We start from the raw sequence: 72,089 nt of genomic DNA, 5'->3' as shown, positions 1-72,089 counted from the left end.
AAGACCTTACCCCAACCTTGCCACAAATTCTAATAAATACGTACTGTTGTCACAAAACATGTCCTGGGTCTCGGATCCTTACTAAACATTTTCAGATGGTACTTTTTATTTCTTTATGGATCTTTGTGAAAACTGTGAAAACCCTGTCTCTCTAATCAGTAAGTCAGGTTATTTCAGAACCTGTATCTCTCTGTGCCTCAATCTGTATCTAAAATAACACAATAAGGACATAGTTAGAAGAGTTGAATAGATACAAAAACTTGAACAAGATTAGAAATGTATGTACAAGCCAGGCGGGTGGTGATGGCACACGCCTTTAATCCCAGCACTTGGGAGGCAGATCTCTGTGAGTTTGAGGTCAGCCTGGTCAAATAAGTGAGTTCCAGGAGAGGCTCCAATGCAACACACACACACACACACACACACACACACACACACACACACACAAACACACACACACAGACAAGAATCATAATGTGCAGTCTGTTTTAACAAAAATTAATCTCAAATTTGTATCAATATATAAAATTTGTATACAACATACAAACCTTCAATCCAATGTGAAACATTTAAAACATTTTTTCACTATGCTAGTAAATAGCATATGCATTTGATGTCAAAATAGTAGCAAATACTCCAAAAGCTACAGAGAAACCCTGTCTCGAAAAACAAAACAAAACAAAACAAAAATATAGTAGTAAATAAAAAAGTAGATAAATGGGTAGAAAGATAGATCGGTATTTAGGTAAGGTAGTGTGTGCTTCACTCTCTTCCATGGGTGTGCCTCTGGTTTTAAATGACCCATGCACTAAACAGAGAAGTCTTTTTCATATGTTTGTCTAATGCAGGGCTTCTTGGGATGGAGATAAACTTCTTACTACACTTCCAATTCCTAGAACCTGGTAAATGTCCAAAAATGTATTTATTATTTATCCTGAAAAAATACCAAATGCATTAAAAAGTGGACTGCATAGTGTTGTGGAACTTTGGGGAGAATAGGAAGACTTGTAAGAAGTCTTGCAATGCAAATCCATGGCTTATCACACAAGTCTGTTTTTTTTGTTCTAAACAAGACCAGTTAATCACCTTTCTCTATGTATATCTCAACTTTAGACTCCTTTGGGAAAACTTCTTTTTTTTAAAATATTTATTTATTTATTTATTTATTATGTATACAATGTTCTGTCTGTATGCCTGCAGGCCAGAAGAGGGCGCCAGACCTTATTACAGATGGTTGTGAGCCACCATGTGGTTGCTGGGAATTGAACTCAGGACCTTTGGAAGAGCAGTCAGTGCTCTTAACCCCTGAGCCATCTCTCCAGCCCCGGGAAAACTTCTGATTATCTTACAATGGCAAACTCTTGGATGACTCCATGTGTCCCTAAAGACAGACGTTCCTCAGTAAGCTACTTCACAGACTCCGGTGACTTTCTTACTGACATACCCAGAGACGCACTCATTCCTCACTCCTGGGCCTGTCAGCTGCTTGTGATGTTATTTCCCTCAACTCTTGAAAGTCTTGTTTGTGTGCTATTCTTTCACCAAGGTCCACCCATTGCTTTGTCTTTTATTTTGTCCTTTCTCATCTCCCAAACCAAATGTTGAGTATTGGAGGACCTCCCTAGAATTTGTTTGCATAGCATTTACATGTTTTTCCTATTAACTTTATAACTAAATACTGTGTATATGCTCTCAAAGTTTTGACTAAATCTGGGTTTTTCCCCTCTATTCTAATGTCATGTATCACATGCCCAACTATTTGTATCAAATTTAACAAGCCTAAATTTAACTCCTGACCTCTGCACCACCACTACAACTTCTCTCATGGATTCCAGAATTTTTACAGTCAAGATAAAATTCTCAGATCACTTTTGACTTCTCACAGACCTTACATTCAATCTATCAGAAAATCTCACTGACTTTCAAAATTTTGTAAGCCAGGGAGCATCTTGCCTAGCTTGTTTAAAAGGAGCATCCTACTCCTGGCAAACAGACCCCTAGAAACTCTCCCAGTTGTGCACAAGACTAGTCTTCTTCACAGCAATTGCTAATGATCATCTCAGAGTTCTTTTTGCGCAATTTGGATAGACATTTTGAAAATGCAGACTCCAGCTCTCTTTGCTATCAGTTCTCAGCTCTTTGTTCTTCACCTCAGCCCATGGTTCTTCTCTTCAATTCAAGAAGGAAATCATGAAAAAGATAAACCCAAACTATCCACTTCAGACACTAGTAGGGCTTCCGATGCAGCACAAGGAGGGCAGTGCATGGGAGAGTTTTTCTGGGCTTTCTCCCCAAGGAAGGGAGGAATGAATCTCACACAGGCGAAAGGTGTGGATTGATACACTCACGCTCTGCTGTCAGCAACAGAATCTCTGTGCAATCGTAACATCTCTTTGCCTTGGGCACTGAAGTTTGTTTGTACTTGGAAGACACTCTGTTCTTTTGCTGGATTCCAACATTCAGCTGTCATGGGGGAGGGGTGGGACATTCTTCTCAATCCCTGAAGGCTATAGGATATTCTCTGGTAAGTCTATAGGGAAGCAAGCAGCTCAAGCAATGCCTATTGTTCACGCTGCAGAGATGGGGCAGCTGAAGCAATGCCAGAAGATAAACTTGGTGTCACTCCTAGACACCCAAGAAATTTTTCTCTTCTTCTCAGATGGAGTCTCTCATCATCTATCACTCACTAAATAGTCCAAGACGGGGACCATAAGTCCCTCCCATATGCCTGTCTCCAGCACTGGAATTACAGGTGCTCTTCACCAATCCTATTTGTTACTCTTATTGTTTGCTTGCTTCCTTTACTTGTTAAAGTGTATTCCAGGGATGGAATTCAGGTCCCCATGCTGCCTATCAAGTACTTCACTGACTGGGGCACTTACGAATATATTTAAACAGAAAAAAAATTTAAGAGTAATAAGATGCAGTAAAGATAAAAGGTGAGTACGCACTCCTAATTTCCCACCACCTTCCTAAGCAGAAAGCTCAACCACTGACTAGATTGATATAGTAACAGTTTTACCCATGAGGTAAATCCCTTTCTATTCCCATTTCCTCTGACTTTTCAGACCATCAATCAAAAAAACCACAGTACAAAATGCCTTTATTGTGTAGAAGTAGATTGTAACAGGTCCAGATGCACCTTTGGGCAAAAGCAATCAAAGTGCAAGGAACCTACATAACAGAACTAAATACAAAGGCAACAGAATATCCATCTGTGCCCCACAAAAGTATAGACTATCAGGAAGAAAACAGAGTTTGCATTTGGGAAATAAAGCATTCTGCGTGTGACTCAGAGAACACAGAGTAAAAAGTAAAGACGAATACAGTGGAACCTTGCTGAGGCAAACCAGGGATGTTGCAGGATACCTGGACTTGTTCATGGTCTAATGTGCCTTGTGGGGTTTTCTGTTGTGATTCAGATATGACGGGGAGTTGATGGCTACACAAGGATCAAGTCCATTCGCTTCTGTGCAAAGAATGAAAACCCTTAACTCCCTTTGTGACTCTCCCTGTGCACACCCAACTAATCCATTTCCCAACTTAAAGCAGTTCCACCGTAAGTGGAAAATCTTTACAATAAGAAAAGAACAGGCTGGGGCTCCGGATTGTGAGTCTTTATGACTGAGATCTTAATCTGAGGTCCCAGAGGTTCAGCTGTGATTTCAGCACAAGGCATGGTTTTCAGTGCTGGGCGGAGCCACACATGCAAAGCCTAACTCAACGGAACAGCGCTACTTCATCAGTGCTATAGTGCTCACAGCTTTCTCTCATGGGGCCAATCCTTCCAGAAATCCATTAACTTTCTTTTTTATTTGATTTGTCAATAGAAATTATTAAAGACCTTAGGAATTTCCACACGCCTTCTCTGCCTCTGTGTTTTTTTAAATTTATACACATACTACAAGTTTACTATTCCAGTTCCAAAACTAGTATACAGAATACTTGGCATCCAACCTAGTGTCTAGGGACAGGAGGTTTTGCAGCTGATTGCATGGTCTCCTGTGTGTCGCTCAACCTTCTGAGATCAGAGTTATAGCTTTAGACAAGGAGAAAAAAAATAGTTCCACACTGTGGTTTTAAAACCATTTAGCTTTTAAGAGGCTGTATTAAGAAGGAAAGGAAGAAAGAAAGAAGGAAAGAAAGAAAAACAAGTGTTTCATTTTCACCAATACTTCACAGCAGCATCTTTGAATGAAAACAATCAAAGCCAAAGTGAGGCTGTTGTTATGCACTGAAGCTGGTCTGCTGGCTGCTTTCGAATCCTGATTGGCCAGGTCAGGCTAAGAGGAGCCTGTATCCTGTGTTTGCCCTGACAAGTCCACCATTTCCTGGAGAACAGACCCAAACCCTGTGAGATCCAAAACATCTTCTTCATTTTCCGTCTTCTGGACAGTCGTGCTAATGAAATGACTTTTGTCATTGTTTCATCTTTATGGGCGAGAGGAAAGAATCAAAAATTAATTCATTTTACTTAGAGAAGTCAATACTAATCAGTTTTTAAAAGAAAAGTCAATACTAGCCTAAATAAATGCTATTTAGTTCTACTTGAATGCACGGCTGATCCAAGGAAGGGAAAGTGTTTCTTTAGTGTTCATTTTGGTTTTATATAAAGTTCTCAGGTCTCTTCTGGTTGTTTAGTAACTGTTTAAAAATTATAGAGAATTTAATCTAAATATATAATCTAAATATAAGGAGGAACTTGTCTGTTCAATTTTATCATATATGAACTGATTGTGTATAGTATATAAAATTCAATAATATAATGAAAACCAAACTCTAAGATTAAAATAAAACATGGTTGTTATTAAATACTCAATGACATTCATGCCCCGGAGCACAAGGAAATCCCTTTCCTTGTTATATTGTTTTATTTTTCAATTTGCATAGAATTCATTACCACTTCTCCAGCTGCAGATTTTCCTTGATTGATGTAATAAAAAAAAAAGAAGAAGAAGAAGAAAGGAGAGAGGTGAAAGAAAACTTCACAGGCACCTGGGTGGAATTCTTCACACTGAATTTTGTTGTCACCAGTTGGAATCTCCTGAAGGGAGGGAACAGCTTCAAAGGATAGCATAAATGGCTTCTCAGTGGGTTGAGTAAGCAGGTGGAGAGAACCCTATAGGAGCTGGGGGAAGGAAATAACATGATTAAACTATAATGTCTGCTCCCAACAGTGTGAGCAGGGCTGTCTCTAATGCTTGGGCTGGCTTTTTGAAATCTAGTCTTCATACTGGGTTGCCCTGACCAGCCTGAAAACTAGGGGAGGAACTTAGTCCTATCACAGTTTGATATGCCATGCTTTGTTGATACCCAGCAGAGGACTGTCCCTTTCTGAACAGAAACAGAAACTGAGGAGGGGTAGATGGGTGGTGGTGTGTGGGGAGAGAATAGAAGGAGAGGAGGGAGGGAAAACTATAGTACAGTTGTAAAATATATAAACTTAACAAAAAATATAATATCTGAAAAAGTTTAAGTAAAATAGAAAAGGAGTGTGAACAGCTATGAGGGAAGAATAGAGCTCAGTTCCCAGGAGACACACAAGGGCGTGTCACTCCAGCTCCAGGGCATCTGATGATTATGGTACCTGCACACACAACATGCATAGATTTACACTAAAAATGCACATATACATGTCATTAAAAATAATAAGAGTAAACCTTGAAAAACTTTCAGGCACATGTGTGGAACAGACAAACCCCACAAACCCACAGAGCTTCACCCGAGAGACTCCAATGGATGAAAGAATATACTTAGAGGTGTCAAATGAACTTTTCCTAATACCATTAGTGTTTGTTACACTCTTAGAAAGATTGGGGTCAAATGTCTCAAATCGAAATGTATGGTTGTTATTGTAGAACATGCTCTCAGCACAGAAGGTCGCAAATGCCAAGATAAACTAAAAACTAAAAGTATGTTGTAGTACCAAAAGGGATGGAACAAGTATGAAAAGCTTTAAAACAGGAAATCATGCAAATAGTGCTTTAAAAATGATAGATTAAAATATTTTTCATAATCCAGAAGTTCTTAGTGTCTAAATTTTATAAATTTCCAATCTAATATACCAAAGATCCTGGTTTTTGTTTATATTTTTTGAGACTCACTATATAGTCAGAGCAGAGTGATGTCCAATGTAGTAATCCTCCTGCCTCAGACTTTCTGAATGCGGGGATGAGATTAAAGGGTTAAGGCAAGAGAGCTGGCAAACCTCTATAAATTAAGGTAGAAAACAAAGCAAAACAAAAAACTTAAACTTTTCTGGGGAAATGTTTTATGCTTTGATTTATTCTGCCGCTATAATTCAATTTTCTACAAGGTTAAAGTGAAGGCAGACTCCACAGTATATTTTAAAAGACATTTTATAGTTGGAGATCAAAAGCAAGCTGAGAAGATTCTATTATGATTTCAAAAGCATTATAATTTATAATGGCTTGGTAAAATAAATATAACGCCATAAAACACAATACCTGACTTATTGATTTCATTAATATTATTAGCAAGCAGATTTACTGGATGAAGCCCACGGGCTACATCTCCTTAGCAGATAAAAATACTCCTACAAAAACTAATTTGTGCGTATTGTTTTGTAGATAGTAGAGCAAACTGACCTTTTTCAAGGGTACTGAGGAGAGGAGGGAGGACTCTAAATTTGTGTTTATTTGGGTCTCCAGTAAAAACTGACATCATGCCTGTGGTATCTGCAGAAATTTCTTTACGCCTCATGCATTTGCCTGTCCTCCCCAGCACACACAGGGAGTCTGTCTGCAAAGGTTCTGCAACAGTCTAGCAGAATGGAGGAGCCTAGGTGGGTCTGCTCACTGGTTATTTTCAAATACCATCAAGAGAAGGAGAGATCAGTACTGCTTTCCGCAAAATAATTTCCAGGTGGCTTTAAAATTTTGCATAAATCATGAAACATTAGTTTCCGTTTTAGACATTTATTCTGAGAAATTATTCATGATTATATAATAAAGGCTTATCTTTGAGATATTATGAATTAAAATTATTGGTGAAAATAAATAACTCCCTTATTAGTTATGTTATTGCATAAGCTTTACTGGATTATAATGTGTGCAATTTCTATCCACCCTCAAAATTTATGATGTGTAGTAAGTTTATGAACTAGAAAGATATTCATCATAAAAAGAAAAAAAATAAGATCCCAACACCAATTTCCATTAGACAGAAAAAACTACCGCTAATTTGGGAAGTGAAATCACTCATGATGTTTACATTCATTTTATTTTCCAAACCATACAGAAACTTTTAATACAGACCTAGTCACCCTTTCATAGAACTAAAAAAGTTTTGTACTTTAACCAGGTGCTTCCTAATAACATCCTTAGCAGCTGATTATCACAAAGAAACAATGATATACAAAGTTGTCCTATTAAAATTAAATGCTGCATGTTCATAGCTGCGGTTTATATATTATTTGCATATTTACATTGCTGTCTATTTAGAAATAGCTGGGCACTGTTTCAATTAATATTTATGGGAGTCAGGGAAGGCAGACTGACTTATGAATTGGAATTGTTAGTAGCGTGATAATGGAAAAAGTAGGGAACTAGCAAAAACGCAGTGCAAAGCTTCCTACGTGCTTGAAATACTTCTCTCCCTGCAAAGCCCTCATAGCCATGCCTGCAACAGTGCATGCACTGAGATGCTCCCGGTGTTTCCACTGCCCATGTTGCTGCAGTGGAATCTTCACAATAACTGGAGACCACGGTACGATTAGCAACATTTCAGCTTTGCAAATTAAAGATCCAAAGGGTTAGAGTATGGGTGGAAAATTCATGCTAGGCATTACCAATATCAAAGCTTCAACATGTAGAATTTCTTCAAACACTTGGCTCCTGATAAGACCAAGTATTTTCTGATATCCAGATGATTAAAAATAAATCTGTAAATTCGATCACAAAAAAATATAGGTTTTTCTGTTTCCCACTACAAACTACAAATTGAAAATTTTTCCTTACCATAATGACCTCTTTAAGATATTTATCCATGTGTGGATTTTTCTTCCAGCCTTCCTAATTACTAATTAAGGGATTTTAATATGTACTAAATATCCATATTGCAAAAAGTATTATCATTTTTATATTAAAGACACGATAATCGAATTTGGGGCATTGAGGCATGGTGAAATTTTAAAATGAACCAATCTGAAATATCTCATGTGGTGAAGAAAGACTATAGGTCATTTTCTTGGTCGCATTCTCAGCTTCTCTTAGAACTAGGCGCCTTCATTCTGGGCAGCTCTGTGTGAACCATGGAAGAGTGCTTCGATACCACTCATGTGTTTCTCTCGCTCACTTCTATCTGCACCTCTAGAAGCAAAGGACTCCAGGGCGATGTAGAAATCCAAGAGAAGAATAGCCTCATCTGGCAGACTCCACACCGTGAAGCCAGTGAGGCCAGGAGCTCTTCAGGGTTGAGCTGTTGAGGTTTACAGTGATTAACACACCGTGATGGTTATCCGTTTAGTCCACTTCCATTCCAAATTCAGTCTGTGGTCCTTCCCATTTTTAAGTTATTTTTGTAAATTTTTCTCTAATTTTCTTGCAGATCAGCAGGGTTCTTTATGGCATTTTCATGCGAATTCATTCTTTCTTCTGCCCCCCCCCCCCCCAGTTTCCTATCTCCTGTGCTCTACTGCCCACCCCTTTCTCTCTCAGATTCCTGGGTTTTCCTTATCCTAGTTTATTATCTTGTTTTCTAGACAATTCTCCCAGTGAGTGCCACCTAAATGCTTGCAGTTAACAATAAGAAGCTAGGATCTGCACTCTGTCCTTTGGTTCCAGAGGTGAGCCTTCTACTCCTGTGTGTATTCTTTGCCAGTATGCGCAGTGCACAGCCTTGCCAGTAGAGGGTGCTAGAAAGAGCCCAAGGGAAGGAGGGGACTTTTCTGCTGGACTCAGTGCTGTTCTTTCTGATGTTAATGGATTCTTTTCTGGCAAACCATTCTTTTGTCAGAAGACTTTGGTAGCGGTGCATAGCTCCCAGTGGATTTCAGGAGGATCCCTGCCAACGATTTACAGAAAGTGGTTCCTGTGTGCATAAGATTCTTCACATGTAGCCACTGGGTTCTCTGGACCTCAGCGGCATCTCCCTTAGCAGAGTGCACACCTCAGCCTCAAAGGGGAGGAACTGGGAGGCTCAGCTAAGTTTTCTGTCTTGTGGCAGTGTTCTCTCAGCCTCGGAAGTGCTGGCCTTTCTCTGTTCCTTAATCAATTCTTCATAATGAATCTCCACTTCCTAAGACGTAATTGTTCCTATTACGTGTTCTTTGTTCAGCTTCATGCATCCACTCTCTTTACGGAAATTTTAAAGTTTCACACCCAAAATAGTTCTGGTTACAGGGATAAATGTTCAATCTGTGGGTCCTGAGCTTTGGCAGTTCCCCTACTTCTGGTCCTCAGTGCTTGAATTAGAGGTTTACCACATTTCTCTGGGCGACGTTCAATGGGCCCATATAATTCCATATTTTCATACATTATTTCTTCCTGTCTTACTTTGATTCCCCTGAGAAATATCCACCTCTCTTTGAAATAGACTTCCAGATTATAGTTCGTAGAGTTTAAAGAAAATCTGCTTCCCTAACTGTTATATAAATATACTTAAAATATTTTTCAGTAATTTTTAAATACAAATTGATATACAGTGTGAAGTACTCTATTTCTATTATCTTGTTCTTTACAGTTTTCCCAAGTAATTTAATCACAGAACCTTAATGTGTTTGTTTTTATTAGGTAAGCCACTTTTTACCATTTATTATTCATTTTTGTGATAACGACTGTTTTTATTAGCATAAAACACCTATCCCTTCATCAAGTGTAACTTTATATTTTTTACTACTAGAATATTAAAGATAAAATTCCAATAAGAAAAGTGAAAAATCTCCATATAACTGGGGGTTGTAGCTGTTAATGAACATTATGGTCTGCAATGTGGGCCTTGTGGGACATGACCACAATTAAAAAGGGTCTTCGTTAGTGTTCTAATGCTGCAGTGAAAACACCATGACCAAACAGCAAGTTAGAGAGGAAAGGGTTTGTTTGGCTCACAGTTCTGCTTTGCTGTTCATCACTGAAGAAAGTCAGGACAGGAACTCAAAACAGGGCAGGATCCTGGAGGCAGGAGCTGATGCAGAGACCATGGGGGGTGGTGTGCTTATTGGCTTACATCCCCTGCCTCATTCAACCTGCTTTCCTATAGAACCCAGGACCACCAGCCCAGGGATGGCACCACCCACAATGAGCTGGGCCCTCCTCCGCTGATTAGTTATTGAGACAACGCCTTACAGCTGGGTCTCCTAGAAGTGTTTCCTCAACTGAGACTCCTTCCTCTCTGATAACTCTACCTGTGTCAAATTGACAGACAAAGCCAGAGTGTATAACAGGATACAGGTCTAACCCACCCTTACTATTAGAATTTGGACTCTGCTGTAGTCGTCAGGGATGTTTGGTTTATGAATAGTAGACAATCAGCTCAATCTTTATTGAGTAAAAATGCAAAGAAATGAAATAAGAGATTCTTCTTTCTTACAACGTGACAGTGAAGGTTAAATCAGGATTCCTGCACAGCTGAACCGAGAGACTTAGATAGGCAGTTTCATCCTCTCTGCTGCCCCCTCTGAGCGCTTGGCTCTCACCCCATTCTGTACAGGTTCACTGACCTGCTGCCTAGTGAGAAAATGACAGCCACACCCCGTAGGCTGTTTTACTCAAGTTTGGAGTGGGAAGCACAGGGTCGGCCTCTTACAGCCTGCATCACAAACACATTATTCCCTCTCACATTAGCTAAGGACAGAGTATCCAATTAACCAGAAAGACAGACAGACTGGCTACAGGTCTCTGCAGAATCACAGTAATCAAAACGTCTGTATTTTTCTATATGCTTATTTATTTTTCTATTTATGTATATAAAACGAAACCCTTCGGCCAATAAAGTAGTAAGAATACTTAAATGATGCTCTACCTGGAAGAGATATATTGAAGGGTCTAGCAATAAATAATATTTATCACCTTTTACTGCAATGATAAAAATACTTTAAAATGAAGAGTGCCAGTAGTAGCAGAAACAGTCACCTTTATCCTTGGTTCCATCTTTTGCCGGTCTTATTAACCACTCTCTCTTCCTCTAAGGAAATTCCAAACTTAAAGTGCAAGGAACCATGACATTTTATTCTTCAGGTTTCCATGACAACAGCTATCACAGAAAAAAAGAAACTAACACATATTAAGTACTATGTATTTTGTTACAAACCTTGACAGGTGGCCCATTTAATACAAATACAGAGCTCAAATACACGCTCAGAGCAGCGACTTGGTACTGTTTGATTAAAGACTTCTGTGAACACAGATTGATCGGTATTACACATCCAACGTAAGGTAACTTCTTAAAACTTCAGTTCAAGGCGACAGAAAACACAAGAATGTATTACCAGCGCCAGCATGTCCTTTGGTATTTGATGTGAAAAATCAAAAGAAACACTTGTATAAGGCTGATTCATGTTCTAACGGAAAGCATGATCGGGACCTTCTGCGTTGTTAACTTCCTGGCTCTTACGTCTGAAGTCAGCTAGTATACAGAATTTAGGAATCCACTGCCTGGGTCTGGAGATTACTATTCTGACAATGAATTCAATTGAAGAAAATAAGCTGGTTGTTAAAACGGAGCATTTCAGACTTAGCCGCACTAATAGTAGAAGGTGCAGCCAGGCTTCATTGGGGCACTTTCCTCTCGTGTTTTAACGCTTGCTTTAGTTTACCTCCATTTTCTACCCTTTCAGTCGGAGTTTCTCGTGCTCCTTTTATCCCAGTCCTGGAATAAAATAAATAAAAGATGGACGATTGCTTGGGGGAATTAAGAGCGGCAAAGATATCAGGGGTCAGGGGCTGCTCAGAAGCAACTAAATGTAAAACTATGCCCAACGGCAATTCCCAGCATCTGTGAGCAAGCCGTGAGTTCAGCAAGGGCAAGCAGGGGAGAACGATACCGGAAGTGGTACAAGCATGTCAGAAGACACCTTCCGGTGGAATCAGACCAGGACCGTTTCCCCAAGCTGGCCTCCATTCATGCATCGGGGAAAACAATTCTGTATTTCTTTTTCTCTGGCTTTTCTTTGTTTCTTGTGAGGACTTTGTAATCTATTTACTCACCATTTCTTTTCCTTTTCACTGGATTTTAATATGTTCACAAAGTTGTGAGACTATCATAACAACTAATTTCCTAACGTTCCATTCCTTTCAGCCATCACTAGAACCAATCACCAAACTGCATCAGTGAGGCCCTGTATATCTCGACACACGCATATCATCTCATCGGATTGCCATGTTTGTACTCCTTTTGCTTAGTGATAGCTAAGTCCACAGGAGAATAGCACAGTAATCATTTTTCGTTGCTTGCCATGCTTTATGCACGGAGCTAGTGTTTTTACGGATGGTGTACAGCAGCATCTCACACAGTGCTGAAGAGAAGTGGTTGGTAGCAGCTGGTATGTGTAGGCACTGTATCCTGCAAAGATCTAAGGAGAGAGTTTATACCATAGGATTTAACAGCAAGGGCATTGGTATCAGGCCTCCTGGGTGTGAGTCCTTGTTCTGCCAGCGAGTAGCTATGTGAGCTTTCGAAAGTTGCTCACTGTCTGTAGAGATGAGTGAACCCATATATGAAAGTTGCTTAAAGATTCTGGGACTCACTGGTGATGAGACAGAAAAAGGGGGCAGGCTCGAAGGGAAACCAAAAAGATTGCAATAATTAGTTTCCCACTCCCTGTAATTTTGCCTCTGGAGAAGGGAGCCTGAGGTTTATTCAAGCCAACGTGAGACAGCCTGACTATTCACTAATTTATGCTAGTCTTGTATGAGGCTCATCCAGGAGGTCTCACCTCTGTGGTGCTCTGATCCTTGACATCCAGAGCCAGCTGTGAGCAATGGCACAGGAGGCTGTAATAGGTCTTTTGCAGGGCGCTTTTGGTCTGCCTTGCTATTGTCTGTATACTCTGCATTTATTCCCTCTGCATCTATAGGACATTCTGATCTTACATGGACTTTTCAAAAAAGTCCAGGGACTTTCTTTTAAGGATCCTTTTCACTTGTGACCCCTTCTTACAGAGAAATTTTTTATTTCTCTTAAATTTAGTTTCTTGATATACCACACATATAAATTTATCATTTATTACTTTAAAAAGTTTTAAAAACAGAATAATGACCCTTTAATCTCAACACTTAGGAGGTAGAGGCAGGACTTCTGAGTTCAAGGCCAGCCTGGTCTACAGAGTTCCAGGAGTTCAGAAAGGCAGGAGCATATAAGTATATAAAGTGATATTAGAATGCAAATATTTACAGATAATAAAGGATAAATAAATATATTTTCAAAGTTCTTTGTTGTACATATAATGTTACCACTTGTTGAAGATGAAAGTCTATTTGCATCCTAGTGAGAGGGATATGACTATTTCTTTTTTTCATAAAGAATTAGATTTTGTAAGACATAGATGATCTTTCAATGATATTTCAAGCTGTTTGATGCTCTGATTTGTTATTCTTAATGTTAACAACTCCACTTCATATAAATATATACTACTAAATGGTAGGAGTACATTTAGGGTCGTTTCAACAATTGTTCAAACTTCTGTCTTAACCATAAGTCAAAATTCCTTTAATGCTTTCTTTTGAAACTTGATGCAGAAATTTATATAGCAATTTTTAAAATCAAGCATGCGGACATGATGCAATTCAAATCGTTATTTTACATGTGCATGCTGAGGCATGGGTGCAGGGAAACATTAAAAGTGTTCTCTTTACAGAATTATGCCACCATGCTTCGGCAGGAGGAGGAAACTCTTTATGTACAATAAAAGCACTGCAATTCTCAACACATAATAATCTCCAATCTGAGCCAAAGTGCTTTAGGCAGCATAAGTTACCCAGTGAAAAGAGCATGTGTTTTATGTTCAGAACTAAGAATTCAGAAAGACCTTGTGATACAGCACAGGCCGAAGGCAGCCAGAAACACACTGTATTCATGATGTGTTTATTTTTAAAATAATGTTTGGTTGTAGTATGTTCAGAAATCTTTTAGTGTTTTCAAATTTTCACAAGCCCTACCTTTGATTACTTTGCCCCTTAAAGAGTGACAATCCATAGTTTATGAAGCTTGAGTCTTATTAATGAGGAGAAGAGGATGGAAAAGAGACAGTACTAGAAATAGTAGGGACAGTGGAGCAATCTCTGCTACCTTCTGATGTGCTTCATCTTTGAGATTATAACTGATGTTCCCGACTGTTCTCTGCCATGCTCATTCCCTTGACTCAGTTGCTTCTACATCAAGTATCCCGAATGACACCACGAGTAAAGCTTTATCTTAGGAATGGGAGCCCCTGGTTAGCCTCACCAGTGATACTGCAATTGCTCCAGCAGCTATCACGATACATGGAGACATCAAAAGGATCCCATTGAGCCCAGAGTCCCAGACATATGCCTCTCTGATCCACTGCTTTTCAGCAACCCTGTTTCGCCTTCCCCATCACGAATGGCGGGCTGGACAGATGGCTCAGAAGTTAAGAGCACTAGTTTCTCTTCTTTGGTTTGTTTGTTTTTTCAAGACAACATTTCTCTGTATAGCCTTGGCAGTCCTGGAACTCTGTAGACCAGGCTGGCCTTGAACTCAGAAGTCCTGTCTCTGCCTCCTAAGTGTTGAAATTAAAGGGTCATTCTTCTGTTTTTAAAACTTTTTAAAGTAATAAATGATAAATTTATATTGTGGTATATCAAAAAATCCAATACATATATACATACAATAAAATTAAATTAGGTAAAAAAAATTTTCTCTTTGTCTCATTTGGGAAATTTGAGCTCATCTCTTAGTTTTCCATGATATTATAGAATTATTCCTCTTACCCGTTTTCATACCCATATTCACCCTTCCTCCATCACTCCATCGCTCTGACTCCTTCATAGCCTCTAGTAATCACAGTTCTTTCTTTACTACCTTAAAATAAGCTCTTTCCAGGTTCCACCTGTGAAAGAGAGGAGCGCAGAGTATTTGTCTTCCTGTGTTTGGCTTATTATATCTAGCATAATGTTCTCCTACTCCACCTAGTTTGCTACAAATGACAAGATCTCATTTTTTTTCCCCTAAGGACAAGATGTCTTGGTGGATGCCACATCTTAGCTATTAGTGATGCAATAAATATTTGTTTGATATGCTGTTTCATTTTCTTTTGAGCATAGACCTAGAAATGTGTGGCTGAACCATACGGTAGATACATTTTTTAGATTTTTAAGGACTTTTATGCTCTTCACTATAGCTGTTATATTAAGCTTTATTTCTATCAGTGGCATAGGACTTTTCTTAGTGTTTTCACCAACATTTGTTATTTTTTCCTTTGTGGGGTTAGCTATTCTGATTAGAGTACAGCTCATAGTGTAGAATTGCATCCCTTTCTTTGACAGCTAGTAATGTTCTACCTTTATTTGGTGACCATTGATAGTTTCACCTTGGAAGAGGATCTCTTCAGACCCTCTTTATTGGATTGTTATTATTGTCAGGGAGTTTTTAGAGTTCCTATATATTTTTATATGAACCCCTTGTTAGGTGATAGCTTGAACATGTTTTTTTCCATTCTGTAGTTTGTCTCCTCATACTCCTGATTGCATCCTTTGCATCTGATACTAAGGATCTTCCCCCTTGGTTCACCTCCATCTTAACAATGTTAGGTCACCTTCCACATAATAAGACAAGGATTTGTCTGAATGTAATTTGTTTTGGAGGTTAACCCAAGAGCATCAGGGGAGGAATAAGAAAATCATGTGGGATGAATCAAATGGAAAATTCCCTCCATAGAAACCAGACACGTAATGCCACCAGAGGCAGTCCTCTGAGCACGCCTTGGAATTACTCTTTGTGAGTGAAAAGAAATTTGGGGGTTTGTATAGGTCATTTTCTGCTCTCATAGGTCAGAGCCAGTTAAGAAGCATGAATTCCTAGATGCTTCAGGACCATCTGCCTCATGGGCCAACTGAATCAGACTTAAGTGCACATCCTAAGGGAAAAAGAAACACAGTACTAACACGTGTGTGGTACTTACAGAAACAATGAATGTCAATGGTGTGTACTAAAATATATGTTGTGAAATTTGAAAATTTTGTTAGTGTACTATGAAAAGGAAAATATTCATCTTAAAAATGTTACCCACCTGAAACATTTCAACAATATGGCCAGTTGTTTGTTTTTTATATTCTTTGCTTTATAACCTTCTTAGTCAGAACGTATAAAGATATTTTTGTGATTAACCAAAAAATCCATAAGCACTATTTATTTTCTTGACCTAAATGCTGAATGAAACAGTTGATACAAGATAGAATGAACTCATCCCAATTTCTTATGCCCTTTCTAAAATCAAATGGAGAAATGGAATTTGAGAAGCATGGCTGTATTGTAAAAAAAAAAAAAAAAATCCACAGTACTAAAAAAGAAGTTGAAGGCAATATCAGAAATAGGGAAACAGCATCTTTAATGTTTTATTTTCCACCTGTGCAAAATATATATAATATATCTTACATGTACAGAGGAGTCCCACAGCTTGAGTCCGAGGATGCTAAGAGAAAGGCACATTCAGGGAGCAGATCTTTCCATACAGTTTTCAGTTAAACCAGCAGTCAGGGCACAGCAAGTAACAATGAAGGCAACAAAGGCACAGGCTGCCTGCATACACGACTCTGAAGGGCAGCATCACACACAACCCTCAGGTCTGCCGAGAAAGGCGAAAACACCGTTTCTATTTAATAGACCTATAGGACCACCCAGAAACAAGTCGAAACCAGAACAAAGACGCGCCAGGGCAAGGCAAATTCCGCACTTAGCTTGACCTCCAGCTGCGCTCTCTTGTTCCCCTTCTCAAGAAGACCAGAGGCCTTTACTGATTTAAAGGAACACGGAGCACGGCTGGATGTGTCCCTGAGTGACTTTGCTCGATGATAAAACAGCATTTGACAACAGACTGATATTTAAAAAGCTTGTAAACACTGTGCTGAGGGTCGGGAAAAACATATAAAGAATATTTGCTGTTCCTCTCTGGACAGGAAACGTGCAGTCGTTCATCTTTGGCTCGTCACATGTGCCATGGGCTTCTCCTGACACTTAACCAAAATGGTAATCAAAAAAAAAAAAAATTGAAGCACAATTCATTAGGGCCCTGGGGTTCTGACCGTCACACGCCAGCAGAGGCACCTTTTAGGATCTGGCACAGCCAGAGCAGCTGACGACCTTGGGTGCTGTGAGGTGGGGCTTCACAATGTCCGGTTCTATGGACTCTATGAGGTCACACTCGTTAGCAAGTATGTGCTTGACCAGGCATCTTGAAGCTTCGTCAATGTTTATGTTTTCCTAAGGGGGAGAGAAAAAAAAAAAGCAGTTTTCTTTTAATGCAACAGTATAAAATAACAGTCTCATACAAAGACAAAATCCAATATTTAAAAAATAATGCCTGTGTGTGTGTGTGTGTGTGTGTGTGTGTGTGTGCACATGTGTGTACGTGTGTGTGTATGTTGCTTTTTGTCTCCAGGCACATGTGTGCATAGGCATGTAGAGGTCTGAGGACAATCTCAAGCGCTGTGTTTCAGATACCTCCATCTTTCTTTCCCACTGTCCTGAGACTAGTCACGTGGATTAGGTTGATTGGCAAGAGGGGTCAAGGATGTGTCTGTCTTGGTCTCCCCAGCACTGACATTAAAATTTTTAGCTTGTCTGAAATTTGTTGCCCGTATTCTGGGGATCAAAAGTTAAGTTAATCCCTGTGCTTGCAAAGCAAGTATTTTACCCACTGAGTTTTCTTTCCAGCCAGGGCAGTGTTTTTGAAAATTCATGCAAAAATCCTATCTACACATTATCCATATATACTCTTGTTTCCCTCACTCTCATTGCCATCTTGGTTCCTTCCTTCCTTCCTTCCTTCCTTCCTTCCTTCCTTCCTCTTTTTTATCTCTTGGTTCTTCAAAGCTGAGGTACAGATTTTATTTTGTCAAATATGAACAATATTATTTGCTGAATTCATTTAATATTACATTTTTTAGATTTCAGTTTTCTTATTTTTCACCTGTTATATAATCTTATAAGAGAAATAAGTTTCAGACTAGCTTGGATTTATAATTGCACCGATGCGTATTGCTTTTAAAGTCTCAATAGGAAACAGAGGCAGTGGGACACCTTTGCAGCAGTCATTAGCAGTTTAATCAACATTTCTATCTTCTTGCCTGTCAGCCACCACGTTTCTGGCGTCCTTGAACTCAGACATGAACGTGCGACAGCTGATGGCCAATTAAATATTAGAAGCATGAAAAGGTATATGTCTCACTTTCTTGGCTAGAAGCAACAAAAGTCAGGATTTAACTGACCCACATTCTTTTCACATGAATTCATGGAAAGCTTGAGGTAGGAATTCTCAGCTTCTGATCAGTTCATGTAGCGTAGGTGGGAATTGCACCTTTGCTGTGAGAAATTCCTAAGATTAGGAATCATTTGACCATGGCATTGCCAGACATTCAAGATGGAGGTAATTCTTTAAAAGAGGATGTGAAATCAGAAGTGAATCCACAGATAAGAAGACAGTCTAGTGAGCAGCACTTGCTACGCTAGCCTGAGGATCTGAATTCAGAGTCTCAGAATCTGTATCAAAACAGGGATGCAGTAGACCAAGTGTTTGCAAGGCTAGTGCACCCCCGCTGTGAAGATGCAAGGCACAGACAGGAGACTGGTTGGGCACTCATGGACCAGCTAGTCTGGCACTTGCACTGAAACTACAACTGGAGACCCCATGTCAAACCAGGTGGAGGGTGAGAACCAACGCCAAGGTTGTCTTCTGACTTGAAGTCACCTTGGCATAGCATTGCGGCACCCCCTTCCCCAACACACACATGCATACACACACACACACTCACGTGCTCAGGCAAGCAATGAATGTAGTGTGCAATAGTTGAATGATCTTTAATTATGAAATAACATGAAACAAATATTTTAATCTACAGCATACATCAGATATTTAATTACTATAATTCATGGGATTTTTTTCTTCTGAACAGATGAAAAAAAGTAACAAGGAATTTACTTCCAGGATACTAAAAATCACCTTTTCTCATGTAAAGTTTGGTGAAGCTCTCCAGAAAACTTTTATTGTTTTAAACCATAATTTATGGAAGTTTTAAAAACGTACTTCCAGGTACTCCTTCGCTAAAAGATAAAGTTTGTCACGTTAAGCTGTTACATCACTGTCTCTTTGTCCAGTCTGAACTGAAATTATTTATTCCTAATATTTTTGCTTCTCAGAATCATTGATCTGCTTTAAGAACCTTGCAAAAATAAATAAATAAAAAGAGAGTGCCAAATGAAAAAAAGGCATCCTTGCATCAAGTCCTATTTCCTAGAGAATGCTAAGGGTGATGATGGCCACCCAATGTGTCCATGGCCAATGGCACTAGCTGCATATATGTGTTATCAAACTGCTCCCTCTTCAAACCTGACCCCGAGTTCATCTACTGTCAAAGTACATGCTGTTGCACCATGGTAATGGTTTTTGCTGGAACAGACCTCATGGGTCGTCTCTGAGCCTCTGTTTTGTTTGTTATTAAGGGGTCTGTCTGAAAACAGAACAAATCAAAGTTTGCCTCACTTGGCTGTCCCTGGTCCATGCACTTCCTATGCACATGGCAGAAGTTTTAGGCTCGCATTCTTTAATTCTCTTTCGAATACAGCAGGATAAAGGTCCACTTTTGCTCTTGTTGATTCTGTTGTTACGGTTGGGGTGGGAGGTGGGTACCCTCTCTTCAGCAGCTCCAGCGTCTGTTCCATTCCCTGAAAACGAGTGTACAGAAAGACAGGTGCCACTGTTCCCTGGTGGGAAAACAACTGTGTCCTGCCGGCACAGTGTGTGCTCAATACACCTGTCACACCTCAACTCCTGGCCCTGAGGTAATGATCTGAGCTTAAGCAGTGTCTGGCTCTTCCAAACAGACACAGACCAAGGCTTTGCTTCTGAATCCAACCAGCTGTTTATGCTACTAAGAACAAACCTGGTTACTGGTTTTCCATTACATTCATGATGGTAAGAACAGGTAACCTCACTAGGCCTTGGAGGACCTCAGCGTATGGTACAGCATCGCTCACTAAAGAAATCCTATGTGCTAGGGCAACTTTAAAGTATGTGCACAGGGAATTAATTATAAGCCAACACCACTTCTGTATTAACTGTTGCTTGTGTGTTAGAAACAAAGGCACTGTACAACCCCAGTCCAGACACCAGACATCAACTATGATCATAAGTTGGCAGGCAAGAAGCTGTAAGTTTGGCAAGGTTCCAGACTTCAGCCTGACTTTACATCAGGTGGCCTGGAAGGCCACACCACTCCTCAGCATTAAAACAAGTTGTGTTTCTTTTCAAGGCTGTTTTTTCCCCTTAATTTTGAAATAATTATTTTTTGACTTTGTATGTATATATATATGAACATTAGTCGTGTTCATCACCACTGCCCTCCCTCAGCCCCGTCTCTCTTCCACACCTCGCCTCACACGTCCATGCTTTTTGCTCTGTGTGATCCACTGAGTTTAACTGGGGTTGTTTATGTGCGGATGCGTGAACACTTATTTACTGGGGTATGAACTAATTTTTCTGTGACTATACGGCTGAAGGAGGTGACACCCCTTCCCCAGTAACCAGTCACTACTAACAGTCCCTCAGAGAGAGGTGGGTCCCCATGTGTTCTTCCCTGACCCAGAGAAAAAGCTGTCAAAACCATTTTAAAGATCAAACTCAGTAGTAGAAGTTCTTTATGAGACACAATAGGTCCTAGATAATTCTCCTTTTATTTTGTATACACTATAAAATATGTTTATATGATATAAAAACTTTAAGAGTGTTCATATTCATATAGGAAGTATATATATGTATATATATTACATATAAGTATATATGTATGAATTATATTGTAACTTAGGTTTTTTTAGTGTTTTTTTAAATAATTCTATTTATATGTCAACATGCCAGTTAAATGTACTTTTCATTAATGTAAAATTGAGAAAAATCTGCTAAGGAATAGGGTTAAACGCAATAATAGCAAATAAATGAAAATCTATTCATCATGATGAGGAAAAGACTAAATATCTGTCCAACCAGTGGAAGCTTAGTAAGATGGTTTCTGTAAAGATAAGATGATAAAGGAGCAGTTGCCTTTGGAAAGAAGCTTACTGAGTAAAGGTAAGTAAAGGACTGGGGTGGGGACATGAGGCTCCCCACAAAGGAAACAAGCAGAGCAAAGGGGTAACAGAATCTTCCGCGAGGCCCCAAATAGTGACAAAGTGGCAGTTCACAGTGACTGAGCGACATCTCTTATTTTACCCAGTGTTATGTGCATTCCTGCTAAGTCCTAGACGTAGAAATGAAGATGAGAAAGTCACATTCCAGTGTGGAAAGAACATCCAGTGGGCCAGCTTTTTGCAGAGGTTTAATTTCTAGGCTCTCTTGGAGGTGAAGTGCTAACCAGTACAATTCTGTACAATCCCATTATCGACAAGACTGTAGAGACCCTGGGCTCTCTACCACAGGGACACACACCGAGCACTCTGCCTAACCATCTATCAGCATGTTTCATGAATACCGGTGCTGGCGTGCTTCTAGCTATCACGGCAGCATGCCTGACCCTGATCTGAGACTTAAAGATGGGGCCAGGAAGCATTCAGGGCTTCCACTTATCAGCATAGTCACCATAGCATGCTGTAAAAAGGAATGGATGTAATGGGTAGAAAGGTGTCTGGAGTCCCAGGCTTATCTGAGTTCCCTCTCCCCCTTTTGGCTGTGTAATCCCAGGAAAGCTCAAAGCACATGATGCTTCACAGGCCAGTATGAGAAATGTGTCGCACAGACTCGTGTGCTTGAACAACTCGGTCTGCAGGTGGTGCTGTTTGGGAAAGTTATAGAACCCTTAGGAGGTGGAGCTTTGCTGGATGAGGTAGGTCATTAGAAGTAGGCTTTAAAGTCTTATCACCTGAACCCACTTCCCTGCTCTTTCTCCCTGCTTCCTGAGCGTGTATGAAACATGCTTGCTCTCTCCTTCCTGACCACAAGGCCAGCCTCATGCTTTTGTTGCTGTCTTTCTAGTTACGGTGAGCTATCCATCCTTGGGAAGTGTGAGCTAAAATAAACCCTCAAATACTCTAAGGCACCATAAGTAATAATATCACAGCAGCAGAAAAGCAACTGATACACCACATTTTCTCCTCTTGAAAAAAAGAAATTTAAAAAAAAAAAAAGAATCTGCCATACAGGATATTCAGTTAATCGTATTAATACTTAAAGCATGCGAAGTACTTGGAGTACTGAAGGGTACAGCGGCATCTATATTCTGTGCTTGTGAGGTTTTACTCAGCACCTGAAGAACAGTACTGTGTGAATTCTATCCCTTTGTGGGGCAGCCAGGGACACTGAGAATGAAGAAGAGTAAGTAGCAAGCCCCACATCACACATCAGTATGAGCGCTGGGCAAATAGTAAATAGTGATAAAGACCGCAGGCTTACTGCCAAAAGGCGGGGGAAGTGGGTATGCAGTGTCTAAAGCCAGTCTGAACTCCTTTGACTCTTCTAAAGATTACCCCAATAAATACGGGTTGAAATGGATACATACGAGGTGCCAGAATAAAAAAGGGAGGGAGTGTGCCATTTGGAGCCCAGGCCAGCTGTGTTTTAACTGCTGATACCCTTTCAAATATATTTAGTATCCTCTTTCTCGATTTTGTTGTACACCACTTGAGTCACAGCCAAAGGACATAGTCTGAGAAAACAAATAGCAATATAGAATCTTTTAAAATAATTGTTTATTTGGTTCTCTCTCTCTCTCTCTCTCTCTCTCTCTCTCTCTCTCTCTCTGTGTGTGTGTGTGTGTCTGTGTGTGTCTGTGTGTGTCTGTGTGTGTGTGTCTGTGTCTCTGTGTGTGTGTGTCTACATGCAAGCCAACTTGAGGAAGATGGTTCTTTCCTTCCACAGGGGCTTGAACTCAGATCATCAGGTGAAGGATAGTCTTACATATTTACTTTCTGAGTCCCTGCTCTAGCCTAATGTAGAACAAACCTCTCTCTCCTCTTGTCTCAAGGCCAAGGTGGATGATCAAGCCCTGCCTCTTTAAACTGCAGCTAGGTTTCGGGCATCAGGGAACTACTCTGCTATTCAGGTAGCTGGAGTCAGGCTTGCATTGCAGATGACCATGCAGAAGTAGAACTGCCGGCTCAGCTGTCAAGTGCTCTCTGGGGATTTTTGTTTGCACATGTGACTCAGAGCAGTGACAGCATCCCAGGAGCATCTCCTGCCTGGAAGGGAATTTATACAGCCTGTGACTCCCAAGCTACACACAGGCCGGCAAGATCTGGCTGATTCAGTCCCCCACGTGCAGTAAGAGGATATGGTCTAGTGTGCCGGCAGCTTCGGGTCAGATGGCTCAGGCCGAGGCCAGCCCTATGGGTTCACTTCACTGTATCAATAGAAAAGCCACCAACGAAGCATTGCACTAAAATAAGTGGTGTAAGTGCTATAGTTGGACAAGTGGGTTATTTACGAAATAATGTTCTCATGCACTCCACACACACACACACACACACACACTCAACACACACACACACTCAACACACACACACACTCAACACACACACACACACACACTCAATACACACACACACTCAACACACACACACACACAATCTATGAAAAAAAAACTTGGCAGCCACATTTTAAAGATAAAGAAGTTATAAGGCTAGGAAAACTCACCCAGAGTAGAGTTTGTCCTTGGTCAATCTGTCATTCAACCAAGACTCAACTTCTGTGCCCGTCTCTGAGTACTACACAGCAGTCTCTCAGATTTAGAGCAGAAAGAGAATAACTTCCCTTCTAAATTCGGAGTTCTCAGTCATGGCCATATATATGTATTTATGTCTACCATGTTAGCTTACAAATCTCCATTGCCAGATTCCCCCTCTCAAGTATGGATTCATGTACCATATGCATACTTTCCCTATGTCAGCTAAGTTAATCCTACCTCCCCTAAAATCCCCAAGTAAGAAAAACAGGATTACACAATTTTCCCAGAGTTATCCAGTCCACAAATCCAGCTAGTCACAATACCCTGAAACATATTCTGTCAGGGGGCAGGGCCACAGGCTAGCCAAGTTCCCCTTCCTAACCTACTCTTCTCCATAAATGCGTATGTAAGGCACCGGGCACCAGCTCGCCTTCCTTTTTGGAGCTCTGTTCCTTTCTTTCCAAACTTGAAAAGTCAGAAATGAGCAGTCTACAGTGGGTTTCAGTTGGTCCATGGCTAGTAATTAATTTCGTGGCTTTCAGGTTTACTCTCTTTAAACGGAATATGCACACTCCCCCTAGCTTGACAGCTAACTCATATCCATTAAATTCCTGAACCTGAAGAAAAATGGCATCATACCCATTGTTTTCACCTCCATCCAGCACCTGCAACTCTAATACCAGGCAGATAGTTCCCCAGAGCCTTTTGAGTTTGCCAGTCCTGCGATGTATTTTCCAAATCCAGTATGTGTAACTTACCGCGAACGATCACTCAGTCAGAACACTCATGGATTCTGCTACTATTAACACCTCACTTTGAATTCAGTCGTGCTTTAATTACCCTCACTGTGAGCTTTCTGCTAACACACTGTTAAGACACCCAATCATCAGCTTCAGAAAGATAATACCCAAGTTTCAACGCTATCACTTAGTCAGACTTAATAACTCCATTCATGAAGAATAGCTTCAGTTAATATCCTCTCTCATTTGTCAGCTCAGGAAGGCAAATAACCCAACAGACACAAATATGAACAGTAATAATTGATAATACTGCTTGGATGCTTACTCAGTATTCTGCAATGCATGCTGCTACATGTATTAACTCCTCTGAGAGGTAATATACTCTGAACCCCTCTTTAGCGAAGAGAAGATTGAGACACACATAGAATAAACACTTAGCCACAGTGTAAGCCGGATGCATCTGATTCAACTTCAAGTGTTATTGATTGCTCTCTGTGAGCAGAAATGATCTGTCTTCAAATCTCTCTCTATCTTGATTAAATGCATTTGTTCTGGCAACTTTGTGAGTTAAGGCTGCAAACAGAAACCAGAGCATCGTGGTTCTCAGGAAGCAGCGGGGTGTAATGGAATGAAAGAAGCTTCAGAGTCAAGATCTATAGCGCGAATTATCTCCAGGACCAGGGAGAAGTTGAAAAGTTCTAACTCCACTTCTTAGTCTGCAAAATGAGGCCAGTAATAGCTCTATCTCACAGGGCTCTTGTTAGAGTTGAATGATAAACAGAGATGAAGAACCCAGACATGACTCCAATTCTGTCACTGATACGTCAACAAATTTAAGTCCCTACTCCTATATCATTCTCGTCTTTCTTTAAGTCATACTTTGGTTGTCACGTTTTGTGGGGAGTCTCACGGTTTGTGTTGGCTGGAGCAGAAGCCTTTCTCAGATACTGTCGCCTATTTCCAAAGAGCAGAAAAAGGCTTCTGTGTATGCATGCACCCTTCTCTGAGATGCCAGGGCTATTGCTGTGTGCAGTTAAGAAGCTCCTCTCCTGGATAAGGCTCTATGATGTAGACATCGTGTAGATATCTTAAGCGGTTCCAGCAGTAATGCTAAAACTTTAAACTTCACATCTGAAGCAGCGCCATCTTCTGCTTGGCAAAGAGAGTGTTCGTTTTGCTCTCATAAATTGGTAAAATCCTTTCAAAAAAATAGAAAGCAGGGATTAAGTTTTAGTTCTCAAGTTTCAAGTAGGCCTTTTATTATTATTTCTATATTATTATCATTATTTTAAATTATACCAAAAAGAAATGGTTTTCTGATTAAGGTAATTCTTTCAAAGCACTCCTGTTTCAGTTGTCTTTAGCGTCTCTGTTACTATGCCCAGTAAAGTACCCTAAATTATCCATGTATCCAACACATGGTAAGTTATTAGTTGTCCCTGTACTTGCTGGAGAATGTTATGCTGTGGAAAATACTTTTCTCATTCATATTTTGCTTAGGATATACCCCATCTGCAATGGTATTGATGGTGTAAATGTCTGTGAAGTGATATAACAAGGTCCGCTAAAGATTTTCAAGTTTCATGATTCGACCATGTCAGGTTTCCTTTTCTGCTCTTATCCACGTCCCTCTTTCCCTCCCCCTGCCTGTTTTCTAAGTATTAGCTATCATTTCTACATGCTGGACCTGACCTATCAGATCACTGTCAATTGCTAAGCGTGTCCACAAGATCTGAACGAGGCCACTCTTGCAATCACTGGACTTGAAGTTCTTCTAGCCTCGAGTGTGAACATGCGACCAATTCCAAATTCATCCGAGTTCTTCTTCAGAGATTTCTGCATCTGAAGCTGAGGACTGGAAATCTTTTTCTCAGACATCAAAGTGGTGAACAGATGAACCTAGATGCTTCAAGTCTCTTCCATATATAGCGAGCTACCACTGATGGAGAAAATGAAGCCGACCTGAGAGCATTTGAGAGTATAATTTTATTGCCTAAAATTCATGGAAAAGCCCGAGTCTTTCAGCAATTCTGTCACTCTCAGGAACTAAACTCCAGATTCCATGGACAATTTAATGGGCTTCTGAATTTTATGGCCAAAAAAAAAAAAAAAAACCTTATGGCTAATCAAGTTGATAGAGTGTACACGCTCTAGTAGGTGATCTGTTAAAACAATGTTTCCTACTTAGAGCCTCAATATGAGGAATCTTCCCCATTAAAGGACCATTATTCTAGGGCCTTCCACAAGTCCCACTGCATTAGTCAATGGGCAGAGAGAGTCTCGATGGTCATCTTTAGTTCTGTTTGGAAAATGACAGAGTATACATTCCCTGCCTTCACCATTGATGAAACTGAACGGGAGAGAGTGAGCAAGAGAGACTTGGCATGCCATTAATGACTAGGACAGTTTGCAGAGAGGCATCAGACAGATCTTGAGTTTAAAGGAACTTGAGTATAATGGATATCAACATAGGCAGCTCTTACTTTCCCCCTCATTTTTCTTTTTCTTTCTCAGAACAACTTACCCCAAAATGCCATTTTTAAATCTATTGCCCTACATATGAGGCAATAGTCCTGCAGAAGACTGCTTGAATATACCTAGTCCCATCTTGTTTTGATTGGCAGGGAGTATCAACCTATCAAAGTACACAATGCCTTTTCATAAACAGCCAGGCACACTGTTTTAAGTGTTGCATTATATGACTGTTTTGTTAGCATGATATTTGCATATGCATTCATGCGCGCGCTCACACACACACACACACACACACACACACTTCATCTTCAGCTAGACTCGAGAGATAGAGTAAGGTAAAAGTAGAAACAGTATATGTAGACAGATTTTCCTTTGGCCCTCCAGCTCACAAAAAATAACACAGAGACTTATTAGTAATTTTAAAGCTCAGCCTTAGCTTAGGTTTGTTTCTAACTAGCTCCTAAAACTTAAATTCATCAATATTTTTAGTCTACATTCATCCATGCACGTGTAATTTCATTTCCATCTTGCCCATCCTCAGCATCTGGCTGACAATACTACCATTCTTCTTCCCAGAACTCTCTCTCTCTCTCTCCAGAAGTCCTTGCTCTACCTCCTGCATAGCTATTGACAATTTGGCTTTTTATTAAACCAATCACAGTGACATATCTTTACATAATATAATCAAGTATCTTTCAACAAGCATACCTTAGATAAAGGTCAGAAATCACACTACATAAAACAGTTGATAAATGTCTCCCTTGGTCCCACTTCCCCATCCACTACTCTCCCACATACTGCTGCTTCAAGTTATTAGTTGCTGATTGTATAAAGAGAAGCATAGTTCTATGGCCAGATACAGGCATGACTGCTTGATACTCTTTCCCTGTGTTAGCACAGGAAGAATAAAATGGGATAGGGGTTCTATAGGGTTTCTCTGTGAAACAGTCCTAACTGTCCTGGAACTAGGTCTTGTAAACAAGGCCAGCGTCAGACTCACCAAAATCCTCCTTTCTCTGGCTCCTGAGTGCTGGGATTAAAGGCTTGCACCACCACCACCTGGTTGGACCCCACCATGTTCTAATGATACACTGTAGATGCAAATCTTCCTGTAAGCTGGATGCTATTCTAAATAGGTAAGGCATCTATGCAGAGAGCTGGAATAAGAATCACCAAACCAGAGTTGTATTGTTGATCTTCAGTCAGAGAGAGATGTAAGAGTCATTTGGCCACAGTGAGCACTCTAGCTTCCAGCACATTCCATGCTCTAGCTCAGCTGAGCTTTGCTAGGCAGGGGACTCAGTGTAGAAGAGACAGAAGAAACAAGCTTGGCACACTTTAGTAGCCTGTGTTCATTTAAGCAGGCAGTCTGAGCCAATAAAGTTTTGTAAGTGGATAATGAGGATGTGATATGAACAAAATTATACTTTAATTTAAATAACCAAGATACAACCATTCAACTTCAAGTGCCATTCCGTTTTACTAGATTAGTTCACTATGTAGTGCACCAAACATGATTTCCAGTAGCACTCTGAAGGTAGAAAACTAACTGTGAAACAGTCACAAACAATAAACTCATTGTGACCATGGTAAATTAGAAACAATTCATTTGTGTTGACTTCAAAAGAATAAGGATTCAGGGAAGTGTGCTATATAGAATACATTCATTACTAAGAGTAGTAATGGAAGGAAAATGGGCTTAATAAGACTAGGGATTAATATTAGATTAGTATTAGAGTAAAGAAGAGAAAAGAAAGTTGTGTTGGGATATTGTTTGGTTAAATAATTTAAAGTTATTAAGGCTACAGATACTTATATTGAAGAAGTAAATATGAATTGATGGTGAATGGAATAGAGAAAATGAGATATGAAAAACCTAGCAAGTCACAAGTTTTGTAGGTAAATAGCAGGAAGAGCACAGCAAAAGAGGTACAGAAACAAATGGAATAATCACACAAACTAATGGAACGATATAAAAAACAGAACAAAACAAGGGGCACTTACGTGTAAATGTGTTTGTTACTTTTCTGCTGCTGTGCTAAATATCACACCAAGGTCACTTATGCAAGAAGGAATTTAATTGGCTTATAGTCTAGGTAAGAGTTCATTGTGAAAGAGAAGGAGCTTTAGCAGGAAGCTGAGAACTTACATCTTCAGCCTAGGGGAAAGACTACGAGCACTAAAAGTCTACCCTAGTAATACTTCCTCCAGCAAGGAAGCCCCAACCTGCCCTAAACAGCACAACCATCTGGGAACCAAGTATCCAAGTACTGGAACCAGTGGGGGACTTGTCTCATTTAAACCACCACTGTAAATGAAAATTAAAACAAATAAAAGCCAGTGTGACCTTGAGAGCTTCAGTCAATATCGCCTCTTTGCTGAGATGGATGTTAGATCCAAATTCTCCATGAACTAGTTTCTAGAGCAAACTGGTGATGGGGCGAACTGCTGTTTGTGTCTCCAGATGAAACCTGGTCTATATGAATGGTCAATATTGCTCTGTGCTAGATTTCTGCACAAATAAATATCAGAAAGGGTGGCTCATCCTTCTGGAGTTTCCCGGACATCCATATTAAGTGTAAGCAGACTACATTCCACAACCCCAGAGAACCAAAACAACAAAGAAGACCCTAAGAGAGACATACGTGGAACTACATAGGAAGGAGAAAAAAGATCTCCTGAGTATATTGGGAGGTATGGGGGTCACGAGAGAGGGTAGAAGAAAAGGGGGAGGGAAGGAAGGAAAGCAGAGAAAAATGTATAGATCAACAAAAACAATTAAAAGAAAAAAGGCCACAAAAAAGTGTTGCCCCAAGTACCTCATCCAGTAATGTGCAAGACTGTTAACTTCTGTGAGTGGATCCCAGCACCCAAGGCTCTGATGTGTCCAGGTCCTATATACCCTTTGTCTGTATATTCTTATCTTACTAATGCTTGAATAGCTCACGTCAGCATCGTTAGCCTTAGCTTGAGTAAGTTTGCTCTCCTAAGTTTCAGTTCAGGCTGACTGGCATAGAGTATTCATGAGGTTCTCTGGGCCTCATGGGAGGATGAAGGTTTCGTGTTCTAGTGACACCACAGTGCAGCATTGTGACTCTAATCACCTCCTTCCCAGTGGGCAGCTTGATTGGAGAGTTTCTCTTGGGATCTGTTCCTTCATTACTCCAGCATTATAGGCAGTAATGAAGCACAGCTGCCAGTGGGTGGATCACTACCGAGCATCCTCTCTTGTAGGTCTTTAGTTTTCATTTTACAGTCCTCTCGTTTTCTCTCTTCAACAGATGTACAATATTTTCTTTGTGTTCCTGCAAATAAAACTGGCCATGAGGTCAGGGGGCAGAGCTAGCCACTAGCTAAATGTGGAGGCCAAACAATGGTGGCACACACCTTTAATCCCAGCATTTGGGAAGAGGAAGCAGGAAGATCAGGAGTTCAAGGCCACCCTGATCTTGACCCAGTCTAAAAGAAAAGTAGAGCCAGGCGGTGGAGGATCATGCCTTTTATCTGGGCACATGGGATGCTTAAACCTTTGATCCCAGCACTAAGTGGAGACATGAATATAAGGTGGGTGGAGATAGAATCTCACCCCATTCAGACAGAGAATTCTTAGAGACAGGATCCCTATTCAGTCTGAAGATTCATAGAGGTAAGAAGTTTCTGGAGGTTGGCTGTTCTGCTTCTCTGATCTTTCAGCTTTCACCCTAATACCTGACTCCAGGCTTTTATTTATTAAGACAAAGTAGATTCAAGCTTCATACAGATTTTCCTTTTCTCTTTTCCCTGCTGCTTTGTTCAGGGTTCTGGGCTCGTCTGTGAATTCCCTTATAAAGTCACCATTCAATATGTCTATGTTTTACCTAGTCTCTGACACTCTGGAAATTCCTCTGATCCTCTGTTGTCACTCCACACTTTTCACCTCTTTCTGGAGTCATAGATGTTTCCTTTCAGATTTATCAGAGCACTGGGAAGTGCTGCCTGTCCCCACTTGGCCCCTTTCCTTCTCCCCATGACATTCTCATCGTTTCGGAATATAACAGGGCACAGCAGGCTAAGCCAGTCTCTGAGTACTGTCCCAGCATGTCAGGTCAGTGGGCTGGCATCGGTGGAGCTCTGCTACTCCTCTCTTAAGTCTAATGGGATATTGATTTTCCCCCAATCTCAGCAGGCTCTCCCAAGAAATCAATATCTCACTTGCGGCGAAGCAGACAGAGATGAAATGGAAGGCCTTGGGATGATAAGGCTGTCACCAACAAATCAAGAATGCTTCAAAGATGGCAAACAAGACACCATCAGAGAAGGCAAAGCACCACAGAGGAGGGGCAAGCAAAGTCAATGCAGAAAACAAAGGAGCGGGAGGAGGGAGAGGAAACACGGTCTTAACAATGAAGCCCTCCTGAATCAGGGAAATTCATGCCAGGGTTAGAAAGAGGAGAGAGAGAGAGAGACATTGGTTCTGACAGAGGAGGCACAGCCTTTGTCTTTTTTTTTTTTTTTTTTTAAGTAGGAAGTTGGCAGGAGAGCATGCTGGTGAATCAACTGTCACGAATTTCAGTCCCAGCTCTGACACTCACTAGCTGGGTCACTTGAGGTGAGGTTGTCATATACTGCCACACTTTACTCCCCACGTTATGAAGTTAGGACAAAATATATTTCTTTTAAATCTGCAATAATTAAGTTATATATTACCAAGGACTGGACTAAGAAAGCAATCAGCCAATGGACAAAGCACATGCACACATTCCTTTTAGGCACGGCAGGACAAGGAGATGTGCCCATTTATTTTCCTTACCAATATTCTGCAAAAAATATCTGCGAGTAATAAAATACATTAAATAGAATCAGAATGGTTAAGAGAACACGAAAAGTGTGCATTTATGAGATCCTGACATAGATTTAGAAATTTGGAAGCGATGGAAAAATTGGTAATGGGTTGGTGAGCATGTAAGATAGAGTAGTCCAATGTCTGTGTAGAGGGAGATATTGACAAGAGAAACTCCATGCCCACAGAATTTAACCATCCCAAGAATTGAATACTAAAATAGCTGAAGTCAGAGGGATTGACTGAAAAGATGTAGCCCTCCATTTGTCCTCTATTCTACTACATAAAATATCAGCAACATCGAGAATCTGTATTAAATATACCTATATATCCTCCAGATAGCCTAGTAATAGAATAGAATGTTTAATCAAAATGCATACAATAAAATAAAACTTGAAAAGCATTGAAATTATGTAGAAAAATGAAAAGTTTACATACTTCCACGAGGTTACACCAAGTCAGGAAAATCATAAAGAAAAACCAACATAAACAACAACAAAAAAAATAGAAAACTACCACAGGAACAATTTCTTTTCAAATCCAAGTTTCTAAGGTGAAAGGAGTCAGAGAGGGAACACATAAATGGGCGACAGACGTAGACAGCAATAACGTGTGAAATTACAGATTACCAGGCTTAGGTGAATGACCCCGAGACCCGACACACAATGGAAAACAGAACTGTAAGAATCAAAAGGTACGGGCTCCGTGCAGAGCAACATGGAGTGTTACACAACAGCAGAGTAAGGCTTTCCAGCCATGAAGAGAAAGAATTTTAAATTTACAATCTGAGACCCATCCAGAGAACTAAAATTGTCTGAAACTGAGAAAACTCATACTTGAAGCTATCAGAATCAGAAATGCCCATGCAGCTTTTCCAAAACAATTTCAGAAGCCTGCGTTCCAATAAAAGAAGGCCATAATACAGGGCACCAGGGAGTGGGCAAGCCGTACAGTGGAAGAGCAAAGGCAACCCCAGCGAGAGGAAGAGCAAAGGCAACCCCACCGAGAGGAAGAGCAAAGCTCCAGGATTCTAAGCTGTGTTATGAGTCTGCAGGGCATTTCCCACAGGAAGTGGGAAGTAGAAGAGCCTGGAATGGGGTTAATTAGAACAAAGTTGCTCTCAATAGGATAATCGGGATGAGGGAGAATTTTCGGGAACCTTGAAGAACAAGGTTTCACTGAGGCTAACCACGAATTACAAACTACGTAAGGAAATAAAGTTGTCCTGTGAGATCACATCAGATAGAGTCATTACTTGTGACTGAACCAAAAGCAGTGGCAGAACCACTGGAAAGATTTGGGGTCGCTGATGAGGAAACAGACATGGACAGGAAGCCATCTAATATAGACGACAGCATGCATGTTTGTCTGCATACCATAGACTAAGACAAAATAATAGAAAACTTTGATTTATATCCTGAAGAAAATCAGATAATATGAGGTTTGGATAGAGAGAGCTACATTCTAATTCTGATGCTGCCGCAAGCTAAACAGATGATCCCAGGAAATAAATTACCTTCTCCAGCACCTGCTCGTGCTTCGTAAAGGTTGTGGGGGGGGAGGGGGAGTTGATAAGATGAATAATTGAATCATTTAGGGAAAAGTCTGTTTTAAAGAAAACATGCATTTTTTTTTATAAATCCTCATTAATATTAGAGGCTTGGTAGTGAGACTTTCTAAGGACTTGTGAAGTTAGAGAAGGCTGGAGTAGCAACCACATGCTCCTGCGTAGACACTTAACATGAAGATGAGAAATTTGAGTGCCTTCAACAGTCCCTGGGTCCCTAAATGTGATTCCTGAGGCTCCATTCTACACCCATGAAAAGAGAGTTCTCCTAAGAGACCCCCGTTAGTCTTCCCTTGGTGCCTCCTTATGCTTAGTGACCCTGATCCAACAGAAAGCAAGCTGCTTCGTCAAGATGTAGGGACTTAGACCAAAGCACATGCAATTGCTACAAGTACCTTGAATGTCCCTGACGTGAAAGCCTCGTCACGAATCACTCACTGTCAGTAGGCAGATCAGTGGTCTGGATGCAAAGATGAGGTCTGATGTGTCCCTATAAACACTAAAAACCTTTCCTGGGGCTGTAGGAATGGCTTAGCATGTTTACTAATCTTGTAGGGGGCCTGGATTCTGCTCTTAGCATGCACCTTGTGGCTCACAACTGCCTTTAACTCCAGTTCTGGAAGATTTGATGTCCACTTTTGGCCCCCCAGACACCTATGTACACGAAGTACACAGAAACTTAGTCAACAAGCACATATACACAAAAATGAAACCAATGAACAAATGTTTTAAAGACATTCTATAAAGCTTTCTTAGAACTCTGTTCTTTATTAGTAAACACAAATAAATTCGATAACCGTCTTGCAAGCCTCAAATAACAGTACCAGAAACACATGAGATGACCATGCAAAAGAAAATCAGTAAGGAGAAAGGGTGGAAGACCCTGGATGATCAGAGCCATGGACTAATGTCAGGTTCTTATTGGATTCTCGGTAGCATTACCAGAGTTTGTAGTCACAGTTCCAGGCTAGAGGGCAATAATGGAGGACAAGGCCTCCTTCACCTTCATTTCTCCCTCCTGATTCCCTATTCCCCATCTATATAACAGGGCACAGCAGCAACCTCCTTACTGTGCAGTGTCTGGAGAGCTTTCTAGGAAAAAAAAAAAAAAGGAGTTGCATGCTGTAGAGTCCTTCTGAGAAAAGCAGAAGTAATTTAATTTTTCTCTTCTGTAGAATTCTCCAAGGACAGAAATTGTCCACAAAGGGCAGGGAGGGAATAATACAACACACTAATCTTCCAAGAGTGTCCTCGAAAGGCACGGCAGTAAACAATGCCTTTCTGTTCAATAGTTTCTGCCAAAGCGATCAGCTATCTGTAGCAGACATTGTGTTGTGTGACAAACAGAGACATTCATGGATGAGGGCAGGGCCCAAGCTCTAGAAGAAATAATCACTACATAAAGTCTGAAGTGAAGGAAGAGATGACCTGTGGAAGGGGTGACCAGTAATCTTGGATATCAAGCTGAGTTCTGCAGGGAGAGAACCATGTGCATAAAGACAGGAAGATATTTTTCCAAGCAGAAGGGTACAAAGCCCAAGAGGGGGCTTCATGCAATGTAGCAAAATTATGGAGAAAGGTGAATTAAAAAAAAATCTCTGGGGAAGAAGGTCAGAGGGTCTCTATGGGAGTTTAGAGGAACCTAAAGGATGAGTAACAGGTTATAGAAAGGACTAGTATAGCTAACTGCACATGAAGGGCCTCCAAACAAGATGATGACATTTGTAGAAAAGCAGTGAGGTCCAGCCCCATCAGATTTGTAATCTCTGGGTGGCATGAAGGCATAGATTCATAACAAATGGAAATATAAAGGATGGAAAGAAACTAACTCCCGGAGGTAGATATCCAAGCAGAATCAAGAACCCAAAAACAAATCCTGGTTGTATTTTGTAGGAGAGAGACAGAGACGCTTGGCTATGGAACAGACACATAGAAACTTTAGCTGGCAAGTCACAGCCATGTGACAATATACAGATTAATAAAAATGGAATAAATTAATAGAAAAGTTTGCCAATAAAAAACTAGAACTAATGAGCCAAGCAGTAAACTAATTAATACAGTATCTGTGTGATTATTTCTGGGGCTAAGCTAGCCGAGCGGCCAGGAACCAACAAGCGGCCTCCCTCCTTCAACAGTATTTAGTAATCCTTTGAGTGAAGGAATGACCAATGTGGTCCACTGGTCAAGTCTAGAGTTTGAAATTTAGTTATAACTTGCACCTGTGAGCAAACAGGCAGTTGTTTCATCATTAACATCCCAGAATTTTATGAGCTGCTCTTATTACCTACAGTTTTATGAAGAAGGGTTTTGTTTTTCAGATGAAGCTTGAGCTTAGATAGAGCCTTGGGAGGGTCTTTAGCCCTTGGAATTCCAAAAAGGTGTGTGTATGTCTGTTTTTTCCTTTAAACGTCTACAGAAACAATCATGATGGATAGTTAGGAAATGATTAAAAGAGAACGCAAGATGGAATTTTGAGTGGCTAGGGAGGTAGATCCGTGGATAAAGCTCTTGCCTTGCAAGCATGAAGAATGGAGTTTAGAGCCCCAATACCTCCATAAAAGCTTGGCAGGTATGATGAGCCGCTGTAATCCTAGCACAGAGACAGGAGCAGAGGACCCTTTAACAAGTTAATTAGTGAGACTAGCCGGGATCAGGAAGAGACCCTGACTCAATAAGTAAGGCAGAAAGTGATTGTAAAAGACACCGGATAGTGAGTCTGGGTCTCCCTATGCTTGCACACTCCCCTCACATTTGTGAGCACACATGTACACATGCACACAACACACATGCAGACGAAACAAAAACCAATCCAATTCTTACAGATCCCATTAACTCTAGCCTTCCTCTAGATAGGTTCATTGAGGATAACTTTTCCTTTCCTTCCCACAGTGAACCCATTGCCATGAGAACCATCTCTAAACCCATAGAGTGGATCTCCATGGGGAAGCATGGAGGCAGTGGGAGATTTTACCAAGGTATTTGGCAAAGTTCTTTGAGGTTTGCTTAAAGCAGCCCCCCTCCATTTTCTCCTCTCCAATTCTGATACTCAGTACTCCCCCCAATCATATTCTAGCACTCTGAAATGTGCTACGAAGATTTAAGAAATTCAAGACACTAAGGGGGTAGTCACAGAGAATTCCATGATTTGATTGACAAGCTTGTTAGAGAAGCCTTTGGAATTTGGGTGCGATGATGGCATGGAGGTGTGTTATTTCATGTATGGTGTTTGAAAATTTCATGCTTGAATATAATGTGTTTTGGTCAAGTCGATTCCCCATGCTTATGACTCTAATCGCTTCTCTATTGCCCATATCTGCTCTATTCTTTCCAAATTCCATGTGTTCATTAGAAAAAATAATGCTAAAAACACTTCTTAGTGAGGGTTTCTGTTGGTGTGAAGAGACATCATGACCATGGTAACTCTTATAATGGATAAACATTTAACTGGGGTGGCTTACATTTTCAGAGGTGTAGTCTATTATCACCATGGTAAAATGAAACATGGTGGCGTGCAGGCAGACATGGTGATGGAAAAGTAGCTGAGAGTACAATGTCTTGACTTGCAGGGCATAGGAAGTGGTCTAGCTCACTGGGGATGGCTTGAGCATATATGAGACCTCAAAGTCCACCTCCACAGTGACACCTAATCCATCAAGGCCACACCTCCTGATAGTGCACTCCCTTTTGGGGAGGGCATTGTCTTCCAAACCACCACAAACACTGAGTCTACTTAGTCTACCTGTACATGCACAGGTGTAAGGCATCTACTGGAGCCTGGTAGCCACTCGAGGACTGAATTCCTGAAAAAAACTGACTTTTCCTTTCCCAGAAGCCATCAATTGCCAATAGCTTCTCAGCTAGAAGTAAGACTTCCTGTCCATCTTCCCTCTGTATGCTGAGCCTGGGTCTGGCTTGATCTTACACAGGTCTTCTGCATGCTGTCACAACCTCTGAGTCCATATGTGCCACTAATTTTTGTTTGTTTTTGTTTTATTTTTTGAGACAGGGTTTTTCTGTGTAGCTTTGGAGCCTGTCTTGGAACTCACTCTGTAGACCAGGTTGGCCTTGAACTCACAGAAATTCACTTGTCTCTGCGACGTGAGTGCTGAGATTAAAGGCATGCACTACCACCGCCTGGCTTGTGAAGCTATTTTGTCATGTCCAGAAAACATTATTTTACTGTAGTCATCCATTGTCTCTATCTCTTACAACCTTTCTGTCCCATCTTCTGCAATGATCCCTGAGTCTTGAGAGGAAGGGGAGTAATATGGATATCCCAATTAGAACTGAGTACACTAAATTATCTTCATATTGATCAGCTGTGTTAATTGCCATCCACTGCAAGAATACATTTTTAAAATGCATTTTTATTGAAAATAGATTCTTCTCTCATACTGATCATCCTGATCACAGTTTCCCTCTCTCCACTTTTCCTAGCTAGCCCCATCTCTCCTCTTTCCCAGATCTACCCTCAAAAAAGAGCATGCCTCCAATAGATGATAGTCAAATAGAACAAAGCAAGATACTATAAGATGAGGCAAAAGATCTTCATATCGAGGCTGGACAAGGGAATCCAGTAAGAGGAAAAGTCTCAAGAGAAGGCAAAAGAGTCAGAGATACACTCAGTGCCACTGTTAAGATTCTCACAAAAAAACTAAGTTAACAGCCATAACATGTTGGCAGAGGACCTGGTGCAGACCCAAGCAAGCCCACCTTGCCATCCTGCTTAGTTGATTCAGTGGGTCATGTTCTCCTGGTGTCCTCCATCCCCTCTGATCCCTACAATCCATCTTTCCTCCCCCTCTTCCCAGAGGCTCCCCATTCTCCAAGAGAGGGGACCCGATGGAGATCTCCAATTAAACTGTTCTTTCCCAAAACATCTGAAGTTTCTTTCTCTCTCTCTCTCTCTCTCTCTCTCTCTTTCTTTCTTTTCCCCCCTTTTGGACTCAGGACTGAACCCGGAGACCTGCATTTGTTAGGCAAATGTTTGACTACTGAGATAAATCTTCAGCATGATTCATAATTTGATGGCATTATGATGGTAGAAACTCTCAAAATGTGGGTGTACTTAGTTTAAGTAGGTCATGAGGGATGTACCTAAGAAGAATATTTCTTGTCCATGTTTCTCCTTCTTCTTGGTCTTTCTCTCTCTTTACTAGTCATCCTTTTCTTCTCTTTTTGTCTTTTTCCCTCAACCTTACCCACTCTACCTTTGCTCCTTTCTTTTCCTGGCTCACATGATGTTGCCCTCAACTTAGTCAAAGAACCATGGATTGAGACCTCTGAAACAATGGGCTGAAAAATATGTGGAGACCCACCTTCCTTCTGAGGTATTTCCATCAGGCAATTTCTCACAGATAAACAAAGACTTATTTCCAATGTATGTGGCTCTCTCATTGGACCTGAATTTTCTGGAAAATAGACTCCTACATTGTCATCTGTGTCAGCTGCTCAGTAAGTAGTGATTATAGAAGGCCACAATAGGGGAAAGCTGCAAGGTAGTCCAATGTGGTGCTTGGTGACTTAGCTGGGTTGTTAGTGCACCTATATTGAAATCTCACCTTTATTGCAGGCCAACCATGGGTACGTTGGCTAGTCATTTACACTTTCTACTGTAAACTTTAACGTCCTTATCTGTAAAACGGAAAATTGACAGCAGCTTCATTATAAATTTGCTTGAAGGAAACCAATAAATAGCACAGTATTTTATATAAACCCGTAATACCTTGATAAGAGAAAAGCTATTCCTATTATAAAACATCCATGGAAAACTTCAAAAAGGTACAGATGTTGAGCAATCCAGGGTCTGCAGTCTACAAGTTGTTACAACTAGGTTTGCTGGCTGCCAGGCCTCTGTAGTTGTAGCAGAAAAGGTGCCATCAACAATTTGTAAACCATGAGCACAGCTCTGCTCTAATAGAAGCTTAGGTTAATACAGAGGTGGCCTATATTTGGCCCACAGGTCATGGTTTACCAGCACTTCCTAGGTTGTCTGAATATTAATCATTAATAAATGGAGCATATTGGAGATGATTGATCTAGGCGGTGAGAACTCAAAGGAGTCCCTGTTCGGGGTGAGTTTCAGCATATGGCATATAGACTAGCCTCCTCTGAACGAGTCTCGATATGGGATGCTATCGTTCTCTAAATGTGAGAAAGAAAAGGTTGGAGGTCTACGTTATAAAAGCATGGACCAAGGACTGAGTGGCAGGCGCATCACTGGGCTGTCTAGTCGCCAAGCTCTAGTTACATTTGCTAACAGTCTCTTTCCCTCTCATGAATTGGGATGTCAGCCTGTGTAGAAAATTGGAAGCACAAAGGTAGAGAATATTTAAAGAACTGATTAGGTACACATTAAAATGCTATTATTAATTTATGCTGATCCGTAAACAGATTGGTCGCTTGAATTTGTGAGTCAGGCTTATGCCACTCTCCAACTCAGGAAACGATTTCCATTTCTCAAGTAAGGCATTAAGAGTCTGTCAGAAGAAATTATTCAGATGGTGGTAGTCATTATGGAACCGGTCAGAACTATTAAACACACCCATAATCTCCTTTAAATTACACTTTCTAACTTCTGTCCGACTTTGGATTTCTAATGGGTCTCAACCTTTTATATTCTTAAGTTCTAACAGCTCCAACCAGAAGAACTAAAAATGCAGAGTAAAATACATGAGCAGGTTAAGAGGCAAGGCCAGATAAGTCAGTCTATCTACATCCTATAATTCCATCTAAAGTCATAGGATTTGAATGGATAAACTGATGTATTTTCCTTAGAGCCTTGTTAAAAAAAATAATGGTTCTTTGAACACATTATAGACTTAAGGTACACCATTCATAACACAGATCCCGAAAGAAATCACCTGACGAACTGTGCTCATCAATGAATACACAAGGGATGATTGAGGTTTCTTTTTTCACACGTTGATATTTGAAAGCGAGAAAGAATCAGAGATGGCTTATTACTTAATTTAATAGAAAAGGGTTTAAAAAATAATGTGTTATGCTCAGCTCATTAAAAAAAGAAATTAGAATTGTTATTTGCCCATACCCAAGTGCAATTATCTATGCAACTCCAGTTTGTATAAATTCAGGTTTTATATCTGCTTATTTTCTAGACTCCTGTAAAATAAATGATGTGTAATGCTACCCTTGAAAAAACATCCAGAAAACTCGCCAGTCTTAACTGCTCTCCATGCCAGCTTCAGAATAGCTTAAAAAGAATAAATTAGATCACTAAGCTTAATGAAACACAGAAAACTTTTCCTTTACAACAACAGCAACAACATAATTCTAGGCTAGCATTCCCATGGCTCTGTTAAGTGTTTAACATGCTGCATGACTTAGGAGCTGCCACCTGAAACATCAGGAAAAACCAAAACAACAACAAACCAGCTTGCCTGTTATGACAAAGCGTCAGACTGTAGACCACACCCTGAGTTTTAAAATGCACTATAATTAAGTATAAAGAAATCTGTATTAAAATAAAGAAATAAACTAAATATCCAATTTTAGGGTGGTCACCTCTGCCTCAATTTTGATTTCTTTCGAAAGATAGTAATGCCTACCCCATGAAGTCTTACAATAACTTAGTGGACTCTTACACGAAAATTTTTGGGCACAGTTAACAATAGGGACTGGAGAGATGGCTCAGTGGTGAGGAGACCACCCAGCTCTTTTGGAGTCCCAGCACCCATATCAGACTGCTCAAAACTGCCTGTAGCTCTATTTCCAGTAGATGACCTAACACTCTCTTTTGGTCTCCACTGGCACCTACACACTTGTAGCACACAGATACACTAAATAAATAAATAAATAAATAAATAAATAAATAAATAAATGATAGATAGATAGATGGATAGATAGATAAATCTTTCAGAAAAAATGAAGTAAATGAATATCAAAATTTAGAGATTGTCTGTGTGGATTCAGAACACATAGGAAGTTTAAAGTCTAAGAAATTCTATAGGAAAGACAGCAGTGAACTTGTTTTTCTCACCTTCTTCTGGACCACATTTATGGTAAGCTATGTTCTTATTTGAAAGGTACAGAAGCCTAATGCCAGCAGGGTAAATACGAACATATTCAAGGGATGTTACATAGTGTGTAGAATCATGCATGCATCCAGAAGAACAATCCACCTTGATCTTCCAGGATGAACTTCAAACCACACAGAGAAACAGTTTAAGGAACAGGTCCTGTTGTTTTCGAAGCAGCAAAGAATTCAGCGATTCACGGGTCGAGCAGCAACTGATTATGACAAGCACAGGTGCCTAAAAATCACTCCGCTTCCCAAAGATGAATCTTTTCTGCCATCCTGCTCCAGAAAAAAAAAATGGACCCTGCATCTTACCTTTGCCGTCTAGTGGCTCATTTTCTTGTCCATTAAATTGATGGAATCTAGGCCATGAGGCTATGTCCTAGTTCCAGAAGAAGCCATAGAGGAAGTAGGAACAAGTGAGATGGTTCAGTGGGCAGTGGCAATTGCTTCCAAATCTGACAGCCTTCCATTCCTGGAACCCACAAGGTGGAAGGAAAGAACTGCTCCCAAAGGTTGTTCTTTGACTTCCACACATGTGTCAAGACATTCACACGCACACACACACACACAAAACCAAAATAAATAAAAGTAATAAAACGACTATAAATAGCATATGAAATGTGCTTGCCAAGAATGCGCAAAGCTTAGAGTTCAGTGCAAGCGTATCACCTCAAGAAATCACGTGGGGTGGCACATGCTGGTAGTCCCAGGGCTTAGAACGTTGTGGCAGAAAGGTGAAAGCAAAGCAAAACAGAATAAAAAAGTCATAGGCTTTTCCTACATAGCTGAGCTCCAGGAAACGTCCCGAAAGATAATAAATGTGCTTCGCACTTACTAAAATGTAAAAAGGGGTTGCTGCACTGTACAATGTCCGCTCTTCTACTGCAGTACGCAGCACAGTCTCAGAAGGCACAGCCAAGCACATTCATCCTCTAAGCAGAAAGCACCCACAGGCATATTTACTTTTAAGCTAAATTGGGGAGATTTTAATTTAAAATAGTTGCTTCCCTATGCACCTACAGATCTCAGACCACTCTTGGTGGTATGGGCTTGGAGAGTCACTCTACATAAAACAGAAATCGTTGAGGAAAAAATCAGTCAGAAATAGGGCTTGGGGTGAAGGGAAACAAGAAGAGAAGACTGTGGACTTTCCTCTGTGGATTTGACTCATCCTCAGTATTATACAGATAGAACCTGCTCCATTGTTTCCCACACACCCTTCCGTTACCTCGTGTCCTACTTACGAACGCAACTGCACCCGAAGCACTATACTTGTAGACTAAAAGGGGGTGGGGAGTGGAGCAAAGAGAACAACAACAAAAAGGCTTAGATACAGGAGGACTTCTCTCACCAGAGTCCAGTTGTGTGTGCCTCAGAGCAAAACACAGACAGTAAAAACCAGACGAGCTGATGGACTTGGCAACAATCAGTAGGAGAGTGTGTGTGTGTGTGTGTGTGTGTGTGTGTGTGTGTGTGTTATAGTGGAATCAGATGTAATACATCTGGGAAATCCAAATACATTTTCACAAATATTACAACTTCAGAAGGTGCTGAGAAAGCTAATCCCAAAGCTCTATAAGAGAAAACACTCAGAGAACAGGCGGCAGTAATACGCCAGGTAAACCTGTTAGCAGAAGTAACAACACTTGAGATGAGCCCAGAGGGCAGAACCCCAAACTTTTAATCTGAAAGCACATTATGAAGATTATATATGGTCACAGGAAGGCAAAAAGACACCCATGGTTAAAGTAAATAGACAGACTGAGCTAGACTGAGCTCCTGAGCAATTTACACATGTAAGTGTGCAGGCATAACCAAGAATATGAAACTTCAATGATTATTTTGAATAAACCAGAAATGTTTGGGGGTAACTGAAACTGAGACATTTGAGGGACATATGCTCCCTAGAGAATCCACAGGGAGCATTCATTCAGGCAGGCTGCACAGAAAAGCTGATTTAGTAAAGATCATTGTTCTTTTCTTTAAAGTTAGTGTAAAAAGAGATAATTTAAAGATTAGATACACCACTATATAACTATAATTATAACTATATACACACACACGCGCGCGCATACACACACACACACACACACATATACATATTCTTTTAAAATTCATTAGTCAATCAGGTGCTACCATATTATTCAAGCAATAACAACAGGTACAAAGGCTCTCACAGAAATTTGCTGCAAAAAATGTAAGGCTAAGAGAAAGCCCTTCTTAGCGATGGAGTCGGCAGCAGGGCGGAGGGTGGTTTCAATCACTAGCTCTAGTTTCATTTAAGAAAGGGCAAGGCTGCTGCTGTGCACAGGATTTCTACCGGATGCAACCGTGAGGGTAAGCCAGAGGGTGTGGCTTTGGTTCGTTAGCAGTTTTGAAGATATAAAAGGAGAACAATGGAAATCAGATGTTCGTCGCCAGATGATTATGATGTCATGCAAGAGACCTCTAATTGTTTAAAGATTTCCTTTATAAAAAAAAAAAAAAAGCTTTCTATTGGACATGTCTCCTGATCCCAAACGCCAAAGAAGGAACTGTTTGCTGGCCCCAAAGGCTGCTAATTCAGGACCAAACAGCAGTCTCTTCTGGGACTCGCTGTGAAAGGTTGCAATGCTGCATTCCACAGTCAGCAGAAGTTTATCTCAGACCGGTGAGCAGCTTGGCACTCGACTTTGTCAACCAGGCGTATTATTTCAGAGGCTCCTAATATTGACGGTGAACGTTAACCCAGTGTCCACAAGTCCTTCGCTTTAGGATGCTCAAGAGGCACGGCTCCCAGAGAAGTAGAATGTGGATTGTGTGTTTCACCGCAAGGTCTGGAACTCTCTTGGGCACTTTACTTGTGAAGTTGCATGTCCTGTCTCCCACACTTGTCTGCAGTCTGTTTTCTAACTGAAGACTAGTGGAGATTTGGAGGATTAGAAAGGCGGTGTTTAAGTAGGAGGGTCAGCCAGACCCTACATTAATGAACATAGTGTTCTCAACAATATACAGTTTGACGCTGCAGTGCTTGAACCAAGAATGCCAGAGTGAAGGGAAGAAAACAAAGTTAAGAAAGTTCGTAGACCCCAAAGCAATTCCAGCCCTCCCTATAGCTCATATCCTCCTCTCGTTTTCGTTAGTTGTCAATCACTATTCAGCAGACTATAGATTTTACTTATGCTGTGTTATGGTTATCTGTGAAGACAAGATTGGGTCTGTTTTACAGATATCTGCAGGTCCAAGTGCAGAAAGCTTGACTGGTGCGGAAGGAATACTTATTCAATGAAAGAGTAATAAAAGACAACTTCTTCATAGAAATCATTCAGTCCAGTTTAGCCTTAGCTATTAAAAGTAATCTAGAAACTTGTGTCTCCTTGTGCCTAGATGAAGAGTTCACAAAAGAAAAAAAGGAGGAAAGGAAGGAAGAATGAAAGAAAGAAAGAAAGAAAGAAAAGAAAAGAAAAAAGAAAGGATATGAAGGAAAATGCCTCAGGGAAAACAGCGAGCATGTTAGTTCCTATTTTGGAATGAAAAAGAAAATCCAGGATAACAACCAGGGAAAGACTGCAGTTGTTAAACTTCTGTGTGCTAAGAACCAAGGGAAGAATAATATGAAATGGGCAATTAAGGACTGAAAGAGCTGGAGAAATGTGTAAAACATGAGAGCCATTTTAAAAAGGACAACACTGGAATCTGAAGCACAATAACCTCTACATACAAGATAATCCTAGCAACAGCACGTAGATGGGCCAGCTGCTAAGAGTGCCCTGGAAATCACTGTAACAAAAAACTACTTCAAGTAGGAGCCCATCAGTTGTAGTGATATTTTGTTTGTGCTTTAACAAATAAAATTTGCCTGAAAGACCAGAGGAGCAGAGCAGGGAGCCACTAGTTCTTACCTCTACGACATCCTCAGGACCAAGGGGACAAGACCCTGTCTCTATGGATCCTCAAACTGAATGCTGCCTCTAAGAAACCTTAGACTGAATCCTGAGCTCCTGTCTCCTCCCATTGTATTCCTCTCTCTGCCCAGCCTTACCACTTCCCATCTCCACCTTCCTAGTGCTGGAATTAAAGGTGTGAGCCACCACTCTTTGACTGTTTCTCTTTTGGACTGATTCAATCGAGTGTGGCCCAGGGTGGCCTTAAACTCAACAGAGACCCTTCTGCCTCTGTCTCCCAAGTGCTGGGATTAAAGGTGTGAGCCACCACTGCCTGGCCTCTTTGGCTGACTAGTGTGATCTTCAGGCAAGCTTTGTTTGTTAAAGCACAAACAAAATATAACCACAATCTGTGGGACAGCCAACTCCCTTTCCCTTTTTCTCATCTTGTGAGTCAAATAGTAGCTTAATCTTCTCGAGTTATTTCGTATATTTTCAAATGAACTTTGTTTTCAAATTCTGTAATCTTGAGCAAGGTCATTTTCCCGTAGGAATACAGGTGATGTTTAAATCAAAGTAAACATATCTAATGAAACATTTTATTTCTTCTACCTATTTTAAAATATATAGCTAGATTTCAGATATATAATAGATTATCATACCTATAGACAGACTACTATGTAACAGAATATCCCCAACCCACTTTTAATGTTGGCTAGTCAAGAAATTTCCTCCACAATTCTCTGGGGGCGTGTACAAATGTCTATGATGAAATCTACATATGAACTCCATAGGTAAAGAGACAATACCTGTGTTAGGCACACCTGAATCCCAAACAATTATCAAATGCTTGGGCTTCACAAAAAATCTGAATATCTGTTTTACACTAATTAACAAAATCAGAACAACCACGACTAAAACGATATAGACTGAAATCCGAATAATCTAAAAGAAGTATTTAAATTCACACAGAAAATTTCAAAAAAAAAGACAACAAACTAAGGTGATGACTATGCTAAGTGTTCTATGTTGATTATTTTCTGATGAATACATGAATGCATGACATAAATCAGTATACATATTAAATGTCAATTAAAAGTGAAATGAATTAAGCAAATTTACTTTGAAAGATGATTTCTTCTGAGATTGAAAAAGAAACCATAAAGGGAGCCGAGAGTGAGAGTAGAAATGAAAGCATGTACTAACAATTCAGAGATTAGTGTCGGGCACAATTTGAAGTGCAATGCATTTTGTACCGCAAAGGATCCTGGGTCTTCCAGCCTTGCATCTGCGACCCCTTCTTGGTACTTTCCAATTTCCCAGAAGAATCATATATACCAAGTTCTGCTATGTGCTCCACATTGGTACTATTCTCTTTTTTATCCTATTATTCGAGTATTTCCAATGTGGTGGTCCTATATTATTGTCATCTCTTCATTCACATGACAAAGTGTGACACCTGGCATGCAGGGGAGTGGCTTTAAGAGGTGCAGTATGAATTTAAGAATATGACAACATAGGATGTCACATCCATTTCTTTCATTTCCTATGGAATCATAGGACATTGTAAGGACTAAATAGAAGTACACCTGTAAAACACACCTGGTGTATAGTAAGCTCACAAAAGTTGTGCACAGTTATAAACTATGATCAGTGTGGCCATGTACAAGTGGTTTTGCTTTCTTAGTCATAATCGTCTTAAATAGTAGATAACAATTTCTTTCCAACGCACTCATTACCTTGCCATGAGACAGAGGGTAAAGCAATTTGCAAACTCTATATCACTGGACAGAAACATCACAGTAATCTATAATAATGATAATGGTTATGTGTCCAGCTCTTTGTGACTCTTACTCTACTAAACTCACTGTTTAATGTGCCATTACCTTGGCTGACGTTTCAAACCATCCTACGAAACCGTGCTCCTTGCAGAACTGGTCCATCTTGAGTCCATTGTTCACAAGCACGTCCTTTCCCTGGTCACATTTGTTGGCCAACAAAACCACTGACACTGGCTTACCATTAGGGAGAGTTAACTTTGAGTCTAAATCATTTTTCCACTTTGCCACTGCTTCAAATGTGGCTGGCCTGGTGACATCGAAGACAATAAATGCTCCCATAGCTTCTCGGTAATAGACTCTTGTCATGTTTCCAAATCTTTCTTGACCTGTCACCAAAAAGAAACAGAATTCAGAAAGTTATTAAAATTGGAATCATAATATACACTACACTAGAGATTCATGGGGCCTCCAAAATGAGCAGAAGATGCAATAGAGAGAACTATTGCTAATCTTTAAAGAATGAGTAAATATACAATTATGTAGCTCTGCTATTTAATCTTTACAACCAGAAGGAGGTCTTTCATTTTAAAAACTGGGATTTTGTTTACTGGGCCTGAGAGATGGCTCAGCAGTTAAAGACTCTTGCTGCTTAGCCTTAAGTCACGCATTCACTCCCCAGATCCTCCATGTTAAATGGAGAAAATAAACTCCCTAAGCTTATTCTCTGACCTTCACAAGTGTGCGATAGTATGTGTGCTTGTGTATTTGTGTGTGTGTGTGTGCTTGTGTGTTCACACACAAGCATACAAAATAAGTAAATAATTTGAAAAATTATGAAATATTTATTGAGAAAGCACAGTGCAGTGTGTAATATGCTATAACTCTGCTTATACAGTGTCTCAGTACCTATATGTGACTATTTACATTAAATTAATTAATGCTGAATAAAATTTAAAATTCAAGCTACAACTCACAGTAGTTAGCTACATTTAAAATGTTCAGTAACTACACGTAGTCTTCTTTGAAGTTCCGGGTAAAATGACAGATTAGAAGTTGTGTCTGAGCTGTTGGTGGTGGTTCATGCCTATAATCCCAGCACTTGGAAGAGAGAGGCAGGTGGATCTCTTTAAGTCGGAGGCCAACCTTGTCACAAAGCAGCACCAGGACAGCTAGAGCTGTTACACAGAGAAACCCTGCCTCTAAAAGAATAAATACAAGACAAAACAAAAAACAAACAAATAAAAACAAAACAAGAAGCAATGTCTGTGGGATTGGATAACAAAAAATGTTACTATAAAAAAAAACAGTTAATTTTGTTCCTGTAAAAGAGAGAGCTACAAAAAACAGAAGAATACTTGGTAGGTTTTTGCCCATAAAGCAGTAGCCAAGCCAGCACTCCAGCCGAGCCACATGACCTGTATGTACCCTGACAAATTTAGCTGTAGCTGCCTGGGAAGCGGGTTCCTAGGCAACCAACAGTGGAAGAGGTAGAGAGAGACAGTCGAGGTTTCAGAAACAAGAGGGCAGACACAGCTTTCAGCAAAAAGTGGCCAGTGTAGAGCCAGCTGCGGAGGCAGAGGACATATGCAGAGCTTGTAAAGCCAAGAGGAGCTCAGCACGCTCACACCCACACCTGCCCATTGCCCTAATGAGCTCTAAAGCTCACAGGAAGTTAGAAGTGCAATATTCTAATGGGCGCAAGAAAGCTTCAAGCAACACAGGCTGGAGATAACATCGTGAGTGTGGAACCTGAAGTTGAAACTTCTCTATAATCCCCAATCTATACTCCTGCCACTGCTTAGACAAGCTATTGTACTTGGTATGGTATTCAGGAGACTCAATAGAAGGTAAACATGAGCAAGCAGGTCTGCCAAACTCCTTCACAATCTCAGTCATAGAAAGTTCTGACAAAAAGTACCATCTTCAAAACATCAGAGACAAAGTTGTAATTTGACAGCAAGTGTCACAAACTGGGAATTATGGCAGAAAGTGGACTTTAGCCATACAATTTTCTCTCACAAGGACAAACTGACATAACTTGTTTGAATTATTGACACTATAAATCTCCCCTAAATCACCTATGGAGACTGTTTCAAAAGACAATACAAGGTCAAGGAGAAACCACATCTTCTTAACTACACTTATAATGACTTCTGTGTCACAGAAGAGCTATTATTATTACAACTTTTATAAATTAATTTTTGTTATTGTGTTTTAACCTGGGTCTCAGGGATTTTTGTTTTTAATAAGCTTTTATGACTGTCCTTCCTTCCTCTATACCTACTCTAAAATATTTCCTCTGGAAATTCTCATATTTTATATCATTTCCTTCTTATCATTCTATCTTTCTGACTTCCACATTCTCTCCTCACCCCACTCTTAAATATTTCCTCTAGACTACTGAGAACTCAAGAACAATGGCAATGGGTTTTTGATCCTACTGCACGTACTGGCTTTGTGGGAGCCTAGGCAGTTTGGATGCTCACCTTACTAGACCTGGATGGAGGTGGGCGGTCCTTGGACTTCCCACACATCAGTGAACCCTGATTGCTTTTCGAGCTGATGGGGGGGGGGGACTTGATCGGGGGAGGGGAAGGGAAATGGGAGGCGGTGGCGGGGAGGAGGCAAAAATATTTAATAAATAAATAAATAAATTTAATAAAAAAATAAATGATTAAAAAATACTTCTCAGGAAATCATTTCATAAGATAAATCAAAAAGAAAAAAAATATTTCCTCTAAATGCATTCCAAAATATAGTCCCTTAGCAAATATCCTAAAGACACCGTCTCTGAACTCTATCAGGATTTAAACAAGAGTACAAATTATCTTCTACTGAACATTAAAGTTGAGATTGCCACTATATCTACAACTGTGGTTGGTTACCCTCTACACAGCATTATAAAACATAACCCTAAGTAAAGACATCTCACCAGAGAACTAACATGAAAATGAAAGCAATAAAAAGAATAGGGAAAAATGAAAACTGGGAATACCTCTCTTTTAATGGAAGCATGGGCCACAAATGCATGAAACCTTCCACTCTGACACTTCCATAAGCTCCCAACTCCTCAGCATCAGAAACCAACTTCCTGTGAGATTTGACTGTTGTAGCACTACAACAGGGCTACATTCCCAGTCATTATCCTCAGTGTAAAATGAGAAAATTGAGAATTGGAACATGTGTGCAGCTTGCCCATATAAAATAGACCATAAGCTTACAAAACCAGAATTCAAACCTCAGCTACCTGAATCCAAAGCCATGTTATCCATTAACATCAAGTACTGTCAGCTTCTAAGCCACACTCTTGGGCTAACTTGACTCCAGATTTATGTTCTACAAACAGCCAACTCAATCCAATTTTACAGAGACTTGCTGGATGTCTATAGAATCTGTGCTGGTCTCTGGTCTGTGTCCTTACAATGTACCAGTGAACCAGTCTCTCCATTAAGGAGTCTACAGTCCATTAGACAAAGAAATAATCTTGCTATTGAAGAAAATCGTTTCCTTTAAAGAATAAAGATTGGTTTGGGAATTAGTTGCAGTCAGCCAGAAGCAGTTTTGCTCTGAAAATCTTCCTAATGAGTATTGGCAAGTTTCTTATACTTTCTCAATTAAGCCCTCCTCATCTGGAAAGTGCCTCTAAGTCTATGAAGGTCAGTTTTGTGCAGATGGAAGGCATTAAGCACCCAACAGTCAAAATTTATCTACTATGCTGAAAATATAATGGAAATATGATATAAGTTCTAAAAAACAGTTTTAGATCAGAATTTAAGACAAAAACAATTAGGTACTTCAGCAGAGACAAAAAGTGAGCAAAATCCTATTACCTCTAATTATGTCTGCTAGCGATTTCTGGAGACAGGGACTAACGAAGGATGGATTCTTATTTTATGAGTCCCAAATCTTTATTTACATGAATCATAAAATTATACAAATCAGAATAAAAAATAGGTATGCATTACTTTCCTTAGAAATAATAAACTACTAAAAATGCAAGGTATTTAGGAAAGTGGATGCCAATATAACATCAAAAATACTTTAGATAACCTTAGAACACAAGATTTTGTGCTGGTGAATTTTAACATGACGTAGTGAATGTTTTGTAGATGATTTTCACATTGCTATTAAAGAAACAGTGCTTCCCTAAGTACATCATGGGAAGGGATGGAACTCGCCGGCTCTTGCCTTAGTATCTGAGCATCTGCTCACGAATGTGTGCTGGAGAGCAGCATTTCATCGGGACCAGCATGTGACAAGCTGACATTTCTTACATAGGTTGCACCACAGAGAAAGTCAAAACTGTTTCTCACAGTCATCCAGTCAATGATGGGAAGAGTAAAACGTTTTTCATATGATGCGCAACCTACGGATGAACTTTCCTTTTTCCCCAATGACCCCTCCTTTATTCTTTTCTAATGCACTATACAAATAATGACCTCCTTTGATACTGTTCAGGGCGGGGCAGGACATTTCAGGACAAAAAGGAAAGAAGCCTTCTGTGATCATTCAGAACTCTGAGGGCCTCTAGGCTTGTTAAGGATGTCTTATGATCTCTCTAGAGAGCTAACTAGATGAAGGGCAGTCACGGGTTATTTAACAATCTACTTGTCCAGGGGCTTGCAAAGTAGGTGCCTCCCAAGAATGATGACTTTACACTACCATACAGACAAGGATCATATTTAGACTGTGCAAAGAGCAACATATTAGGTATTCTACCCTGACTGGCATTTTCAAAGGACAATGTGTGTGAAAGGGTGTGAATGAACACATCAGAAACAAGGAGAAGGCAACTTCTCTAGAGAGAAAAGACCTTTGTATGTGGAGGTCATTGGGTTAAGCCACTGGGAAAGTTGATTATTTTTGACATTCCGGAAAGGGGTCACAGGCAGACCCAGAGCATTTCTGGCCTTCACATCATATCCTTCCTTTGTCAGGTGACAGCCCTCTGTGCACTTCTTGGTAAAAGTGGGAATCATGTGACTCTTAGTGAGTGCCTACTTGAAGGTAGAATAGAGACTTGTCTAATCTAGCCTAAGTAAATTTTCTCTAAAGCAAAGCAAAGACTATAATTCAAAACCCATCTCTGCCATAACAGTACTCACCCAACACACATTTACTGGACAGATACTTAACTCTGTGCCTCTGAAATGTAGGCCTTCTGGTCATGAGAAGTTTCTTAAGCAAAGAGAGTTATACTTGGCTCTTGTACTAAAAATGGCCTGCTTCACCAGGTGGAGGTCTTCTCTCCTAGCCTCTAAACACACCCCATCATGGTATGGATATGGCTCATGATTCTGCGCCCAGCCTAAGGGATGTGAAATTGTAAACTCATTTATTTAAGGAGTCAGAAGATATGGACCTTAACGTTATCACCATTAATCTTAAACAAATCAAGAAAGCCTTAAATAAATATTTCTCTCTCTGAATCTGAGTTTTCTGCTGTGGGAACTGAAATTGATAAGGTTGATTGCTAAGGCCCCCTTAGTTGCTCTTTGCTAAGATTTAGTCAAACCTTGACTCTGTTTTCTGTCACTTGAAATGATTCCCTTGGTGTCATACGCTCAGGCAAAAATAAATAAAATGTTACAACCATAATGTGTATTTAATGGTATTTTCACTTAATAATGAGTGTTCTTCTTGCTGGTTTTCTGGGACAGTGATAAGACACTAATCAAATCAACCCAGAGAAAAGGGTTTTTTTTTTGTTTTGTTTTTTGTTTTTTAATACAAGTTCATCTTCAAAGGCAGTCAAGGCGGGAAGGAAAGGCAGGAATCTGGAGTCAGTAACTGAAGCAGAGATCACTGAGAAATGCTGCTTCCCAGCTTGTTTTAAGGCTCTGAATCCACTAGCACTTACAGAGTCTGGGCCCACCTTCCCACACTAGGCTAGGCGCACCCACATCAATTAGCAGTTGAGGATCCCTCTTCCTAGGTGATTTTAGGCATCTGTCAAGTTGGCAGCTGAAGATAACTATAACAATCAATACCCAAAATGTTCTCACTAAGAACAGCCAAGCAATGAGTCTCCCAAACAGGCATAAAACCTATGCGGAAGTATAGAAGGTTATAATCTACAAACCATTCATTACTTCATATCTAATTTCAGGAGTATATAATCTTAGGTTCAAAATGTATCTGAAGTATTTTTTTGAGGTTATACTGGCATGCATTTTACTAAATATATTGCATTTTCAGTATTTTATTTTTCAAAGAAAAATGATGTACAACTACTTTTGTTCTGATGTGTGTGTGTGTGTGTATAATTTTATGATTCAATGTAAAATAAGGATTGGGCTCATAAAATAAAAATGTCCCTTCATTAGTCCCTCCACCAGCAATCACTAGTAGACAGAATTAGAGGCAATAGGATTTTGTTCACATTTTTGCCTCTGCTTAAGTACTTGTAATACTGCTTTGTCTTAAACTTTGATCCAAATCCCTATTTTTAGAACCTATATCATATTTTTATTAAGTTTTAAACATACGAAAGAAATTTTGACTATCATGTTTCAGCTACTTTTACAAATTATCTCATTTCCTTCCAAATGTTCTATGGCCCCGTCCTATTTGAAAATTTATCTTCCTAAGAACCTTAGGCACCTTTTATGTGAGCATCAGGGATTTGAACTTGGGTCCTCACATTTACACAGCAATCATTCTTCCTCTTCGAACCATCTCCCCAAACCCACATCATCGTCTTATCCTCCATCATGATTACCTAATATGATGTGTATTCATGCTTCTGCCTCACTTGCGGCCCTGAAATTTTTAGGGAGCAGGGAAGGATGTGTTGTAAAGCCTGAGGACCATTTCTTTCTCTTTTGGATACAGATAGAGCACCAGATACAATGATGAAAATAAATTGCGTTTAAAGTTTCATTATTTTTCTACAATACATCAATATATGTTCACAAGCCACTAGTACATGCTGCATTCCTACTCTGTAATTGACTGTCATTTCTAATCAATAATAAGTGTTCATTGGAGGAGAAAAATGAACTTTATTCTAACAAGGTCTGGTGTAGGAGGTCCTTCTTTCTATGTATTATTTGTATTGGTTACTGAATGAAGAAACTGCTTTGGCCTTGATAAGGCAGAACATAGATAGGCAGGGGAGGGGAACAGAACTGAATGCTGGGAGGAACAAGGACAGAGACGGAGAAGCCATGGATCCTCCACCCTGAGACGGATGCCAGTTAGAATCTCCGGTAAGCCACTGCCCATGGGACACACAGATTAATGGAGATGGGTTAAACTAATATGTAAGAGTTAGCCAATAAGAAGTTAGAGCTAATGGCCAAGCAGTGTTTTAATGAATACAATTTCTGTGTGATTATTGTGATTATTTCAGGGCTAAGCTAGCCGGGCGGTCGGGACGAACAAGCAAGTCTCCTCGTACAAAGGTTGTGTACATGTCTGTATTTATATGACTAGTATGTGAAAAGTAGGAAAACAACATAAAATCAAAAGTAAATATAGCTATTTCACAGTTCTCTGAAAGAAAATTAATCAAATTATGTAGTTCCTGCTGAAGTGAGAAAACCACTAAGCTGTCAATAGAGTAATCTTGTTCTGAAGCTTGGGGAAAACCATGTATTTCAATAGATAGCATCTTATGAAGGTTTCAGGTTTTCTTATTTTTAGGTGCCTCAGTGATCATCTAGGGGTAGATTTTAATGTATTCGCTCCTCACTATTTCCCCCTGAGATGCCAGTGACAGAAAGGTATTAGATTTTTTTCTTCATTTAGGCATAGATTGTACTTAGTACCAAACTTCTATAATCACCCCTGAAACCTACAAACTGACACACAACCATAATCAAATTTCTATCACCCCGATGACCAGCTTTGAACTCTGTATGGTTCACATACTGAGTGAAAAAGAAACACTATGTTGTGGTTGGATTAGAAGACTCTCCGAAAAAGGCTCAAGTATTGAAAACCTGAGCTTTACCTTAGCTGAGGGGACCAGATCATGAAAATACTGATTTCATATAGCTAAAACCAAACAGATATGGGACGTGGCTGGAAGACTGGAAGAAATAAATCACCTTGCCTGTGGGAATTTGCTATCTATCTATCTATCTATCTATCTATCTATCTATCTATCTATCTACCTACCTACCTATCTATCTACCTATCATCTATCTATATCTATCTATCTATCTATCTATCTATCTATCTATCTATCTATGTGTTTTGAATAAGAATGTCCTCCATAGGTTCGTAATTTTGAATGCTAAATTATCAGGGAGTAGACTATTTGAGAAAAATTAGTAAGTATGGCCTTGTTGGAGCAGGTGTAGCCTTGTTGGAGGAGTGGTGGTCTTGTTGGAGGAAGTGTGTCACTGGAGGTGAGCTTTGAGATTTCAAAAACCCATGCCAGGACCAGCCTTTCTCTGCTTGTGGATAAGGATGTAGAATTTTTAACTGCTTCTCCAATGCCAAGCCTGCCTGCCAGCATGCTCTCAGTCATGATAATGGACTCTGAAAGTGTAAGCATCTTCACAGCATTGGAACAGTGGCTAAAATGCATGTGTGTGTGCATGTTTGTGTGTGTGTGTGTGTTGTTATGTTGTTGGAGTAGTTGCAGCCTTGTGGGAGGAATTGTGATCATGTTGAAGGAAATATGTCATTAGGGGTAGGCTTTGAGGTCTCATATTTATATCACACACACACACATACACACAAATGTCTTATCTTTTCCATATCTTTCTTTCTTATGTGCAATGAGATAAGATAAACCTTATTACTTTATTAAGATTTTCCCCTTCAGATAGTTTTTCATAATGCCAGAAAAGCTAGCTAATAGCCTTAACCCCTTAGTTCCTTCCCAACAGACAAGTGTAGGATTACCATGGCTTAAACATGCCTATCTTGTCTTAGTATTCTTCACTGTCATTCCACTTGAACTGGAATAAACAAGCTATCTCATCAGGCAACAACAAAGAAACAAACAAAAAACTTTAATGCTTATGATTTTCTAGGAATTGTTTTAGCAATTAGAATAATTTTTTTTGAGTTCATGGTGATTATCATTCCACTGGTGAGAGGTAGACAACAAATTTTTAAAAGCAAATAAGATTGAAAGACTACTATTAACGTGCTTTTTATTTAAGAAAAGTTATGGAAAAAATCAATCAGGAAAAGAGAAAAACATTCTGAGGGAGGGGCAGAATTTTAAAAGTTGTGTAAGGAACTACCCAGTAAATGGATATAATTTGAGCAAAGACCAAAAGACTAAAGTAAGAAATTACACTAATATTTTGTAGGTTTAAACTGAGGGAGTGCCTGGCACAAAGATAAACAAAATCAGGTCAGTCTGCCAAGTCTTTGAGGAATAGTAAGGGGATTGAGTGGGATACCAAAGACTAGACATGGGTCAGAGTAGACTGGGATAAAACAGAGATTAGAATGTCCAAAGTATAAACAGTTTGGTGCCATTGTATTGCTGTTGTCTTTAGCTCCAGGCAAGATATGAAAATACTGAAGGAATGTAAGTAGGTGAGAAATCAAGAATTGCTAACACTGCTGTATTGAGAAATGATTCGTGGCAGTAAAGATAGAACTGGAGACACCAGTTTAGGAAGGTTTTGCAACAACTAGCAAGAGAGTATTATTTGAATTAAATTAATAGTTTAGAAGATGGTTTGTTTCCTGGATTAAACTGGAGATGGACATAGCAGAGGAATTGTGCAGGGGATGATTCAAGCATGACTCCTAGAGCCTCAAAGACAACATGACTCTACCACAGATGGGAAGGAAAGGATCTCATCAGGCAGAGATCTGATGTGTGAGACTCTGTGGCAGAAAGTAGGTCAGGATTCTGACATGTTACAGTTGGTACTTCTGTTATGAAATATGTTACAAAGATAGTTGGCTATATGGCCAGAAGTTCCAGGATGTGGTCAGGGCTGTAGATTTAACCTATTCTCCTTTTAATTTCTGTGCACTACTTCCAAAATCACTTTCCATGGCACTGTGTCTCAGTATCAACACTTGGAGAGATTCATGGGCCTAGAGCCTAGAGCTGAGGCACAAAGTGAGAAGTTAGACTGTAAGAGGCTCTAAGTGTGCGCTCCTAATCGGTTTACATAGCATAATGAAACTAACAATACAGGAACTCCAAGCAATGTAGTGACTATTAAATTTGTGAGAGGGAACCCTGGCAAGGAGAGGAGTAGACCGAATAAAGCGGAGTCTTAGATCTTGTGTGTTTATTTCCTACTCTACTAAACTGTTGCTAAAGATCCCCACCTGCCTGTAACAGAACACACAGGCTCTTCCCATCTCTTTAGATTCCCTGCAAACAACGTCTCTGATTCCAGCCTCTTGGTAGTTAACATTCCTTGAATCTATCCATCAAGAATAAACAAGTCATCTATGACATAGTTAACTGAGCTAAAACATGCAAGATAATATGACTCCATAAAAAATGTTCTTAATTTTTAAATCTTATGGTTCTATTCATTAAGATCAGTAAACAGCAACAATTTTTAATTGAAAACTTTTTTTGCTCTAAAACAACAAATAATCCACCTGAAATATGTTCACGAAATAATAAGCTCAACACATCCAATGGAAAACAATCTTAGAATTACTTGGCATTTGAAATGGTAGCTCTAACTAGCCTTTAAGGACAATTTAATACATAACATATAAAAATATCCTCTTATTTCCTAAATCTTCACTCCTGAAGGATTCCTAGATTCTTTTAGAATACCTATTCCCCAAAACACATGCCAGAAATCCTCTAATAAGCCCCCAGGAAACCCATGTGATATTTTAAAATCTTGCGGCAAATACAGTAGTATTTATGGTTAAGCAGATATATCAGACACTGTTAACTTAGAGTAGTTTAATTTTGGAAATCAGAAAGCAAGGATCATGCAAAAAATCAATGCAAACAGGCAATAAAGGTAGTGGGTAGTTTCAACCTTCTAAGAGACCATTCCATATACAAGGACACACATATTCCTAAACTGTAGCTTTTAAAAATCAAATAATAATAATTTTCTTTTGTAAATTATACTGTTTTTCTCAAGTGGATAATTATTTGTCCGAAGACACATTTTTGTGTTTGTGTATAGCAAAGCCTCATGTACTCCAGGCTGGCCTTGAACTTGCTATATAGCCCAGGATGACCTTTAAGTTTTGATCTTTCTGCCTCCAATCTGGAGTGCTGAGATTCCAGGCAAATATCACTATGCCTGGTTATACATAGTGCTGGAGATCAAACTTTGTGTGTTAGGTAAGCACTTTCCTGACTGAGTTAATCCCTAGCCCCCAAACACATGCTTATTAAGTTAAATTGGTGTTAACTTTTCAGAGAATAGAATTCATAGGCATTTCTTTTGTCTGAGGGCATAATAAGACATTATTCTGACACCCAGAATTTGGTGAATTTGGTGTGAGATTTTCTGCCTTAGCCTCCAGAGACTACTCTATTTCCCTTACATTTAGAACATACATACTTCACTGTATACCCACAGAAAGACCCTCCTGTCACTATAGGAGTTAGTTATTATTCGGGTCTCACACAGCTATCCTTAGTTTTGTTTCTTAAATGAGAGACTTCTGCCCCTCAGGCCCTGTAGCTTTTCAGCCTAAATGTCATGTCTGAGGTGGTTGTTATTAAGGCCAGTCAACCATAAGCTTCCTTCGATGATGAAATGTAAAGAATCGAGCTTTCCTTACAGGAGAAATTTTAACAGTCTATGACTTACAAAGCTATCGCATCATGGCATCATCTACTGGGAAGCATTACCACAGGCTAGCTAGAAAATGGGAGCGGTGGCCAGATGCATCACAAATTGGAACTCAGCAGCATTCCTTATCTGTCTGCCTTTCAAAAAGTTCTATGTGTTTGTCATTTTTATAGCCCAAATAAGCAGAGTTTTCTTATCTCTGTGTAATAATAGTGGTGACCAGATCAACTCACTGTGAGCAATAAATGTAATGATGCATATACCTATAATATGCCTGACCTTCAATAAATAGAGCTATTAACAACACATTATATCGCAGAGGAAAGCAGCTGTCTCGTCAAGGACTTCGAATCAATTTGTTTTGAACTTCGCCCCATGAATTAGACAGAAATCTTTGAGCATCCCCCTTACACTATAAATATTTTATCTGTATTAGGCTTAGGAAAACAAACAAGAAAGTTCATTATGCTTCCTGGGAGAGCAACTTTATGCAAGATCGGTAGAGAAATCAGAAGTTCAATCTGAGTGTAAATATAGGGACCACAGGTTAACTAAAGCACATGATAGTGCACAGTACGAAAACTACAGAATCAGGGATAAAGATGACAAAACATTTAAAGTTCTTCAGTCTTCTTAAATTCAAGATCCTCTGCCTCAAAAACATTAGGACCTTGCTTGATTGTCCTCTGGCATGACAGAATTTGGAAGCACATGGGAGATGGCACATTTATGGGAGATGTTCTTGATTATGTTAAATGACATGGGAAGAGACATCTTAGCTGTGTGTATAGCTGCACTGTTTAAAATGAAGAAAGCAAACCAAGCGCTAACATGCATACATTCAGTGTTCTTTGCTTTCTGACTATGAATATGATACTTCAGGCTTTTGCTGTCTTGATTTCCCCGCCGTGGCGAATTGTGAGCTAGGAGAAAACCCTTTCTTCCTTCCATTTTATTACAATAGGAAAAGTCACTAGAACACCCTTCTCTTTCTCTATTTCTTTGCTGATCAGTTAATTAAATTGTATACCAAATAACTCATGGCCAAGTCATCTAAAACTTGGAAAGGATATCTACAAGATAACAAAAATAACCTTTATGCAAGTCTTGGTGAGAGAAGTATTACAGAGCAATAAAACAAAGTCACATGAGATTAAAAGAGGAAGAAGCTTCTACTGACAGGAAACAATTGGGGGGTTTACATAGGGGTGTGACTTTTCAAATGAGTCAAATATTAGCAAGGACTATAACATGTGAAGACAAAGAAAAGATCACATGAATTCTGTGACAAAATAAGACGGGATAGAGACAATAAACATTAGACCAAACAGGGATTGCCAAGGAGTTAAAATGACTGAAATATAAGTCACAATGAATAGTGGTTAGGATAGTTTTCATTTTCAGATTGCTGTTAAAGTACCTGATGCTGTAGTTCCATGGTGCCTTGTAGAGCCTTCATGAGGTTCTGAGTTCAATTCCCCAGAACTACAGAAAAAAGATGTATTGCTAGCAACTGAACTGTGGATCCCTCTTGCCTATCCAAATCCATGACCTTTGAATCTCAGTGCTTAAGATAACATCAGACATCTAAGGTTAAAAAAAGGTTTTAATTCTCCAGACCACACCAATAATAAACATGGAATTAGTTCTATCATTACTACATTCTATGGGCTGAAGAATCGAATGCTACTCCCTTCGAAATAATAGCTGCCTTGTCTCTAAAAGGACTGGGATGGTTTAGATGAATACTTACAAAATGATGTGACTTAATAAAATTAATTTTTACAAGTTATTGCCCCATTTAATGTACTGAAAAATTACAAAGAAGATAGTTTTCCACTTGACCTTCAAATGAGTGACATTTTACTGCAAATTTTAGAGATTTTAATAAATGAAGACTCACATCTTTTACAATCGTAGTTAAGCTCATTCCCCAGTTTTTGTGTTTCCTGCACAATATTGAAAGTTCTCCATCTCTGCTTACTGTACCCTCTGTTTAACGGCAAGCGCACAACATGCTATTCCTCATAAAGATCTGGAAACCTATAATTATCCAGGATAGAAACAAGGCAAGAAATTCCCCTGCAGAAATGGGTCCGTCCTTGAACTCAGTTTTGTTTTACTTGACATACTTGTTTTCAAAAGATAGCCTTTTCTATACATCTATTTCTCTTGCCAAGACACCTAAAACTTATAAAATTCATTAGGTGACTTATTTTAGATATGAATACTAAGGAAATAGACTGATTTAAACCCTTCATTCAGTTGAGTTCACAACATGAGTGTTTGAAAACTATAAAGCAGCCTACCATGGTGAACCAAGTGAGTGAGAAAAGACAGTGTAGTTGGAATGGAAATGCTGTTCTCATAAGTGGGTCTTCTTAGAGGCAGCTGTCATGTGGAAGAGTGCAGCAATGAACTTCTCCATGCTGAAGCACTCTGTCTGCAAATGCGATGTTTTACACTGTATTTGTTGAATTTGGACTTGGGTCTTCTGATGTCTAGCAGACTCAGTCACGTTGCACACACACACACACACACACACACACTTCAGTTAGACAAATATACTATTTCTGCCCTTCTGTGAACAAGTCCCTTGTTTCTTTGATTTTTGATCTTCATTAGGATAAAATGAGCTTGATACTATTTTCTTTATAAATATCAAGGTCAATCAGGAAATGTATGTGAAAGCAGTTTATAATAGTGGCAACTATCATAATAAGAATAAAAATGGTAATGTGTTTTTTGTGTGTCAGGAACGCTCATGAATTAACTCAGTTATTTCTTTTATAACAACTCTAACATATACAAGTTCTGTTACCCTCACTTTACAAACAAGGCAGAGGATATAAAACTTGTATGTCAAAATGCTCACAATTAATTTAGTTAAGAAAACTATCACGTATTACTGAAGGCAAAGTCAGGTTATGATATGAAAGTTGGTAGAGCCTAAAAGAGAGTATCTTCCAAATGTGGTATCACAGACAAATAAAATAGTTGCTATTCTATAGCTGGAACACCTGAGGTCCCATAAGATTTCATAACTTGACCAACATCGGTATTACATTTTCACTATATATAATTCCTACTTCTTATAGAATGTATCTGAAATGCTTACTATTAAATCAGAGGAAGTAGAGCAAAGCTGCTAGAGAAGGTGGGGAGGGACATGTTTGACAGGTTGGGGAGGGACATGTTCAACAGCCATGTGTTAAATTCTGACACGACATATAGCCAGCTATTTTACTAGGAAATTACAGGTTTTTGGACAACCATAAGAACAGGTGCTTAAGGGATGGTAGCTGCCAGATCTGCAATTGTCTCAATTCCTGAAGTTGTGTCCCATAGTACATCAGTTCTTTGGTGAGAATTATCCACTTCTCTGAACACACTAATGTGGCAATTGCTAGTATCAGGTTTGGAGAGTAATAAGGACAGACGCCTCAAGTGTAAACTTTTTTTCTTTGTTGATATATATATTATATATTAGGAGGAATATAAATTCATGTTTCAGCCAATGATGGAATTTTCAAAAAGAAAAATTTCATTCATCTGTTTCCATTTCTCCATACTGGTATATAATAATATCCAGAAAAATTATAGGGAGAAAAAAGGATTATCTATCACCTAAAGAGAAGGAAAGGTGGGGAACAAATGGGAGGAGCTGGGGAGGGATGAGTGTTAAATAAAAGCAAATAAAACATAAAAGATTCTACCTAGGCAAAAATAAATAAATAAAATTGTAATAGCCTAATATCCTATGAGGAAAGAGTAAGTCTTTTCCATTTCATCAAGGCTGTCAAGGTTGAAGATGAAGCTCAGTAGGCAAAGTACTTACCATGCACAAGGCCCTTAATTTTATTCCCAATATTACAAAAACTGAACACAATGGCACTGCATGTAATCTCAGCACTTGGGTAGTATAAGAAGAGCAGAAGTTTAAATTGTCTTTGGCCTCACAGTGAGTTCAAGTGTAACCTGAGCTACATTGTCTGAGCAACACAACAAAACAAGGGAAGGACCTAAGAAATGGCTCTGCAATTAGAAGCCCTAAGTCTTCTCTTGCAGAAGGCCTACCTGAATTCAATTCCCAACACCCACTTCATAGCTCATAACTATCTGTAACTCTAATTATAGAGGATCCAATGCTCTCTTCTGTCTTCTATAAGAACAGCACACATGTAGTGCACAGACATACATGCCGACAAAACACCCATACACATAAAATAATGTTTTATCTTTTAAGTTAAAAGAAAAGAACTTGAACATTCTCAAAACTTGTTTCACTACTAGCCATTCTTTATAGACACACATAATAGCTAAGAATAGAATGACATTCCGTGACCTGAGTGTACTAGAAGGCATACTAACCTAACTCGAGTCTGAGTGGAGAGTGGAGGACAGATTTCACATCACCTTAAAACCCACAGGTTCCCAACATACTGTGAAACATTTATGTTCCAACCATCCTATCCCCCTATTACCTAGCTTTTACCTAAAAAAGCTTTCAACCTCTAACTCAGCAGTTCTAGGGCCTTTGAGTTTGAGGCTATCAAAGAAAGGCTGAATGCCATTCTGTCTGCCAAATGGATCTCAGATCCTTCCGATTTCCTACTTGCACAGACTTCTATGATTATAGCCTTCACAACCTTGGTCTGAAACTATGCCTTGGAAAAGCATTCTCAAGTCTGGGAGTTAAATTGCTCAAATTGTTCCTGACAGCAAGTTTGGAACTTAAATTGCTTTATGCTGCAAAATGGGTGAGACTCAAAACTACTACTGGCGCTTGAGGATGGGATATATGCGCAACATAGGAACTGAATCTTATTAGGATTTAATTGCTACATGTATGTCATGTTCCTCTTATTTAATATGTATAGTTGTTCAAATAGTGGTAACTGAATAAGCTCCTGGATAGTAAGTATTTTTGTCTTTACTTTGAACTTTTGGTTATTCTTCTCTTATTTGGTGGAAGAAAAGATATTCCCTGTTAATAGATAAGAAAAATGATACAATGGTGTTGGTGGATTTGCCAATAACCACACAATACATATGACAAAAAGTGAGATTCAGAAAGAGGTATTCTACTCTGGAGGTATCCCATTCTAGAATTTAAGCTGAGAATCTTTATACCTTTCTCTTCCTCCAACTTAGAGGAAGAAAGTAAAACTCACAGATGTTTAACAAGACTGAAGACATGATGCTACTTGGACTTGAAATTGGTGCTAGTGACAGCTACATCTTTTAAACAGTAAGCTATTCTAAACTGTGATCCTGGAACAACGGTGCAGTCAGAAGACAATTCAGACACTAAAACATGTGGCAACAGAGCACACAGACCAGGGATGAAAGCTTCCAAAAACTCTAGGTGAAACCATCTTCAAGTCTCCAATAACTCACGTTTCCCTAAACCTACTGAAGATCCAAACCATGAACCTGACTGCACTAGCCTTTATCATAAGACCTGGCAAAGCTCATGGTTACAGAAGACTAAGGGTCTCAAGACCAGAAACATCCTTTCAGGAATTTTTCTCCTCTGGTTCTCATTTCAAGTCATGACAAAATGCTTGCAGTCAGATGTATTAGCTGAAAGGAACATATTTTCTGAAAAAGAATTGCTTATTTGAGATCCAGCTCTTAGCAAGCGGCTCTTAGTGCCTCACTCCATGACAGAGACTAAAACGGGCTGTCTGAAGTGGACAGCAGAGAACTCATCAGAGTTCCAAACTGCTTAAACAGGAAGGTTCTGAGCCATCACTGCCTAAGCCCTGGCATGTTAATACAATGCTACTGATCAGGAAAGTGACTAAGCTTCTAGAATAAGCGGCCAGGCACGCCCAGGTTACAAGCAGACAAGTTGGACTCACTTTTTTTGGGGGGGGGAGGGGTTCTAGACAAGGTTTCTCTGTAGCTTTGTTGCCTGTCCTGGAACTAGCTCTTGTAGACCAGGCTGGCCTCTAACTCACAGAGATCCGCCTGCCTCTGCCTCCCGAGTGCTGGGATTAAAGGCACACCACTGCAACCTCAGTTTTCACCGTGCCTAAGAGCTGGTATACCTGGTGGCCAAATTCTGATCTCAAACACCATAAAAACTTTTATCATAGTTTCTCAAAGAATACACCAGGATCAAATTAAGAAATCTTAAAGCAAATGCCATGAACTTTGTCACAACCCCCACCCCGCTTCACCCCCTTCTCCGCCACTGGGGAGGCAGTGGCCGGTGGATCTCGAGGTCAGTTTGGTCTACTTAACGATTTCCAGGACAGCCAGGGGTAGGTGGTGAGACCCTGTCTCAGAAAAAAAAAAAAAAAACAGTTGTCCTAAAACACATGCGAATTCTCCTTTCTAAGAGAGACTATGGAAAGAGAGCGAGAGATAGGAGAGATAGGGATGGAGAAGACAGGAAAGATATGGAAAGAGATAGCTTGTTCTAGATGTATCCAAAATCAACAATCTCAAACTTTCTCGACTGAAGAGGTGACCACAGTAGTGAAATTTGGAATAAACTAAATTCCTAAGACTCGAGATTGTGTAAACAAGAGTTAACCTGAGACAATCCTGTTCCCTCTTAAGTTTCCTAGGGGCTTCCCCTCTGCAGGCCAGAATGAAGGCCACATGGGCCTTCTCTGGGCCCAGTCGGGGCTACTTGTATCCAGAAAGAGACTAGAATGGATACAGAATGCCACTATAGTCTCCTGGGTCCGGGCCACAGACTGCTCTGAGCCCAGGAATCCTAGGGGAAAGTGGAAGAACCAGCTTGAGCCATGGCCGCAGAACACCCAGCGAGAGCAAAGTTACTTGAAGTTGTCACTCAGAAACAACGGACAAAAACATGCGAACACTTTCTTATCTTTGAAAATAGGTTTCCAAGCCACTAGCCCAAGTTTCCTAGAGTGGACCACACTGATGATTCGATCTCCTGCTTGGTCGCACTCCAGGGTTCCGGTACTGGAAAGGAGCTAAAAATTCACTCTCTGCTCCCCCAATCCCTCCGCTTTGCTCGCGCTGCTCAGAGCGCTCACCTGCAATGTCCCAGAGTTGCAAGCGCACCACAGTCTCCGGGTCCCAGTGGAGCACCTTCAACGCGAAATCCACACCAATGGTGGCCCGATAGTGCGAGGAGAAGTTCTGGTGCACGTAGCGCTTGATGATGCTGGTCTTGCCCACACCCAGGTCGCCGATCACCAGCAGCTTGTACAGGTGCTCCTTGTGCGGGGCCTGCATCCTGGAGGCCCGCCGGTCTTGCAGAGCCTGGAACCTGCCCTGGGAAGCGCAGCCGGGGCTAGGGTGCAGGACGGAGACCCAAGCGCTGTGTGGGCGCGAAGGCCGGGCGGGCGTGCTGGTGCAGGCTGGGGAGCTGGGGCGGAACTCCTCCCCCGGGGTTAATCCTCCTTCCTACACTGCCGTCTCCAAAGTGGGAGGAGACAGGAGCGACTCCTGGGACTAGAAGCTAAAGGACCTGAGTGCCTTTGCCAGTTCCAGCTCTTATTTGCCTAGTGCTCCACACCTTTCGCAGAGGTTTTTCGTCCAGGGCACAAACTTGTGAGCGGTGGGTTTTGTTTTCCTTATTCTGCCAGCGAAAGAACTGCGTGTCAAAAAGTACCCAGGGCTTCCGAAGTTACAGAGCCCTGCTGCCACCCACACTGTGGTGTGAGTTTAAGAAGGCCTTGAGAAATACCAAAGCAAGAGGCTCAATTCTTCCTTTTGGGTTGAACCCTGCCTCTGGAGTTGAATGGCATCAATCAAACCCTTTGAGCCCCTTAGCCTGGTCGACTGTAAAATCGTAATGCTCTTGGCACCTTTTCACCTATTAAACTGTTAATGACCTTAATGCTCCCCCCCCCCCCATGAATGCTGAGGGCTTGCTAACCTTTCAGCCTCCACTCCCATCCTAAGGCCTCCCAACTATACTGAGCTACTAGACACATGAGGTCTTATCACTATCAGTAACAGCAAATGCTTATAAATCCTCCCATATATGACACCAGTTCACCCTGGCAGTCCTAAAAATAAGTCTAATTATTCTTCCTCATTTACAAATGAGGAATCCCAAGAACCGACTATATTACAGTAGTGTAAAGAAAACGTCTATTTCAAACCCTGGTCCTTTTTTCTTATTCTAAAGGCATGCTCTATGCAGACATTTGTATGCTTGTGAGAATAGGAAAATCGTCACAGCATGAGAAAACAGACCAGTAAAATAGATAAAAGAATGTGAACCCCTGTGTGGGCTTGGCTGGTTTCCTGGGGATGCTAGGAAAAGTCTGGGCAGGTGGGAATTCCCGAGGTGCTTACAGAGGTGAGGAAGGGAGCATGTGAGAACTGGGGACCAGCATTCCTCCTCGAAATGGATAATTTTGTACCCGATGTGCTCAGAAGGGAAGAGAGCCCGGTCTACGTGATATTATTTCATCTTTACATTCCTTTATGAAGTGAGGTATTGTGGATAACTGTGAAGAAGGAGAGCAAGATTGAGAGCCGCTTTCCCAAGGTGCCCTGTAGCTAAAGAGTATACGAAATTAAATTTAACTGTACAAAATAATGGGTGAAAAGTTTGGTATGATCAAAGTCTGTAGTGGTATATTATTTTTATTTTGATAAATAAATCTTTCCTGAACACCAGAGGGAAAGCTAAAGCCACTAGAGGTCAGGAAATGGTAACACACAGCTTTAATCCCAGGATTTGGGAGACAGAGTCAGATGGATCTCTGTGAGTTCAAGGCTACCCTGGGCTACACAAGATCACTGCAGAAACAAATCCAGGTGGTGGTGGCTCACATCTTTAACCCCAGTCCTAGGGAGTCACATGCCTTTAATCCCAGCACTAGAGGGAATATAAAATGAGAGGAGAGAGAGAGGCTTAGTTGCTTAGTTTATGGCCACCCACCTTAGTAGAGATAAGACTTCTCTAGTGGCTTGGCTGCTTTGCTTTTCTGGTTTTCAGATTGAATCCCAATACCTGATTCTGGATTTTTCTTATTCATGCTACCAAATTCTTTCTGCTCTGCTTCTCTGAAATTACATAACGCCTTTACCATCAGCCTCTCATAAGCAGAGAGCTCCTATATATACATATATATGTGTGTGTATATATATATATACACTTATATATATTCCTGTATGTATTCATGCATACATATAGTAGGTGCCGATGACTCTCTCAGGGACAGTACTCAAACCGGAGTCACTCTAACGAGGCAAGACTTATATGGTAATTTGTTTCCAGAGGTATTCATTGTAGTCTTATGATAATGCCTCACAATGGGAAGAAATTACTCTTAGTTTCTTTTTAAACCCTCTAGACTTCAGTGGCACAGGAAGAACAGACAAGCAGTCCAGTGAAACCTAACTAGGTCCCAGAACCTGTAAGGGCACCGTCTCAACATCGTATTTGCATCAGGGAAACCGGTTTTTCCCAGTGTCTATCCGCACATCCCTGGCACTATTCTCAGGCTCTAAGCATGCTCCTATTGCCAAACTACTGCACACCCTTTCCCCAGCAGCAGGAAGGCAGATGACTCAAGTCGTGAAGGGGTGAGACTACAAAATTCTCCCAGTTTGAGGCCTTCGTGATATCCCAGAAAGCACAGCGGCGGCTCCCTCTGCCTCCGTTCACGTGCTGTCCAGTGGGCATACAAAAGCTTTCACTTAGTAGATGGAAAACCTAATTTGAATGATTGGAAATTGCTTTGCAAATATAAACTTGAAAGGCCAATCCCTTTTGTTTCTCTCTGGGGTTGCCAAATTAGATGAAGCTCTCAGAAGTTACTTTGTTTGCGTTTGCCATTGAAAGAGCCACAGGGGGTTACTTGTTAGCTTATGTGAGCTCTTAATTATTGCATCAAAGAAATACTTAAAGGACTGCAGGACAGAATCGGTCCCAAAGGCTTTGGAGGAGGAAAGGTAATCTAAACTTCTTAGATTAATATAAGGAAGATATCATAACGAAGATGGCCTGAAAAGGACCCTCGAAGAGATGACCACATAATTTATTATCCAAAACCGGGCCGCTTGGGAACAGAAAGGGACAGTACTAATAATTACACCAAGTAAAAGAAATGAGCCAAGGCGTTCTTCAAATACATTCATTCCCGAGGCAAAAGCAGGGCGTTTCAGATCTCCAGTGAGATCTGCATTGAGCAAGTGGCATCTGAAAAATCTCCTAAAGCAGGATTTCAACAAATGAAGCTCATGGCTCTGCGGTCTTCAAAGAGCTCTCCTTTCATCCCCAGGCTTGTCTGAAACCCGTTCCTCTTAGACCTGTGCTCCCTCGTAAGGGGCGTTAGTTATATCCAGTACTGATTCTGGAATGCACCAGTCATCTGAAAGTGGACATTAACATTCAGTTATTTGGAGAGAGGCCCAGGTGGGTTTACCGTGGAAAGTGCTTGAAATGAACACATTTCCATCGGTAAGAATTCTGATGTTGGAATGGTTTATTCTTCCAAAACTGGTAAAAAAAAAAAAAAAAAAAAAAAAAACCAAAGGTTTATATTTATCATCAAAAATTAACTACAGTTGACGTTTTGAACTGTCCATTAGTTTACATCAAGAAAACCTGATTCAGTCCTAAATCATTTTACGTCATAGATTCATTTTAAGAATTATGTTCGTAGCTGCACATGTTAGGCTTGTATTAGAAGGATCTGGGGGACTTGGGAGCTCCTGTTCCTTCTAACCTGAAAGTATATAGTCCATACTTGCTCAACAAATACAGTCTTTTTTTGTTTGAGCAGGGACCCAAACTTGTATCTAGAGCAAGCATATGCCAAAGTGTCCTCTTCCATTGTTCTCAGAGACAGCAGAAATACCGTGATCCTGAGGGTATCTGATGTTGAGTGAACCCTGAATCTGATCATAGGAGATGTCATGCAATGCAGCCAGAAGGATGAAATCATGCCAGAAAGAAGGCAGAAAAGGTATTTATATGTAAAAAATGGACAGTTTTTTTTAACTTTTGTTGATTCTTTGTGCATTTTACATCATGAATTCCGACTCTACTTAGCTCCCCATCTCCTTGCATCTGCTCTCTGCCCTTGCACCCCCCCCTGCCCCCAATGAAAACCAAATTTAAAAAAGAAGCCAACAACCAACCAAACCAAACAAACAAAACTACCATCACACAACAGACAGTTTTAGGGTAAAGGTCAAAACAAGAATCTCACATCCATGTAAAAGAATTGAAAAGACATCAACACCGACCATCAAAATGCACCCATTCTTGTTAAACTGTCCACATGGTCCTCTGCCTACTCTCTGACCATTTCTGAAACTCTTTTCTGCCAGTCTAGTATTTTTCTGTTTTCCATCCTTTGGAATCCTGTCTCTCTTTACTTGATCTCATTCACTCTGTTACAATATATCAAATCAGTCCAAAGATTAAATTGTTATTCAAGTTCTACCACTCTCAAACAGTAAGAGACCTTAGTAACTTAATTTCTGTAGCTGTGCCCCTTCCTACGTATAAGGAGAACAGTAATACTTTTTGCTTAATAAATTCTTTAAGAAGACTAAATGAAAAATGCAATAAAGCATTTTTGCACAATTCTTGGCCCAAAATATACACAGAAAAGAAAATGTTAAACTAACCAACGTTTGAGTGATGATTTCCACAGCCGCGTTTTAAACTGCGGCTTGGCTCTCGCATTCCACAGACTGCTAAGGAACTGCCTGCTGGGCACTTCTGCCAGGTTTTCTGGCAGGCATTTCAGCTGCGACATGGGCAAAACTGAATTCATTATCTACCCTAACAGACTTGTTCCTTTTCCTGTACTCATGGTTTTTGGGCTGTGGTTCCACCCTAACATCATATACAAAGCCTGGAAAGTCAGCCACATCTGACTCCTCCCTCTTTGTTGTTAACATCCATCAGCTGATCCCTCTGATTCAACACAGGCCAGTTCCGGAGTGTGCTTCCTCTACAGCACAGCAGTAGGGCTTAGCAGATAAAGGCCAGTGGGTGTTCAGTATTATTGCTAGGAAGGATCACCTGAAGGCAAATGATAAAAGAAAAAACGTTCTGTGTGCACATGCATGTCTGTGCATGTTTGTGTGTGTATGTGTGTGGTGTGGTTGTATATGCATTTGTGCATGTTTGTGTGTTTGTGCATGTATGTGCATTTGTGTGCCTGTATGTGTGTATGTCTTTGGAAACAAAACAAATGGCAGATGCAAAATGGTTAGAAATTTACAACTAAGAAAAAAAATGGTTTTATATACATATATGTTTTATATGCGTAAATTCTCATTAAATTACTTTTAAAACAACCCTAAAAACAAAAGATCAAAGATGTGAAGGAACAATTTGGTACACAAGAAATACAAAAATCCAATAATATGAAGAAATATTTTCTATCAATGTAAAGAATGCAAATTGAGAAATCTTGAGATACCAACAAGACACTGAAAGATATCCACAATATTTTCTTCATACCATTGATTTTAAAATTCGGGAAAAAAAATCAAATCACCAGTTACAAATAAAGCACATACTTTGAACACGTTGATATATTAATCATAGAAACACATGATAAGGATCGACAGTAGCGTACCATTGAAGTGCATTCTTGGGTGGGGGCATGACTGCCTCTTGACACTGTGCTGCTCTTGTTTTCCTAATTTCTGTTTTACCCAAACAGGAAAACACTGCTGACACCTAAAAGACATCCAAGTGCACAGATAGGCCCTGGACAAGGAAGTCTAGCAACTTTCAACACAGGTTTCAGGGCTCAACGTGCAATGGCAAGGACACCCAAAGTCTTGCTGCCAAGGTCTCAGTTGAGAGTCAGTATTTTCCCAGCCAGCGTTTGTCATTCTCATCCCACTGATCTTATCAGCGCTGAGGGGTTGTCCCTCACCACAAACCAGCACACCATCCACGTGACACTCAGAACCAGTTAGACAGGGCCTGGCCCCTGTCCTGGATTGACTCTGCTGCAGCAGCCCGTGCTCAGCTTAGGAGGCATTGATGGGAGCGGTCCCCGGGGGCTTATTTGGGTTAAAATTCCTACCAGACTCATGGATGTCATCAGATTGCATCCTTGTCTCTTTCCTGATCCTGTCCCAGTTTCCCACTGACGGCACCTTGCTGATGCTCGTCTCCAGGGCCTCTCCCATCCATCTTTTACTGCTCTCGCCCTCTTTCCTTCTCTCCCCCTCACCCCTGCATTTATTTACTTGGTCGGGGAGAAACAGGGATGCATGCATACCGCAGAGAACAGCTTGCAACAGTGACACTTCTCCTTCTACCATT

The 72,089-nt window shown here is 40.2% G+C and overlaps 1 protein-coding gene across 1 annotated transcript; it reads right to left on the bottom strand.

Annotated features, from left to right (window-relative positions):
* Nucleotides 1-16,525: 16,525 nt before the first annotated feature.
* On the bottom strand, nt 16,526-66,174 carry Rab38 (RAB38, member RAS oncogene family). Its single transcript, XM_041656046.1, has 3 exons — nt 65,860-66,174; nt 47,232-47,512; nt 16,526-17,394 (listed from the first exon to the last, which is right to left on the bottom strand). Exons 1-3 carry the CDS (start codon nt 66,059-66,061, stop codon nt 17,242-17,244), a joined length of 636 nt encoding a protein of 211 aa, XP_041511980.1. The 5' UTR covers nt 66,062-66,174; the 3' UTR covers nt 16,526-17,241.
* Between the last annotated feature and the right edge of the window lie 5,915 nt (nt 66,175-72,089).

This window comes from Microtus oregoni, unplaced genomic scaffold (assembly GCF_018167655.1).
Source record: "Microtus oregoni isolate MIOR12 unplaced genomic scaffold, Mior012 000000F_ref0000247, whole genome shotgun sequence".
NCBI classification, from domain to species: Eukaryota; Metazoa; Chordata; class Mammalia; order Rodentia; family Cricetidae; genus Microtus; species Microtus oregoni.
This window is presented reverse-complemented; position numbering and strand designations above follow the sequence as displayed.

Bases quoted from the DNA above. Each gene is read 5' to 3' on its own strand.
- Rab38 (XM_041656046.1), bottom strand. From the start codon at position 66,061: ATGCAGGCCCCGCACAAGGAGCACCTGTACAAGCTGCTGGTGATCGGC. The intron at 47,513-65,859 runs GTGAGCGCTCTG...TTTTGGTGACAG, and splicing joins GCAACTCTGGGACATTGCAG to GTCAAGAAAGATTTGGAAAC. The intron at 17,395-47,231 runs GTAATGGCACAT...TCTCCCCCTTAG, and splicing joins GGTTTGAAACGTCAGCCAAG to GAAAACATAAACATTGACGA.